Raw genomic sequence first — 72,089 nt, forward strand, 5'->3', positions numbered from 1 at the left:
TGATGGGAATAAGGGTAGAAGTTATAGCAAGCCTAGTCGTCTCTTGCAACTACAAGATAAGTTTATGACCCTACTCATTACCTGCCTATGTCATGCTTACTGTCCCATAAAAAAATCTATACAAGTTAGGAATTCCCATTATCTATGTGATTCTCTGAAGGTATTCTCCTTTTTCTCCATCACAATCCCATCATGCTGCACATGGTTTCTGTTTTTCCTTCTCTCCCACTTTCCACCATCTTTTCTAATAAAATGCCTTTCCATATTTTGAAGGAAAGACTTTCTCTCTCTTTCTCTCTCTCTCCTTCCTCCTTCCTCCTTCCTTTCTTTCCTTCCTCTGTGATGACACCCAATCTCTTCTAATTGCTCTCCTACTTCAAAGTCTGACCATACCCTACTCCTACCCTGATGAATCCAAGGCTTCCTCTTCTAATGAAGCTCATTCTGAAGAGTAATTTGCTTCAGCTTCTTTGTCTAATAAGGAACTTGCAAGGTTTTGTTTGTTTGTTTATTTGTTTTTGTGATAACACCGCATTTGCTCTTGTTTCTTAGTTCTTCTAGGAGATGAAATCCCTGGAAGTTCTTATGTGGCTGTATAAAATCTCCCCACTTTTCCTCTGGGATAGAGAGATAGCTGTATATTACATTCTCTCTTCTCACTGAGCAGGTGAATTTGGACTTCAAACTGGAGATTTTGAGCTGGGCAACTATAGGTAGAGGACAGGCCTGTGGATTCCTTTCAAGACTATATGGTAAAGTGATTGAGACAAGCCCTAGGCCTGGTGTGCTTCCACTTCCACTCATGATATAGATGTTTTCTCAGTTATTCAGTGGGCCAGAGTCTTACCAGTTGACTAACATTCTCTCATAGAGACTTGATCTATAAACAGATATTCATTTGTTATACCTATTTATGTAAGCCATCAAAAGCCTCTTTGCAGCAGATAATAGACTTAAATGACAAAACTAAGCAATTTTGTTTTGGGGATATAGTCTATTTCAGATATATTTTATCTTTGAAGTTTAATTTACTTTTGGAATGTATAATAGGAGGTTTATTTTTTAACTTTTCTTCGTATCCATAATGCTTTTTGTTACGCTATTGATATCTTTATAAAATTATCTATATAACATTACACTACATCTATTCTCATTATATTCACGTTAATGAATTTATTGACAAACATTGCTTGAAACAACTTGATATTTGATGGGTTCTCTGCGGGTGTCATACAAGGTATCCAACTGCAAGAAGAGATAAGAATGAAAACTTGGTACAGATTGACTTCATCAACCTGGATCAGATTTTGAGGAGTCTAATATCAGGTGGCTCATTGTCAGCATATTTAAAACATAGTACAATTTGTGTAAATGTTTCCAGGAAACAATCAGCCCAATCAGTCCAATTCTAGGTGCACAATAAAGCTTATGGTGTGACTACATAGAGACTCTTTACAAAGTACATGTGACTATGAGGGTGGGTTCTATAGCTAAAAGGCCTAGAATCTAATGTGGTCTCTGACTTATATCATAAAGGTCAGTAGGCCACAAAATACATGTGACATCTCTCCTAAAGATGAGTAATGGTCTAAGGAGGTCTGGAATAATCATTCTGGGAAATTTGGGTGAGGTCTGCCTCTATAGCAAATGGTGGGTGAGGTCTCCCTCCACAGATAACAAAAAGGTCACCAGGTTGTTAATAAAATTCACTGTCAGCTTTCTGGGTGCAGCTATTTGATTTGCATTTCCTCCATTGAGAAGACAATCCTGAGTCATTTACATTCCTGTTTCTCTTAGTGCTTTTCTGTGAGTAGGACCTCTGTGCCCACAACAGATATTGAACATGGAGTCAAAAGTTACTTAGCTAGCATTGAAGTAAAGCACATTTAACTTATTTTGGTATTACAGTGGCAGAATCTAAATTACTGTCTATTGATTCTGGAATGCAAGGATTGATATTCAGGATGAGACCCATAAAAGTATAATGAAATGTTTTCTATGTTAGTAGTAGCAATTTCTAAAAATGGATAAATAGATATCAGATTGACTGTTAAAATAATGACTAACTGCTGTGGGATGTTCTGTATGTCCTGTGGGAGCCCATTCTCGGGTTCCTTGTGGCTTTACCCAGCAGGTCCACATAGAGGATGATTAGGACCAAGGGCCTGAGTGCAGGTGTCTGAGATGGTCTGCACTTGGCTGTGCTGTGGGATGGTCTGTATGTCAAGTTGCTCTGATTGGTCAATAAATAAAACACTGATTGGCCCGTGGCTAGGCAGGAAGTATAGGCGGGACTAACAGAGAGGAGAAATAGAACAGGAAGGCAGAAGGAGTCACTGCAGCTGCTGTCAGGACAAGCAGAATGTAAAGATGCTGGTAAACCACGAGCCATATGGCAAGGTATAGATTTATGGAAATGGATTAATTTAAGCTATAAGAAGCTTAAGCAAGAAGCCTGCCATGGCCATACAGTTTGTAAGCAATATAATTCTATGTGTTTACTTGGTTGGGTCTGAGCGGCTGTGGGACCGGCAGGGGACAAAGATTTATCCTGACTGTGGGCAAGGCAGGAAAACTCTAGCTACAACTAACTTCCCTAGAATATATGCAAATGCCAAAGTATGTGTCTATAATCATTAAAAGTCTATAATCATTAACGCCAGTAGTATCATTCAGTGCTGCTATAAAATACTATGTGTTGGACCAAACTAATAGCAATAGTTATGAATGAAGATTTGAATTTTCAGGAATTCTTATATTCTTTGTGAATGCAAAGAAAATGTGTCAGTACTTATCTCAATTGAAAATGCACGTTATCATAACCTAAACATTATTCCTTCCCAAATTGCTACCCATACCTTTTTTTATAATGATAACCTGATTTGATGAGGTAAGAGAGGATGTCAGAATTTTAACATTAAAAGGAAAACCCTCTAATTTGAATTGTTAGAAGAAAGCAAAAAGGAAAAAAAAAAAACCAGAAAACACACAGTAGTTCATATAGTTTTGGAAAGGCAATATACAATTATATGGAAGATTAGTAACTTAGAAAAAATAATTTATTCTTTGTGATCTAGTCATAATCCTTGATAGAAAAGATCTCCTTTTACTTTATCTCCATTAACAAATTCCCAAATACTTTAAAGAGCTTCATACAATTCTCATAGTAACCACAGTTCCATCATACTGGGAAACAGAGGATTTGAATTCAGGAAATTTACTAGAAATGACCCTGAGATAAACTGTGTGAGAACAAAGCTCCATGATACATATGCAGTTTAGCTTTGATGGAGTCATGGCAATCATAGTTGAGCTTAGGATGAGCTCTAGCTTTGGGGTGATGTTGTTCTGGGATCTGGCATTTATGCATCACATTGACCAGTCAATGAGTTGAAGACATTCCTGGGAAAGCTATCTTGGCTTCTAGCTAAATTCAAATAAGGAAAACACTGGGAATGGGAGAATTCAAATAAAAGACAAAAGTTCTCGAAAAACCAAAAAAAAAAAAAAAAAAAAAAAAAAAAAAAAAAAAAAGACAAAAGTTATTTTATGGAAGTAAGAGGTTAGTGATTGTCACTGAAATTCAGCACTAAAACAGCACATGGCACCATTACTTTAAAATTCACCAGACCTAGGAGAACCACTGGAAGGAAGATGAAAACAGTCTTTTCTTAGGTTTGACATTTTTCTCCAAGGAAGATTTCTGAAGGGTCTGTCTGGAGAATAAAAATCCTATAGAAGTCTGAAGCCCTCAATTGGTAGGAGAAAACAAAATTATACATGATAAGTCAATATGTTTTAGCATTCATCATATTGGAGAATCTCACCATTAAGATATTTTTCATGTGGGGGTACTATAACATCACACTAAATATGAACATCACACTAAATATGTATGCACACTGACCACAGTTCTCCTTTCTGTTCTTTGAACAACAAGAAACTCACAAAACAAAACAACAAAATCATTTGCCCTCTATCCAAAGAATTATAAGCAATGTGTATAACACATGAAGTAAGAAGTGAAAAGAGCTCAATCAGTGTATTTATGAAGCAAAGGGATTATGACTTGTGTTAATGAAACAATATAGGTTCCTTGCTATACTTGATGAGTTCTCTTAATGAAAGTTAAATGGATAGTGATGTCCTGAATAGACCCTGAAATTTAATGGGCATGTGGTATATCTCTAACAATTTAATTGAAAATATTTAAAAACTTGAAGGTATGACTAATGTAAAATGTAAGGAACATGTTTTTAAAGATCTAAGCATTCACTCATGGATAGCAAATGTGTGAGAATTATGTCTATGTCTAGAAGCTACATTAATTTAGGGATATATTTTTAAGCAATACTTAAGTGGGCTTGATAGTGTGTGTGTATGTGTGTGTGTGTGTGTGTGTGTGTGTGTGTAACAGTAATAATTAAAGAAAAGATCATGAGTTTGAGAGACATTAAGGAAGCATGGGTAGAGTAGGAGGGAGCAAAGTGGATAGACAAGTGATATATTTACAGTATTCACACATGGGATTTTCAAGAAAAAAATCAAATCAAAAAATTTGACAGCATTTTCAGGTAAGCAGATTGGAACACTTTATTGTTTTGATCGTCATTGTTACAGTTTTGAAGGGTGAGTCTTAGAAGACATTCGTTGTTTTAATCTTGGAAAGTGTTCACAATTATCCACATCTGGGAGCTTTGTTGTAGTTTTAGCATAACAGGGAACATATTTTCTTACACAACTCTTGGATGGCGTCATGGCTATATTGCAAAGGGAGACACTCTTATTATGCTCCTGCTGAGATCCATGGCTTATGTCAGCTGACAGATAGTACTTTTCAAGATTGAGGATATGTTCAATCGCTTTCTGTACATTATCAGGGAGCCCAGTCAAGGTGATATTAGGGTTATAGGACCCTTTTGGAGGTAAACGTATATCTACTTGGTATTGATCCATGATTTTATGGATGGTTTTTCCACGGAATCCAATAATATTGCCACGAACCTGGTAGTTTAGTGGGATTTCTTTAGAAACTGTTTTTTCAATCTTATGCAACACTCTCATTATTGCATCTCGAGCAGCTAGAGTGTTCTCTTTATATCCCGTAATAGTGACTTGGTCTTGCATCTCATGGCTTCCTTTCTTTGGAAAACGAACAGTAACATCATGTTCTGTGCAAATCTGAGCAATTAGTAAGCCCTTATGACCAGTGATCTTGGCACGACATTTGGGATCTAGATTGAGTATTAGCTTAAAATTTCTTAGTGTCCGATCTTCTATTTCCATTTGTAAAGCCTTGACTCGCTTTTGTAATTTCGTCTTGGCTTGTTCTACATTTGCTGCAAGACCCATAATAGATATGATATCAGAATTTCTTCCAGGTTGTAATATCTGGATATGAACTTCAAATTCCTTTACTAGCTTACGTAAGCCACTTCCTTTGTGCCCAATGATATAAGGATGTAGATTAAAGGGCACATGGACTTCAGCAGTGACAGGAATTAAAGATGCAAGAGCTTCAGTAGCTGCCTTGCAATTTTCTACTTGGCCTGAAATAAATATGGTGTCACTTTTCCTTAAGGAATTAGAAGCAAGATCTTTAGGGGTCTTTCTCCACTTTTCTTTTCCCTTTTCCTGCACACCTAGATCCATACTTATGCCTGGCTTTTCTATGTCTGGGAATTTGATTTGAACTTTATAATCCCTAGCAATTTGTTGAATTCGTGAACATATTGGTCCCATGAGAAAAGGTTGGAACTTCTGGGGAATAACATACCGTGTTGTAACATGGGAGCCCAAGGGCTCAAAAATATCCTGAATGTGTTTCTTTGCTGCCTCAACACAAGCTTTTGCCCCTCTCATTGTGACTTTTGTACTCTGTTTCCCTGCATAAGAGAATGTAATAACCACACCACCATACTCCTCTGCCATTTCTCTTAAAAGCTGGCCCCTCCGCATGACAAAATAATGGTGAAATTTCCTGTTTATTATTAGGTAATCCTCCACCTCATTCTCTAAGTCTTTAACTAAAACCTCTAGTCGTTTTTGCACTTCTTTAACAGCCTCTTCAGTCCCTGTAATAGTTATGGATTCTTGATCCTTGTTCTTAAGGTTAGGTAAAATGACACATGTTCCAGTCTCCTCACAGATTTTGGAAATATTGCCCCCATTTTTATTCACAAGGAATTGATGATATTGTGATTTTACATGGACAGTCCCAGAGTAACTCTTGGCTTGCTCGTCTTCTGCAAGTTTCAGAAGCTTTGTTTTGGTCTTTTCAACACTTTCGACAGAGCCCATGATAATGACTTTATGCAGGCCTGACTTGTTTTTTGGGAAATACAGATAAACCTTCCCACATTCCTCTATGATTGAATTTATCAAACATTCTTTGGGATGAGTCAGATATTTGTATAGATTAGGAGGAATGGAAATCTCCTCCTCTGCAGTATCAACTATCTCTTGCTGAATTGAAAGAATCCAGTTACGTGCAATTTCACAATTTTCTGGATATCCAGTAATGATAAACTCTTCTGAGTCGCAGTTTTCTGGTGGAAAACTAATCTCAGTGTTGGTTGCTTCAGAGATTTTTTTTATGTTTGAACCTCCTTTTCCAACTATCCTTTTGTGAAGCCTTTTTATGACTGGAATACTTACAGAAAAATTATTTTCTTTAATATCTGTCAACATATTCTCCAAATACTGTGCACATTTTTCTGACTCATGTTTTGGCCCTATCAGTTGGACGACATCACTTTTCTCTGCAGGGTGTGGAAAATTGAGGATAACATCAGGAAATTTCTTACAGATTTCACGGACCCTTTCACCTTTTTGCCCAATAAGAATGTGGTGAAATTGGTGTTTGATGATTATGTCTTGACTGTGCTCTTCTTGCAAATTATTAGCCAGCTCAAGGAGTTCTCTTTTGGCCTGGTGGACACCCAGAGATTCTCCCTCAATTCGGATTGAGTGATTTGTTTCATTTTCAGGAAACACTGAGATAGAGACTTGGTTCTTCTCTGTAATTCTATTTAGGACTTCCCCATTATTCCCCATCAGGTACTTGTAAAACTTACTGTCACTGTTGATCTCAGTACATTCCATTCTATTAAGTAGGTCGTTGACAATGATGTCAAATTTTTCTTGAGCGTAATTTACATCATCTATTGGTCCTTTTAGCATAATTTTGCCTTCAGCTGTAAAGTGTATATGAACCTTTGGCACACTATTTGTTATCTCAGCTATATTCTCACCTTTCTTACCAATAATAAACCTGTGTAGCCAAGAAGGGGCAGAGATGGAAGAAACAACATTATCATTATCATTGCAATCGATTTCATTACCTACCTCCCCTGAACTGTCAGGCTCACTATAGTGTGTCATAGAATCGAACATGCTTTCTGAGGGTGAGTGTTCTGTTGAATCTCCAGCTGTTTCTAGGATCTCTTCCAGAAAACTTCTTTTGAGACCTATGGTACAACTGCCGTGAAAGTTCATAATCACATCTGCAGTTACAGGGATTGTCTTCTCAGTCATCTCATTTTTATAACAATTGTTCTGATCCACATGTAGTTGTCTTTTATTAATATCTGTATTTGTCCTTTTGGCACTAGACAGTGGAAAGGGGACATGTCCCTTTGTTTCTTTGAAAATGTCACTTGCTTCAGGGTTTGGCTCAGCAGTCAGGGAATTAAATGTTTTCTCCATTTCTAGTGTCTGGATATCATCCTTGCTACTTTTGGCAGATGTAGGTTGGCTTCCATCTGAAGATTTCAACTCTGCCTGATTTAAATCAACACGATTCACACATTTCCTCTGCTTATGCGGACTTATGATATGAGTATTTATTTCAGCTTCTTGTTCCAAGTTTAGTGTATTTTTTCCAGTCTGGTCTATTACAAAGCAATGCTCTTGTTTGGAAATAAGACTTAAATCTTGTTCTTGACACCATTTAAAAATTTCATTCTCAGCTTTTATGACAGATTCTGGGTTGCCAAATACTGTTATATAGAGACCTTGTTCTTTGACAAAAGATGATTCTAAGTTGACACCAGTGTTTTCTGTGATATGTGCATAGAATTTTGCTAATGTACCTTCACCAAATTGAATCAAATAATTTTCTTCCTCTAGCAGTACATGGAAAGCTTGAGTGAGGGTTGCAACTTCCTCAGCCAGAGAAATATTGGTGCTTGATGATTTTGAAGTTTCTTCAGGATTATTTGTTTTCTCCAGGTGTTCAGTGACTTTGTGTTCATGTGTGGACATATCAACCACATCATCTAAACTTCTATCATGATTTTCTTCTTGAACACAACTATTTTGGTGTGGACTAGAATTTGATTTGGAATTCATTATTGACTTTTGAGTAGATTCAATCCAAATATATTGCAGATAAAATGTCAACAGCAAAAACACAAATACTTCCTGTAGCTGCCTTCTTGCATATTACTGTATGAGGAGAATGGACACTTTAAGGATATCATTCCTTTCTAAATTAGTTTATAGACTCAAGATGATAAAAATTAAATTCTTATGGATATACAATATTATTTGATAAGATGTTAAAGGTTCATCTATTAATCTATTCTATTATTTTATTAGCACAATAAAGGTTTATATTATAAGGATTATGAGGAAACAGCCACCATTGTTTTGCAAAGGAAAGCCTTCTTTATTTTTATTGGCCATAAATAACTTATTTTTCCAACTCAGTGTCATTACTTTTACCATTACCCGAAACAACACTATTGAGTACCTATAATTCTTTGGGAAAAACAAATCACTAGTGTTTTTAAGAAGATGCTGCATTTTCTAGAATTCTTATTTTTCTTTAAAATTTTTATTGAGCAATAGCTTAAAATGCACAAATTTCATGTGCACAATTAAATGTTTTTTTGTTGGTTTTCAGTAAACTTAGAGCTTAGCATTCAGAACAACTCAGTTTTACCAGATTTCTAAAACCACACATAAAATCCTGAAGTTCACTTGAAGACAACTCCCATTTCTACCATCACACTCAGGCAAAGCAAATCACATTTTTTAATCTGTAGACTTTACTGATATGAAAATGTCATAAAAAAAGTATAACCTGTAGGTCCAACTGAACCACAATTCCTTGTTGAATTTCATCCATTTTAAGGCATAACACAATACATCCCTTCTGATTACTGAACTGGTCTACTTCTATTTAAAGTGATTATAAAGACTGTTCTGAGTTGATTCCTTTTCTAGGACAATTTCTTCTACTAGAATTTTACATAAAACAAGGTATAATTTAATTTAGATTCATAAATTTGAATATTATTAACACTGATGTTTTCTCAAATGAACAATCATATCCCTGAGCATGTTTATGCACAGAAGCTACTCAATAGCAACCTAGTCTTTTGAAAATTCATCCAATAGATTTGTAATTTTATCCACAGGTTTTCTGATCTTGTACTATTATTCTGTTTATATGATTTTATTTGTTAAGAATTTTCAGGAGGCTAGAGAGATTTCTCAGTGGTTAAGAATATGTACTACTCTGGCAGAGAACCTAAGTTTTATTCCTAGCACTAATTTTAGCATCTCACAACTATCTGTAACTCCAGCTCCAGGAGATCTGAGACCCTGGGGCATGTGCACTCCCATGTGTATATACCCCCACACAGATATACACATATATACATAATTAAAATGAAATTAATCTTTTTTTAAAAAGAAAAAAATGAATCAAATTTTAAGTCACAAATTTTTCTTAATATAGGATATTGAAGACATCCTGAAGTGAATATCAAGGGAATTAGACAGAACACCAAAGCTATTCTTACAAATGTGAATTCTCAGTAAGGAACATTTATAATACTAAATATTTGGTTTTGTGTTTTAGTTCAATTTCCTACTCTCTAGATTGTGGTTCCCACATAAGAGATCATAAGCATCCTCTCCATTTCCCTGAAATAAAATTAAAAGGCCATTGCATCTGCCATGTTTTTATGGGGAAGGGGATTTTACATGCTAAGTGACACTGGGGAAACTATCTCTTCTATTATGTAGATTTATCATTTATTAAAGTTCTGTGGACAATGATGGCTAAATGCTTCGTTTTGTTCTAGAATATTATAGATATTTGTAAACAGTTTTAAATAGTTTCTTACATATTACCCTCAGCAATTACTTGCAAATATCTGTACCTGTTTTTACCAAAAATTATTTTAAGTAATGAATGTATGCTAACATTCCTGTTTTAATTCCATAAAAATACCCCATTGTAAAGAACTTGCAAATAAAGATGTCACACAGCTAGGTTAATGTAGCCATTCAATTAATCTCCTGCCAAGATCTAAAGTCTATATATTTCAGTTCACTTCTATACAGTTAGAAGAGCCATTTTGAAATCATAGAGCTTTGCTTTACATTTTACACTTTCACTGTCAATTACAATTTTATGTTTTAATCCACCCCCAGAAGATCTCCTAAAAAACTATGACAAAGTTAAAAGTAAAAACAATTAGCTTTACTAGCATTTCATTCTTCTTTATCACCTAATATTATCCTTTTTGTCCTTTCTACATGTTATACTATATCCACACATATTTGTTCACCTATATGTATGTATACATTATAATCTAAGTTCCTCATATGAGGGAGAACATGCATTTATGGACTTTGAGATTAGGTGAGCTTGTTTAATATTATAGGTTCTAAGTCCATACATTTTCCTTCAAATTTTGTGAAAATTGCTTTATTTCCTTATCAGAGATTATGTCTCCAGATGGTTATCATTTCTATGTTTTTAAAGGAGTAATTGTACTTGCATTTTGGATATCTGAAAGACTGCCCAGTGTACACAGATACTCATATTCAAAATAATATGTCTGAGATTGTCTATGGGCAGTCATCAAATCTTTTCTAACATTCTTCATTGCTGAAAGGGACTTTAAAAACCTGATAAACTGATACATTTCTTCAATGCTTGACATGTTCTAGCCTACCTTTTCTTCTAGTCCAGTTCAGAGGCGTCTGCTTGATGGTAAATCTCTGAGAGCACAAACTTAGCTCACAGGGCTCCAAAATAGTGAGAGATGAAAACTTCATGGAACTGGTGACGGCCCCCAGTGTGAATGGCAAAGCTGACAAGAAAAACATGGATCTTCCAATTAGTTGAAATGTACAATGACACTGTTTAAAATGCATCGTTGTCATCAAACCTATGTCACAAATGGAAATGAATACTTTAGGCAGGTCTAACAGTCAGTCAGCCTGAGACTCCACCTTCTATAATTCTGGTAAGACACCATTTTAGGGAGAAAAGTATCAAAATTACTTCATCATAGAATTTTAACTGTGATGTAAAAAGAAGGAGGATTCAGGACAATTGCCAGTCTTTAAACATTAAAATATCAGGTAAAACAGGTAGTAGGACTTTGTTGAGGGCTATTAAAGAAAAAGCATTTGTTCCTGGTGAAGCATAGCTATTTTATATTTTTTCAAATATTCTTCAAATATTTTTATTTGTTATTGTTTGAAAGACAAAGTTACATTTTAAGTTTTAATTACTATGCCTAAGAGATCCATGAAACAAAAATGCCTCTGATCTGCAAGATCTTGCCCAAGGACCTATAGTTTCTGAAATGCTGGAGGTTGTTGTTTATGGGAGATAACAAGCCACATGTTTTCACTCCCCTGAACAAGTTTGTTTGATCCATTTGCACTACATATGCTTGATCACATGTGGGTGGGAGGTTCACAGGCAGGAAATATATCAGTATGTACACTTGCCCTGATTGGATACAGGCTGGAGGTATGTCAGGATATATGATTGCTTCTGATTGGACCTGATAGGAAATATCTAAGGCACTATAAACCCTGATTTTGGACCATTTTATGGAAATGTAGAGATGGACCTGGCCAGAGACCATGTACCTGGCCAGTATTTCATTAAAGTTTGTGTTGTGGGAATTCATTCCGTTCAACCAATGACCTTTAGGCTATCTGTCACAATGGGTAAGCCCTTTCTGGGTACCTGACCAGTTAAAACTGAGGAGAGGGTGTGTTCCCTCTCTCTTGGATGGTCAGAGACCTGATGTTTGGTTCCCTTCACCCCAGGCAGAATTGAGGGCACTGATGACTGTTTACTTGGTTCTGTATCCGTGAGTGTATTATCCTCATTTTATATCTTAATAAATTTTTGATATCCTTTAACAGACTCTCGTGGGTGCACATTACAAGTTTGATTCATTTTTTTTTTTAAATTGTGGTACTGTTCTTATTCTCAACCAGTGGGATTAACAATTTTACACAATTTTCGTCAAAAAAAAAATGTGAATTGACATTTCAAACTGGCCAAAAGAACATAAAATTATTTAGCAGAGCCTTTCTGTAAAGAACAGAAACACACTCTTTTCCCCTCAAAAGTTAATCTTAATAAGCCTGTTAATCATCTGGATAAAAAAAAAAAAAAAAACAATCCTCCAGAAAGTTGTCTGTTTCAGAGTTAAGAAGTATTGATTCTACCTCAGCATGTAGGTTGGCACAATGACCACACTACCCACTTTCCCCTGTTTGTTTAGTGAAAGAATTTCTTTCACAATAGTTCATTTGGTCATTAATCAGTCAATCTCCTTAAGGGTCCTAGAGTTTACTCTGAAATAAGGTGTGGAGGGTATGGAAGGAATAGGAAAAGAAAGAACTGTGGTGAGAGTATATTGTATGAAAAATATTTTTCTCTTTTTTATTATTAAGTAATTTTCTATTCACTTTTTATACCATCCACAAATCCCCACTCTTTCTGCCCCCCATCCTTCTTCACAACCCACCCCCATTCCCACTTCCCCCAAGTTAAGGTCTCCCATGGGGAGTCAGCAGAGCCTGGCACCCTTAGCTGAGGCAGGTTCAAGCCCCTCCCTCCTGTACCAAGGCTATGCAAGGTGTCACACTCTAGGCATTGGGCTCCAAAAAGCTCACCTATGAACCAGGGACAGATCTCAGTCCCCCTGCCTGGGGGTCTCCCAAACAGTTTCATGTATCCAGAGGGCCTAGTCCAGTCCTATGGGGCCTCCACAGCTATTGGTCTATAGTTCATGGATTTCCACTAGTGTGGCTGGTTGTCTCTGCATATTTTCCCATCATGATCTCAACATCCCCTGCCCACAGAATCCCTCCTCTCTCTCATGATTGGATGCCCAGAGCTCATCCTGGTCCCCAGCCATGGATCTCTGCATCTGCTTCCATCAGTAACTGGATGAAGGCTCTATCAGTATGGTGGTTTCTCAGAAAATTGGGAATCAATCTACCTCAGGACCTACCTATTCCACTCTTGGGCATATACCTAAGGAATGCTCAATCTTACCACAAGGACATATGTTCAGCTATGTTCATAGCAGCATTGTTTGTAATAGCCAGAATCTGGAAACAACCTAGATGACCCTCAACCAAAGAATGGATAAAGAAAATATGGCACATATACACAATGGAGTATTACTCAGCAGTAAAAAAAACAATGATATCCTGAAATTTTCAGGCAAATGGATGGAACTAGAAAATATCCTGAGTGAGGTAACCCAGACTCAGATATACACACATGGTATGTACTCACTCATAAGTGGACAGTAGATGTAAGGCAAATGATAACCTGACTACAACCTACAGCTCAGAGAAGCTAGCTAACAAGGAGGACCCTAAGCGAGACATATAGATAGCCCAGCAAAGGAGAAATAAATGAGATCCACCTGAGCAAACTGGGAGTGAGTGGGGGGTGGTAATGGAGGGCAAAGAATGGTGGATGAGAACATAAGGAAATGGGAGGGTCGAGCTGGAACAGGGACAGTGTGGGAAAGCAAGGGAAGAGATACCATGATAAATGAAGACATCATAGGAATAGGAAGAAGCAGGGTGCTGGAGAATCTCAGGAATCTGCAAGGATGACCTCACCTTGGAATAAGGGCAAAGGTCGAGAAGGTGCTTGGACTGGTCTACTTTGGTGACTGGAGCAGTGATTTATTTGTTTTTAAATTCATGGCATATTAAAACTGACTTAGAATTGTCTACTATATCTGAAGAGACAGAAGGTAATTTTTAAGAACTTTATGTATATGCATGTATATGTGTGCATGATATATGTGTTGATGCCTGTAGGATCCAGAAGAGGGCTGCCCAATCCTCTGGAACTGCAGTTACAGGTGGCTGTAAGCCATCTGACACAGATGCTGGGAACTGAACTCTGATTCTCTAGAATAGCAGCAAGTGCCTTTAACTGCTGAACCATCTCTCAGTTCTTATTTTATTTTATTTTTTTTTTTTTTTTTTTTTTTTGGTTTTTCGAGACAGGGTTTCTCTGCGTAGCTTTGCGCCTTTCCTGGAGCTCACTTGGTAGCCCAGGCTGGCCTCGAACTCACAGAGATCCACCTGCCTCTGCCTCCCGAGTGCTGGGATTAAAGGCGTGCGCCACCACCGCCCGGCTCTTATTTTATTTTTTAATGTTATGGCTTGATAATTAGAATAAAGATTATGTATATATAGTTTTGGTCAGAAATACTTTAAAACTTTGTAATCTGATAATAAAAAATGACTTGATTATGTGAAACCTCAAAAATATTATTTTAAAATTGATTTAATATGAATACTACTTATATCTAAGTAACTATGAACTATATTTTAAATTTTATAACTAGTAACTTTTTGATGAGATATAAAATTACCATCTTGTATGTATGTATGTATGTATGTATGTATGTATGTATGTATGTGTTAGTCTGTTTTGTGCATGTTTTGTAGTAAATGATGAACTGAATTATGAGACAGAGTCAAGATAGCACTTCTCTATATTGTGATTTAAAGACAATTTAGATTAATATTGTAATCTTTGATTTTTGTAGTGAAATAAAGAATAGGAAATAGGGAAAAGAACACATTACAGAGAATAACATATGAAAGAATGTTATGTTAGCAGAAAATTGAAATCCTTGTTGTATGCTTGTGGTGGTATTGTGTTCCCTGAAATATTGTGCACCCTAATAAATTTATCTGGGGTCAGAGAACAGACAGCCACTAGATACAAAGGCTAGAAAATGGTGGCACTCATACCTTTAATCTTAGCATTCCAGAGGCAGAAATCCATGTGTTCAAGGATGCAGCCAGGCATGGTGACACACGCCTTTAATCCCAGGGAGTGGGTCTTTAATCCCAGAGAGTGGTGGTAGAAAGCAGAAAGATAAATATGGCGTGAGGACCAGAAACTAGAAGCATTTGGCATGGTTAAGCATTTGGCTGGTTAAGCTTTCAGGCTTCTAGCAGCACAGTTCAGCTGAGACCCATTCTGGATGAGGACTCAGATGCCTCCAGTCTGAGGAAACAAGATCAGCTGAGGATCTGGCAAGGTGAGCTAGCTGTGGCTTGTTCTGGATCTCTGATCTTCCATAATTCACCCGAATACCTGGTCTGGGTTTGATCTTATTAATAAGAACTTTTTAAGATTCATGCTACTTCTGGCACCCAACGTTTGTGGTATGAATTCATGAAAAAGCTATTTGTCTGTGGCCTTGTAGGTCCCTACTCAGACCCAAGCTACCCTCAGCCAGTTGTGGTGAAGCACACTGGTTGGATTTGCTGAAAGAGACAGAGGCAGGAGGATCCCAAATTTGAGGCCATCCTAGGAGGCTTGCTAAGGAGAAGCTTCAGCCAGGGCCCAGGCACAAACGGCAGTGGGACCATGGAGGCAGTGGCTGCTTCTCCGAGTTGCTGGCTACTTCTTATCCTGTTGGTGACTGCAATGATTTTGCTACCTGGGATAAAGGGTTTACTACTGCTTGTTCAGAGAAGAATTGCCAGGACCATCGTGTTACAAGAAAGCATCGACAAAGGTCAGTTTGGAAAAGTTTGGCAAGACAAATGGTGGGGAGAAAATGAGGTGAAGATTTTCTGTTCTAGGGAAGTATGTTCATGGTTCCAAGAGACAGACATTTATCAGACTGTGATTGCTCCAAATCACAGAGGACACACACACACACACACACACACACACACACACACACACAAGTCTGCAAAGAACCATGACCAGGCCTGATAGCAACTTTGAAATCTTCAAAAGGATGACAGGACCCCACAAAGATGATTCTACATGGCCTATGATAAAGCCATAAAGCCAATTAACACCACCAAAAAATCGACTTTGGACTACAAACTGGTCAGGACAATTTCGAGATGACTCAGCCTGACAGACTACTCAAGCAAGGACTTGTGACAAGCCCTGAACTTTCCTTTTATGCAGAGACTGGACAAATGATACAGAACTTGACAAATAACCCCCAAATTTTCTTTTCAAGATTCCCTAAAGATATCTTCACCACTAGAAAGAAAAAAGAAAAAGAGAATAAGATATGAGATAGATCAATGAATCTACTCTGAGAAAAAAGATAAAGAAATAATAGGATAAATAGGTAGATCATTGAATCTACACTGAAGAAAAAGGGGCAGATACAAAAATGACAAAAGGTAGACTACTGAATGTATTATGAAAAGAAAAAAGAGAATATGGATATGATAAGATAAAAAGGGAGATTATGGAATCTACTTTTAAAAAGGAACTACTTGTTTTAAATAAGATAAGTAATGAAATTTTTTTGTCTGAATTTGTCAAATGTTACTGGACTGGACATTGTTCATATATATAATGGAGTTTTTATCTGAATCTGTCAAATGTTAATGGACTAGACATCGTTAATGTATCTTGACTGTGTATATTGTATATACTTACTGGATATAATTTTTCTTGTATTAGTTATAAGTTTTTTTAAATTTTAGACAAAAAGAGGGGAAATGTGGTGGTATTGTGTTCCCCAAAATATTGTGCACCCTAATAAATTTATCTGGGTTCAGAGAACAGACAGCCACTAGATATAGAGGCTAGAAAATGGTGGCACTCACACTTTTAATCCTAGCATTCCAGAGGCAGAAATCCATGTGTTCAAGGATGCAGCCAGGCATGGTGACACACACCTTTAATTCCAGGGTGTGAGTCTTTAATCCCAGGGAGTGATGGTAGAAAGCAGAAAGATAAATATGGCGTGAGGACCAGAAACTAGAAGCATTTGGCATGGTTAAGCATTTGGCTGGTTAAGCTTTCAGGCTTCTAGCAGCACAGTTCAGCTGAGACCCATTCTGGATGAGGACTCAGATGCCTCCAGTCTGAGGAAACAAGATCAGCTGAGGATCTGGCAAGGTGAGCTAGCTGTGGCTTGTTCTGGATCTCTGATCTTCCATAATTCACCCGAATACCTGGTCTGGGTTTGATCTTATTAATAAGAACTTTTTAAGATGCGTGCTACTTATGCTGGCTACCTGTAAGAAAACATCTTAAGGTATATAGTACTGAAATAACCCAGAAAAAGTCTTGGGGTGCCTCTCTCTCCCTTCAGTTTTGTCCAGCTCTAGAACAATCACTTGCATTTCTGTTTCTCTTTTTTAATAACCTATCTCATTTCCTGTAACCATTCACTTGTCTATACATAATTAATTCTTAAGAAATATGAGGCATGAAAACTTCAGCTGTTACCCTCTGAGACTCTAATCTGTGCCTATGAAATTTGGCAGAGCCAGCCAGGAGAAAAGCATGAAATGCTTCTGTAGTCTTCTTTTGTCCTTAAGAAAATGATCCAATGCACTACAATTCCTTCCTTTTGCTCTTAGAAACCACAGACAGATTTGTTCACAGCATAGGAGAACCAAGTTCAAACTTTAACTTTTCTCTTTCCTTTCTACAGCTGTGTTACCCTCCTTTAGAGGGCTAAGAACATGCCTTTATACTCCCTCAATCCCACCATTCTTCAGTAGCTGGATTTATGTCGAGACAAGGAAGTGTATATTTCTTTGCAGAGGCTGCTAAGCCAAGACTTAAAGTGGGAAACCAGCTGCTGGTAATGGGTGACATTTAAGCTAGTGAGATATACACTACAAATGAGGATTTATGTCCTGAGGGTGAGTTGGTCTAAATTATCATGGGACTGCTTCCAACACACATATCCACAAGATTAGCCAAGATATCAACAGTTCAGTGACTAGTCAAGACAGAAATAGTCACCAGATTAACCAATATGGTGATTCTTGTATGACTGCATAAGTTTCCCAATGCCACTGAGCCCTCTGAAAATCACTTCATATCTAGACTTTTCCTGCGTCAACTGCATTCATGAGTACACCACAAAATTTCACTTCTCTGTTTCTTTGCTTTTTCCTTTCATCTTCCCAGACACATGCCTAGATGACAAAAATGGCTGATTCAAGTGCAGCTGAAAAAAGAAAAAGCAAGAAAAAACACAAACAATAAAAATGCAAAACCATGCGATATGTGTGTGTGTGTGTGTGTGTGTGTGTGTGTGTGTGTGTGTATTCGAGACAGGGTTTCTCTGTGTAGCTTTGGAGCTTGTCCTGGAACTCACTCCATAGACCAGGCTGGCCTCAAACTCACAGAGATCCACCTGCCCCTGCCTCCCAAGTGTTGGGACTAAAGGCATGCACCACCACCACCTGGCAACATGCAATATCTTAAATGATATCTGTATCTGTGCCAACACCCCTTTTCAAACAAGAAATAATAGACAACAAAACTCCTGTGAACTATCTCTCCTAACTCTACAGAGCTATACTACCTCAGTATTATCCCATTTGCCAAAAGTTACCCAGTATTACAAGTCATACTAAGCGTGTAGACTCTTATAAATGCAGTACTTTCCTATCTTTACACCATTCTACTTAGGGGAAGTACTAGGAACTGTGGAACAAACAAAGCCCATGTGTATTTTTCAAAGACCTCAAATAGTACAAGGAGATGTGTAGCTGAAGTTTTCTCCAGTCCTGTCCAGCCCCATGGACCCTGCAACTGCTTATAAAATAATCACTCAGTATTAATTAAAACTGCTTGGCCATTAGCTCAGGCCTACCACTGACTAGCTCTTACACTTAAACTCAGGCCACTTCTGTTAATCTATATGTCACCACGTGTTCTGTAGCTTTACCTGTTGCCTTTACATGCTGCTTCCTGGACGGCAGGCTGGCATCTCCTCCTCAGCCTTCCTATTCCCACCATTCTCTTCTCTGCTTGTCCCACCTATACTCCCTGCCTGGCTACTGGCCAATCAGCATTTTATTTATACAGAGCGATATCCACAGCAGAGATGCACTGATACATCTCTGATGACTCATCTTGATTTATCAGCATTTTAAAGACATTATTTTTAGCTTATAAGTTTACACAAAACCATTTTTAGGTTATACTACTTGATTGTATCCCTGACTGGGATGGGGCAATAGAAAATTTTGAAAGAAATGAAAAGCATGTAGATGAACGATTTAGTCAAAATCCTTATGCTCATCTTCACAGTGAACAGAATCTGTAAGATCACAAACTCACTAACTATAATTGTGATAACCCAGCATGAAGCCATAATCATAGATTGATGACAGAAAGCCTTATTACAGAAATGCAAAGATGTATTAAAAACTTGTTATCTTTGAAAAGACCAGAGAGGGCATTCAAAAAATTTGCCTTATATCTCAATATGTTAGCTGAGACTTTCAGGAAATTCATCAACTTGATTCCTTTATCCCCAGAAGGAGAAAGTCTTTTAGATTAACATTTTAATAACCAGTCAGTCTTGGATATACATAGATGGCTTCAGAAACTACAGATTAGTCATTAGATTCCTCAGATTTAGCTATTGCACACCAAATGATGACCATCTGGAATGAAAGAAAGGAAATAAGGAGACTTCATTTGATTATGTTCACTCATGAGTGAGTTATTAGCCAGGCCTATCCAGCAAATGCTCAGACATCAAAACGAAAGGTCCAGGCACACTTCATGTACAATGGCCTAGGTTGGTGGTAAAACACCACACACCCTCATCTTCTGGGCCATGTTCTCTGAGGCATGACACTGGAATATAGATTGTTCCTGTTCTCAGAATAGAGGGGTCAGTCCCAATATTATAGAGACCTTATAGGCCTAATAATGCCCAGGGAGGAAGCTGATTTCATACCTTGACTTCCTCATACTTACCAAAGAACTTTGGGTTACCTTAGATGTACTACGTAAGAAAAAACAAGCTACTTATTAGCTCTTTCCCTGGAAATGTATTCTTCTTGTCAACAGATAAATTTGGGGTAGTAGAAATGCCCCAAAGACAATATTTTATTTCATAGGTAATGTGTCATTCAGAACACCAGGTTTTTATTCATCCAACCCTGATTGTCTCTCAATGTCCCTTTCCCCAGTTGAGAGATTTGTTGAGTTACCTTGTAGAATTCCTGCAATTCTGTAATATATCTAAAGTGATGATAGCCCTAGCTTCTGAAGTGTTCAAAGACATCCTAAAAAATAGAATTGACTGGACCTTTGATGGAAGTAATTTTTCCAGGTGGTCCTGAGCATTTTTGTAATTGTCAGACCACAAGAAGAGGACAGCTTGGTTCATATATTCAGTCTAAAATCAGAAACCTCAAACCTACTGATTCTACCTGAAGACCCAGAAGAAAACACCTATGCCTGTGAATTGGTAAGAAGTCCTCAAAATTTCTCTTCAACAAACAAAGAGAAGTGACAGCTTGATAATTGGTGCCTTAAATGGTTTGAACAGTTCCTGATCCCATTTTTCTCTTATAATCCTAAACCAATACAGAGCAGTTTGTGTGCTCTAGGTGAAATAAAATACTTTATTCTGCTTTTATTCATTTTTCCTATTCCTAGAGGAAGAAGTAATCTGTTTGTGCCTATTTTAAAGGAAGTAGCAGATATCATTAACTCCTTCCATTGATGGCTTTGTCCTAAAATGTAATAAATGCACCACAAGCAATTCTTTTTAGGCTTCTCAATTAGTATAAAAGAAATGACTCACACTAATACCACATATACATGTTTGAAGTATACCCCATGTAGTGAAACCATGAATGGGGGATGGGGCGGAGAGACTGAAAACTAAATACCAAAACTGAAAGACTTCCTTCAGGACTTCAAGCCAAAGAGCCATATAAATTTCCTTTAAAAAATCAGTTTCTGATTTTTCTCATTCTGTTGGAACTGAACCATTCATAAGTATTCTAAATGTCTTCTCTATAAATCCAATGGGTAGTTTGTTTGAGAAGGATAAAAACTGCCCTGGGAACTAGAGAAAGATGATGATTCAGACTATAAGTCTTATGGATTCCAATTTTCCTGTGTCCTTGCAAAGCAGGAAATTTAACTATTTTCTCAGTAACCATTCTGAATCTGCTAAACTAATCTTACTGTTTGTACAACCCTGTCAAAATAACAGCATTTTATCACTACATAATGATACAAAGGCTATACAAACAGTTGTCCATAATTCAACCTTTTTATGCCTGTAATCCAGAATGTGACCTGCCAAGCATCTCATACAATACCCACTCTCCTTCAATATGCAAAGAAGATACTTGGAAACTGACCCTTTTCACTTAGGGATTCAGAGGTATGAGATCACTGTACAACACAAAAACTTTCCCATATCTTTTTCTCATAAATATATTTGGTCCCAGGGACCCTCTACTGCTATAAAATTACTGGCCATCAGATTTTTTGTGTGTGTATAAGAAGGATACTTTCTGTTCTAATTCAGAGATGGCAAGGTCCATATACTGCAGCATCTACCTTCAGAAACTAAAGTGTACTAGAGAGATTTTTCTAAACTTTCCCAACCAACTTGGGATCCTTTGTTAAGACCTTCATATATATATATATATATATATATATATATATATATATATATATATATATATATATTACAATTGTATGTATGTGTATATATATATATATATAAAATTAAGGATTGAGATAGGCTAAAACTGGAAAATTAAACATGTATGCAATTATTAGATACAAATTCAATGATGAACACAAACTCAAAGTACAGTAGGCACAAAGATATAAGATAGAATATATACAGAATAAAAATAAATGTATTAATCATTTTATGAAGAGACAATAGAGTCCCCAGCATCTGGTCAGCAAATGAGAGACCTATAGGCAGGATGCACTACCACCCTTTCCATCCACTGGAGAGTTTCCTCATGACCCACACTGCCACCCAAACCTACCTAACCCAGCACCCTCACAGTGGACAGCCCTTCCCCACAATACCAGCAAACCCTATAGACATAAGCACCACCCACACAAATTGGAAGAACAGCAGCCCCTGTATATGAAGCACCACCTACATGAGTTTTAAGAACAGGTGAGTGAGTGGTCTCCCAGCTAAACTGCCCCAATCTCTAGGCCCTAAGAACCAGGTTATATCCTGTGTCCCTCCCCTTCCCATCTCAGTTCCAGAAAGCCAGCAGGGCCCTGCCCCCAAATCTGGTGGAACTTCACTGTGCTTGTGCAGTCTCTAGCAGCCTATCAGTAGGTAAAAGACCTGCAGACAGGCTGCAACACTACAATTGTCATCCACTGGACTCTGTTCCCCCAAGACCCAATCCACCGCCCAACTCAGCTACCCCAACATCCTCCCCATGTACTGGGCTCCCATGAAATATTAGCAGACCATATAGGCACAAGTGCCACCCCTACCAGTTGGAAGAACACCAGACCCTATAGGCACCTACACCAGGTGGAAGAACAGGCACAGGTACTACCCAGACCAGTTGGAAGAACAGAATCCATAGGCATAAGTAAAGCCCGCACCAGCCAGATGAATTACAGGATATGCTGGATTTAGGCACCCAAACCTCCACAATTCCTAGCTGATACAATCCTACTGAACCTGATCATGGGCCAATCACCAGAACCATTAGCCATTCAGGCCAAAAGACAACAAATGAAACAGATAATAAAGGAACAAAAGACTCATTCAACAAAGATATCACAAAAGACCACATGTACCTATATTTATTCCAAACTGTGTGAATGCCAGTATGAGAATATATTGACAACATAAAGGGCAATATGGCACCACCAGAAGCCAGTGGTGCTACAAAAGCAAGACCTGAGCATCCCAATGATTCAGAAGAAAACAACTCTAAAAATAACTTTATTAAGATGATAGAGGCCCTTAAAGAGGAAATAAAAAATTTCCTTAAAGAAATTGTGGAAAATACAATCAAAAATTGGGGAAAAAAATCAATAATTTCCTCAAAGAAACCCAAAAGAAAAACCAAATAGGTGAAGGGAACAGTGCACAACTTGAAAATTGAAATAGAGGTCTTAAAGAAAACACAAACCAAGGGAATTCTGGAAATGGAAAATCTGGCTAAGTGAACAGGAAATACTGATGCAAGCATCAACAACAGAATACAAGAGATGGAAGAGGTATTGAAGATAGGATAGAGGAAATAGTTTCATTAGTTAAAGAAAAGGTTATATCCAAAATATTCTTAACACAAAACATCCAGAAGATCTAGGACACCAAGAAAAGACAAAAAACTAAGAATAATAAAGATAGAAAAGGGAGAAGAATTCCAACTCAAAGACAAAGAAATTATATTCAATAAAAACATAGAAGAAAACATTCCAAACCTAAAGAAGGATATGCTTATGAAGATACAAGAAGCTTAGAGAACACCAAATAGACTTGGCCAAAAAAAGTCCCCTTGCCATATAATAATCAAAACACTAAATATATGGAATAAAGAAAGAATATTAAGAGCTGAAAATGAAAAAAAGCCAAATAACATATAAAGGCAGACCTATCAGAATTGCAACCAAATTCTCAGTAGAGACTTTAAAATCGAGTGGGTCCTGGACAGATGTTTTTCAGACACTAAGAGACCACAGATGCCAGCATCTACAGACTACTATACCCAGCAAAATTTTCAGTCACCACAGACAGAGAAAACAAGATATTCCATGATGAAACCAGATTTAAACAATACCTACCCACAAATCCAGCTTTACAGAAAGTACTAGAAGGAAAAATCCAACCCAAGAAAGTTACTACACCCATGAAAACAGAGGAAATACATAAATATATAATCTTACACCACCAAATCCAAAGAAGAGAAACACACACACACACACACACACACACACACACACACACACACACACACTACCATTATTAGCAACAAACTCCCCAAAATAACATGAATTAACAATTACTGTGTATTAACATCTCTTAATACCAATGGACTCAAATTGCCTATAAAAAGACATAGGCTAACAGAATAGATATGAAAACAGGATCTATTCTGCTACATACAAGAAACACACCTCAACTTTAAAGAAAGACATACATCAGAGTAACGGGTTGGGAAAAAATTTCCAATCCAATGGACATAAGAAGTAAGCTGGAGTAGCTATCCTAATATCTAACAAAATAGACTTTAAACTAAAATTAATCAAAAGAGATGGAGAAGCACGTTTCATATTCATCATCGGAAATATCCACCAAGATGAAGTCTCAATTCCAAACATTTATGCCCCCAATACAAAGGGCATCCACATTTGTAAAAGAAACATTACTAAAGCTTAAATCATTCATCAAACATCACACTTAAATAGTGGGAGACTTCAACACCCTGCTCTTACCAATGGACATTCCTGCCAGACAGAGACTTAACAGACAAATAAGGGAACTAACAGATGATATGACTCAAATAGAATTTAACAGATAAAGACAGAAGATTTCACCCAAACACAAAAGAATATACCTTCTTCTCAGCATGTCATGGAACCTTCTCTAAAACTGACCACATTTGGTTACAAAGCAAATCTCAATAGATTAAAAAAAATGGAATAACTCTTTGTATCTTATATGATCACCATGGGTTAAAGCTAGAATTCAACAAAAACAACACAAGCTACAGAAAGCCTACAAACCCATAGAAACTGAGCAACATTCAACTGAATTACCTTTGGGTCAAGGAAGAAATAAGAAATTAAAGACTTCCTAGAATTCAATGAAAATGAATGCAAACATACCTAAACTTATGGGACACTATGAAAGCAGTGCTAAGAGGAAAATTCATAGCACTAAATGCCTACATAAAGAAGTTGGAGAAATCTCACACTAGTGACTTATCACACCTGAAAGCTCTAGAACAAAAAGAAACAAACTCACACAGGAGGAGTAGATGGCAGAAATAATCAAACTCAGGGCTGAAATCAATAAAATAGAAACAAAGAGAACAACATAAAGATTCAATGAAATAAAGAGTTGGTTCTTTGAGAAAATCAACAAGATATACAAACCCTATCCAAGCTAACCAAACGTCAGAGAGAAAACATCCAAATTAACAAAATCAGAAATGAAAAGTGGGACATAACAACAGACATTGAGGAAATTCAGAGACTCATCAGGTTATGCTTCAAATATCTGTACTTCACAACGCTGGAAAATGTAAAAGAAATGGACAATTTTCTAGATAGGTACCACATACTAAAATTAAACCACGACTAGATAAACAATTTAAATGGACTTATAACCCCTGAGGAAATAGAATCAGTCATTAAAATCCACCCAACCAAAAAACGCCCAGGACCATATGGTTTCAGTGCTGAATTCCACCAGAATTTCAAAGAGCTCATACCAATACTCCTCAAATTGTTCACACAATAGAAACAGAAGGAGTATTACCAAACTCCTTTTACATGGCTAGAGCTACACTGTTACCCAAACCACACAAATCCCCAACTAGAAAAGAGAATTACAGACCAATCTCCCTCATGAATATTGATGCAAAAATACTCAATAAAATACTAGCAAACCAAATCCAAAAACACATCAAAATATCATCCACCATGATCAAGTCAGTTTTATTCTAGAGATGCAGGAATGGTTCAACATATGAAAATCTGTCAATGTAATCTACCATATAAACAAACTGAAATAAAAAACACATGATCATCTCATTAGATGCTGAAAAAGCCTTTGACAAAATCCAACACCCCTTCATGATAAAGCTCTTGGAGAGATCAAGAATACAAGGAACATACCTAAACATAGTAAGGCAATATACAGCAAGCCAGCAACAATATTGGAAAATCTAAAGAAAATGGACACTTTTCTTGATAGATACCACATACCAAAATTAAATCAAGACCAGATAAACAATTTAAATGGACCTATAACCCCTAAGAATATAGAAGTAGTCATTAAAAGTCTCCCAACCAAAAAAAGCCCAGGGCCAGATGGTTTCAGCACAGAATTCGACCAGAATTTAAAAGAAGAGGGCTCAATTGTTTGAGCATCAATAGGGCTCAAATTGTTCCAGTCAATAGAAACAGAAGGAACATTGCCAAATTCTTTGCATGAGGCTATAGTTATCCTGATACCAAAACCACACAAAGATGCAACAAAGAAAGAGAATTACAGGCCAATATCCCTCATAAACATTGGTGCAAAAATACTCAATAAAATACTGGCAAACCAAATCCAAAAACACATAAAAAATATCCACCATGATCAAGTAGGTTTCATTCCACAGATGCAGGGAAAGTTCAACATATGAAAAATCTGTCAATGTAATCTACCATATAAACAAACTGAAAGAAAAAAATGATCATCTTGTTAGGTGGTGAAGAAATGTGTGACAAAATCCAACATCTCTTCATGATAAAGCACTTGGAGAGATCAGGGATACAAGGAATATATTAAACATAATAAAAGCAATATACAGCAAGCCAACAGCCAATATCAAATTAGCGATTCCACTAAAATCAGGTACAAGACAAGGCTGTCCACTCTCTCCACATATATTCAATATAGTACTTGAAGTTCTAGCTAGAGCAATATGACAATAAAAGGAGATCAAGGGGATACTAATTGGAAAGGAAGAAGTCAAATTTTTATTTGCAGATGATATGATAGTATACATAAGTGACCACAAAAATTCTACCGGGGAACTCCTAAAGCTAATGAACACCTTTAGTAAGGTGGAAGGATAAAAAATTAACTCAAAAGAGTCAGTTGTCCTCCTAGGTACAAATGATAAATGGGCTGAGAAAGAAATTAGTGGTAAAACACCCTTTACAATCCCCACAAATAATATAAAATATCTTGGGGTAACTCTACCCAAACAAGTAAAAGACCTGTATGATAATTTCTTTGAAGAAAGAAATTGAAAAAGATATCAGAAGATGAAAAGATCTCCCATGCTCGTGGATAGGTATGATTAACACAATAAAAATGGCAAACTTATCAAAATCAGTCTACAGATTCAATGCAATCCCCATCAAAATTTCAACATAATTCTTCACAGACCACAATAGAGCAATACTAAGTTTCATATCAAAAAGCAAACAAACCCAGGATAACTAAAACAATACTGTACAATAAAGGGATTTCTGTAGGTAACATCATCCCTGATTTCAAGCTCTTCTATAGAGCTATAGTAATAAAAACAGGTTGATATTGGCATAAACATAGACACGTGGATCAATGGAATCAAATCAAAGACCCTGAACTAAATCCACACACCTATGAATACCTGATTTGTGACAAAGAAGCCAAAATTATATAGTGGAAAAATGAACGCATCTTCAACAAATGGTGCTGGCATTACTGAATGTCAGCATGTAGAAGAATGCAAATAGATCAGTATCTATTACCCTGCAAAAAACTGAAGTCCAAGTGGATCAAAAAAGTCAACATAAATCCAGTAACACTTAACTTGATAGAAGATAAAGAAGAAAATAACCTTGGATGCATTGACACAGGGGATTAGTTCCTGAATATAACACCAGTAACACAGACACTGAGATCAACAATTAATAAATGGGACCCTTTGAAACTGGAAATCTTCTGTAAGGCAAAGGACATTTTCAATAAGACAAATGGCAGCCTACAGAATGGGAAAAGTTCTTCACCAACTCCACATCTGACAGAGGGCTGATCTCTAAAATATATAAAGAACTCAAGGAACTAAATATCAAAATATCAAATAATCCAATTTAAAAAATGGGGTACAGATCTAAACAAAGAAGTCTCAACAGAAGAATTCAAATGGACAAAATACTTAAAAAATTGTTCAATGCCCATTAGTTATCAGGGAAATGCAAATCAAAATGACTCTGAGATACCAACTTACACCTATTAGAATGGTTAAAATCAAAAACTGATGACAGCTTTTGTTGGAAAGGATGTGGAGTAAGGGGAACACTCCTTCACTGCTGTTAGGAGTAAAACTTGTACAGCCACTTTGGAAATCAATTTGGTGGTTTCTCAGCAACGTGGTAATCAATTCAACTAAAAGACCCAGTTATATCACTTGGGCATATACCTAAATGATGCTCATTCATACCACAAGGACACTTGCTCAACTATGTTTATAGCAGCATTGTCCATAATATACAGAATCTGGAAACAAACTAGATAGCCCTCAACTGAAGAATGGATAAGGAAAATGTGGTACATTTACACAGTGGAATATTATTCAGCTGTAAAAAACAATAACCTCATGAAATTTGCAGACAAAAAGATGGAACTAGAAAAAAAAATCATTCTGAGTAAGGTAACTCAGATCCAGAAAGACAAACATGGTAGGTACTTAACTCATAAGTGGATATTAGCAGTAAAGTATAGGATAACCAACCTACAATCCACAGTTTCCAGAGAGGCTAGATAACAAGGAGGGCCCAGATAGGGATGCATAGATTTCCCTCAGAAGGGGACATAGAAGAAATCTCTTGGGTAAACTGGGGGCAGGGTTGGGGGGATGGGAATTTGAGGGAGCGGTTTGGGGGACCTGGGTATGGGAAGCAGGTTGGTGGTGGGAAGGAAGTACAGACTAACAAAAGAGACACTTATCTAGGGGGCTTGAACTGTTTAGGAAGCACCCAGGCAGTGGACCGGGACCTGTCCTTAGTGCATAAGCTGGCTGTTTGGAACCTGGGGCTTATGCAGGGACACTTGGCTCAGCCTGGGAGGAGGGGACTGGACCTGCCTGAACTGAATCTACCAGGTTGAACTGAATCCCCAGGGGAGTCTTTGCCCTGGAGGAGATGGGAATGGGGGGTGGGCTGGGGGGAAGGCAGAGGTGGGTGGCAGGAAAGGGGAGAAAAGGGGAATCCGTGGCTGATATGTAAAATTAAATTAAATTATAAAATAATAATAATAATAATAAAAAGAGACACTTGATAAGGGGAACCATTTTTTGGTTAGTGAGAAAACTGGTACCAAGGAAACCCCCAGGAATCCACAAGGATGACCCCAGCTAAGACTCCTAGCAATAGTGGAGAGGGTGCCTGAACTGGCCTTCTCCTGTAATCAGATTGGTGACTACCCTAATTGTGATCAGAGAGCCTTTATGCAGTAACTGATGGAAGCAGATGCAGAGATCTACAGGTAAGCACTGAGCCAAGCTCTGAGAGTCCTTCTGAAGAAATGGAGGAGGGATTGTATGAGCCGGGGTGGGGGTGGGGGTCAAGGTCATGACAGGGAATCAACAATGAGGGAGCCTGCATGAGACTGACCTAGGCCCTCTGCATATGTGTGACAGTTATGTAGCTTGGTCTGTTTGTAAGGCTTCTAGCATTGAGATCAGGACCTACCCCTGGCACTTAGCTGTCTTTTGTGAACCGCTTCCCCAGCATGGTTATCTTGCACAGCCTTATTTAGAGGAAGGAGCTTGCTCCTACCTCAATTTGATGTGCCATACTTTGTTGAAGCCCATGGGAGGCCTGCCCCTTTCTGAATGGAGACAGAGGAGGAGTGGATTAGGAGGGAAGAGAAACTGTGGTTTGTATGCAAAATAAATGAAAAAAGTTAATAAAATAAATAAAAAAGAAGAAATAATTATATGACAGTATTAAATATGTGGGATTGATTTAAAGTAAGCAATAATACTGAGAATTTTCTACAATAAAAAAATAGAACTGAAGATTTAAATAAACTGGTCTGTTGGTACATGAATTTAGTCACACCACTGTAGATAAGGAGGAAGGAGGATTAGGAATTCAAATTCACCCACATTTTTGTAACAAGTTCACAGTTAGCCTGCATTAGGCAAGAGTGTTTTAAAAAAATGAAACACAACCAAAGGATGTAAATGGAGTACTACTGTACAACATTCTGAGATAAGTAAAAGTTGAGATACCAGTATCTTGCAAAATACTCTGCTGCAATAGTCAAAGGTCAAAGATAATTTCAAAATCCACTAGTTTACAAAAATTCCACACTATTACCTGTAAAGTGTAATATTCATACTGCTCTAATATGGTTTTAAAATACTAAGTATATGGAGGTTGAAAGGACAACTCATATATAACAGTGAGTTCTCTTGACTTCTCAATGTAAACAATCAGCCAAGTAGTCACAGGGCTAGGCAGGCCTAGACTAAGACAGGGAACAAATAATAAATTAATGAATATAAAGTTTTGATAATTAAGAACAAGAAAGTCAAATAAATAATATGGTATAAAATATTTGTTAATTTAAAAATTTACTTTTAAAGTAATGGTATCAAAACCAGAGTTCATGAAGTAATATATTGAAAAACAGTCCATTGTACCAAAACTGAAGTTATAATATGCTTTTAATAAGTAAAGATTGTTCAACACTTATGATTTTTAAGTAGAACATTAGTAGAAACACATATCCTTAGAATAATTTGTTGGATAGTTTCAATAGCCAAAGTAAAGCTAATCCTTTAAAAGTCCTGAAATTAAAAAAAAAGAAAAGATGGAATGTCAGATTCCAATAAAAGTTGGCAATGAAACACTTTTTATAAGAGATCAAGATTCTGACTCCACAAATTTATAGAAAAACAAGATAGTTACGTTTCATTGAGTGTACACTAAGATATTAAACTAAAACACATAGTACATTGTCATATATGAGCATAAATTTTACTATTACAATTAGATAAGAATAATTCAGAAAGAAAAAAATAATAAAGGAGTAGACATGAGAGAGTGTTGAAAATTAGACCATTGAAATTCACATAAAATATAAGATATTTAGGAGGCAATACTTAAACAATGGCTGACCACATAATTAAGTAATTGTATAGGATAGCTGCCCAACTCAAATGTAATCTAATGAAACAGCCAAAAGACAATGAAAAGTCACATAACAATCCAGAGGAGTTAAAAAGAAATTTGATACCTGGAAAGGGTGAACTGCCAGACTGGACAAAGCTGGAGCTTTCTGAATCTACATGAAGGTTCCCATGACAACTGAATTGTGAGGGACATTCTTACCTCACAGTAAAATAGCCAACAAAGATGGCCACTTTTCTCAAGTGTCAATGTGACTCTAGTAAACAATATCAGCATTTTATACAAGAGAATGATATAAATTGAGGGTTAAAAGCAAACAATTTTTAAAAAATTATATTCATATATTAGCAAGCAAATATGATACTTTAAAATCACTTTCGAATATTTAGAAGAGCAAAGCAAATAAACACGTAAAAGTCTACTAAAAATTACAGCAATACAAGTAATATGAATACAGAAATGTAGAAATTCTAAGTGCCATAATAATTTCCACACACATAATGAATAATAATAAAATAAACCAAGAAGATGGTTAATTTCCATGGTTCACAAACATGATTAGATTTGAAATCACCTTGGAGACACACCTCTGGGCATATGTTTGATGGAATTTCCATAGAGGTTTAAAGCCCTACCTTGAATGTTAACAACAGCATCCTATGGGCTGGAATTGCAGTCTGGATTGCCACAGTCCAGCTGTGGATGAGGGCAGGTTCTGAAGATGAGTGGATGCAAGAGCAGTGATGGGAGCAATCAGACATGGGACACTTCTTAGTTTTGTTTTAGGAGAAATGGACAGAGAAGATGCACATCTTTGGGTGGCTTGTCCTACTCTGACAAACTCTTGTCTCTCACAGGCTTTATTTATATAGAATTTAGTAAACAGGGATACATTCATGATGTTCCAAAACATAGATCTTATCATTTATGTTTTTGGACATGTGTTTTACTTCCTTTTGCTCATCTTTTAGTCATCATTAATAAATTGTGATAGAACTTACTTATCATTTTCAATCATTTTTACCTCAAATTTTAACATCATTAATAAACAGAGTTATCATTCTTACTCATTAACCCCATAACCCAATTTTAAGAATCTAGAAGCATATGACAGCCTGTTCTCAGGCTGGTAGCTTTGGTTGCTTCAATGACACTAGACCAAAACAAAATATTTAAGCTACCCTGGACATTTTGGCATGTCCCAAGCAGTATATTATTAACTCTTTGAGGTCAGAGTGCCCAAGAAAAATCCTCAGGCAAAAGCTGCTGCAGTTATTATTCAATTCTGGCATAATATAATATTCACATTTATATCTTTATAGAATTTGTATGTCTAATCTTGGCATTTTGTTGTTCCTTGGTCATATGACACCACAGTGGCTCTCTGTGTGCTAACTTTTCAAAGTAAGGGAAGTCTTGACTTCTCATTCTTTTTATTATCTTTCCACTCCATACTTTGCTCATCAATATGTTTCTGTGTAGGGCAGAGGTATATGGCATGTAATTGTCTGAGTGTACAGTGGGAAGAAGCTTGTAATCTGAATTGTGTCCAATTCCTTTAGCCCACCAAATCTTGTTGACCTTTTTAAGTTTACTTTGTTTTGAATATCTTGTTCCTGTGTAGTACAGGGACAGATGTTTGAGGAATGTCTCATAGCCTCATGAAGAGACCTCTGGCTTCTTTATGTGTCACAACCTCCAAGGCATAAGGAAGACCTTCAAGTAGATAAGGATATCTCCCTAAAAGCAGGGGGAATAGTATGTTCAGGACCATCCTGGGGAAGCTTAGAATCAACATTACTGGGAGAAGGCATAAATGATTGATAAGGAATTTTCCATCAATCCAATATCCCCAAATAGTACAAATATTAAAAGGCCTTCAAGTATGCAACAGGTGGAGATAAAAACCAAAGTTGGCATGTCACCCACCATGCAACTCAGCTTTGCTGGATGTTTGTCAAGCAGCTGTGCTGGCATTATGATTTCTGCCATTGCATTCAGACATGGCTGTGCCACTGAATAAAAAGGGAAAAGGATGAAAGCAAGATGAGAAATGGCTTTTCTCTTTCTCCATTTTCTTATTCAGTGCGAGAAACTAAGCCACTCCCACTACCATGCCTTCTCCACTGTGATGGACTCTACCTTCAAACTATGAACCAAAATAAACCCATTCCATCTTAGGTTGCTTTTTGTTATGATATTAGATACAACAAGAGAAAAAAAAAACTAACAGGTGAAATGAGGACTGAGAAGTAGGGTTGTTGCTGAAGAAAACTTACTCATATGGTCCTAGGGGTTGGGAGGTGGTTTATGGGAACAATAAATAGGGCTTTAGAATTGTGTTTTAGAGAAGGCATAATAAGCCTTGCTAGTGAGAGTAAGAAGACAAGAATGCTAATAGAACTGTGAACATGGAATTCTCAGCTCACAAAATTGAAACTCCGTCAGTAATTGGGCTAGAGACCATTTACATCACAATTTGGCAAAGAACCTGACTTCATTTTATTTTTGTATTGAAAGCTTAAATTAAGCTTAATTAAAAAGAATTGGAAAATTTGTTTGTTGGAAAAAAATTAAAGGTGATGTCAGTGATATTTTATTTGTGTACCCAATAAAGTTTATCTGGAGATCAGAGGAAAAAGCTAGCCCCTATACTAAACATAGAAGTCAGGTAATGGTAGCACATGCCTTTAATCCGAGGCAGAGATTCATCCAGATCTTGTGAGTTCAAGGACACACTGGGAACAGAACCAGTCATGGTGGCACATGCCTTTAATTCCCAACATTAGTGAACCATAAAGAATCTGGAGGTCTGCACAAACAGACAGGAAGTGATAGAGCTGGGCAGAAAGAGGAAGATATGTACCTGGGTGGTGAGAGGAAGTGAGATGGAGGGCACAGAAAGGATACAGTAAGTAGATCTCTCTTTGGCTGAGGATGTCAGAGTTGTTAAGAATACGGCTGGCTTCTTTCTGCTTCCCTGATCTCTCAGTTTTCACCCCAATATCTGGCTTTTTATTATTATTATTATTAATAAGACCTTTTAAGATTCATCTTACAGGCAACAAATCAAATCCTTGTTGTGAAAGCTTTGTCAAGTGTGCAATTTGGTGAAGAAAGGAATATTGACAAGTTTAAAGTTGTGAACAAGGAAAGTGTAATGAAAACAAATATCCTTAAAGAGATTAGCACAATCAAGAGAAAGATTAAAAGGTCCACTAAGACAGCAGAAAAGATGTCTTGATTGTGAAATTTAATCCACTGAAGGCTCCAGTTTATAAAAATGCAAATTCAATTGAAAAGGAGGAAAGCAAACTGATAATATTACTGAAGTGGTCCACTGCTCAAAATCAATTGCATAAGCAGGAATTTGTGTGGATTCAACCTCCAAGAACATACAGAAGCCACTGTAGGAAAAAGGAATCGAATTCACTGTCAAGTCTACAGGAGAACTTGACAGCATTGTCCATGTGATGCTGCTGATTTTGTAGGCATGCAAAATACAAGTGTTACAAAGCTGTGGATGCTTTCAATAAGGTTTGCCAAAGTTGATAAGTTCAGTCATAATCTAATTACCTGCAGGGAGATTATATGAAATTATGAAGATGAAGCCTTGAATGAGATAGTTTGGATCATTGAAGCCTAAATGGGATGCCTTTATCAAACCCTTCCCCTCAAGGTTCAGCAATCTATGTAGAAGATATGGCAGAAATATTGTAAGAGATAGAAGTGGTGGGTGACTCCAAGTAAACTACATCTTTTACATACAACAGGAATGATGTACATAATGAATTAATAGACCCTGTGATACCATGCACAAGACTCACATAGGTACAAAGCAGACAAAATCCCAGCACTGAGAAGAAGTATACTTTATGACCCCCTAAGAAACTATTTGCAGTTGTTTCATGTTGGGAAAGGTAAAATCAGTTTTCTCCAATGGACTGCAACTGAATATAGCAACTACCCTGCACAGCAGACCCTATGACCATGTTGTATGAAAAAAAATTAATAAATATTTTAAGATAATGTTTTATAAAAATAAAAGTGTCAAATAAACAAACACAGTAATTGATAGCAGGTAATTTTCTTTTGATTTTTTTTATTTTATTTTACAATACTATTCAGTTCTACATAATAGCCACAGATTCCCTAGTTCTCTCCCTTCCTGCCCCCCCCAGCCCACCCCCAATTCCCACCTCCTCCAGATCATGGTCTCCCCTGAGGACTGGGATTGACCTGATAGACTCAGTCCAGGCAGGTCCAGTCCCCTCCTCCCAGATTGAGCCAAGTGTCCCTGCATAAGTCCCAGGTTTCAAACAGCTAACTCATGCAATGAGCCCAGGACCTGGTACCACTGCCTAGATGCCTCCCAAACAGATCAAGCCAATCAATTGTCTCACCTATTCAGGGGGCCTGATCCAGTTGGGGGCCCCTCAGCCTTTGGCTCATAGTTCATGTATTTCCATTCGTTTGGTTATTTGTCCCTGTGCTTTATCCAACCTTGGTTGCAACAATTCTTGCTCATATAAACCCTCCTCTTTCTTACTAATTAGACTTCCAGCGCTCCACCCGGAGCCTAGCTGTGGATGTCTGCATCTAGATTCCTCAGTCCTTGGATGGGGGTTCTGGCCCAACTATTAGGGTGTTTGGCCATCCCATCACCAGAGTAGGTCAGTCCCGGTTGTCTCTCGACCATGATAGCAGGTAATTTTTAAAGAGAAAATATAGTCACTTCTTAAAATTCTCTAGTACTCAGCTCTTAACATGTTAACAATAATGAAATTATTCAAAATCAAAATAATGTGCTAGAAAGATGATTTAACAGTTAAGAACACTAGCTGTCTTTACAGAGGATTTCAGTTCAATTTCTAGCACCTGCTTGATGTATTTCTACAGTTTGTAACTTCATTTCAAAGTATTCTGATGATTTCCACTAGTCTCTGTAGGCACTAGTCATGTTTGTGGTACCCAGACACACATGCAGGCAAACATCCATACACATAAAATAAAATACATTAAAATTCTTGTACAAATAACATCAAGGCTGCTTTAGCCAAATGTGGTTGCTCATAACCATACACAAGCACTCAGCAAGCAGAGGAAGGTAGATTACACATTCAAGAAAATTCTTCAATTCATAGAAAGTTATTTTTTGATTCTAGAATTTTTTAAATTTTATTTATTTTATTTTACAATACCATTCAGTTCTACATATCAGCCACGGGTTCCCCTATTCTCTCCCCTCCCACCCCCTCCCCTTACCCCCAGCCTACCCCCCATTCCCACCTCCTCCAGGGCAAAGCCTTCCCCGAGGACTGCGATCAACCTGGTAGACTCAGTCCAGGCAGGTCCAGTCCCTTCCTCCCAGACTGAGCCAAGTGTCCCTGCATAAATCCCAGGTTTCAAACAGCTAACTCATGCAACGAGCCCAGGACTTGGTCTCACTGCCTAGTTGACTCCCAAACTGATCAAGCCAATCAACTGTCACACTTATTCAGAGGGCCTGATCCAGCTGGGGGCCCCTCAGCCTTTGGTTCATAGTTCATGTGTTTCCATTCATTTGGCTAATTTTTTTTCAATAATTGAGTAAAACCGAAATTTATTATAAGCCACAGTCATCCTAGGGACCTCCATGCTATATATATAGCCTCCATGGTTCTATGGGTTGTGGTCTGATTGTTCTTTATTTTATATCTAGAATCCACTTATGAGTGAGTACATACCATGACTGTCTTTCTGGGTTTGGGTTACCTCACTCAGGATGATTTTTTTCTAGTTCCATCCATTTGCCTGCAAATTTCATGCTTTCATTGTTTTTCTCTGCTGAGTAGTACTCCATTGTGTATATGTACCACATTTTTTTCATCCATTCTTCCATTGATGGGCATCTAGGTATCTGAGATACCACCTTACACCTGTCAGAATGGCTACGATCAAAAACACCAATGACAGTCAATGTTGGAGAGGATGTGGAGCAAAGGGAACACTCCTCCACTGTTGGTGGGAATGTAAACTTGTACAGCCACTGTGGAAATCAGTATGGTGGTTTCTCAGAAAATTAGGAATTGAACTACCTCAAGACCCAGCCATCCCACTCTTGGGCATATACCCAAGGAATGCTGATTCATACCATAAAGATACATGCTCAGCTATGTTCATAGCAGCACTATTTGTAATAGCCAGAACCTGGATTCTAGATGTTTTTAATAAAAAACCTGGTACCAGATATTGGAGTAAAAGCTGAAGGATCAGAGAAGCAGAGCAAGCCACTGCCACCACCTATTATCTCACCAACTCCATGAATCCTCTGACTGAAATCCTCTGAGTTTTCACCTGAAAGTGTCTCAGATAAACTACCTTAGTTCCTGTTTTCTCATGCCTTACATACCTTTCTCTACCCTGCCATCACTTCCTGGGATTAAAGCTGTGTGTGCTTCCCAGTACTGGGATTAAAGTGTGTACCACCTGACTGGATCTGTTTCCAGTGTGGCCTTGAACTCACAGAGATTCAGACAGATTTCTGCCTCCTGAGTGATAGGATTAAGGGTGTGTGCCACCACTGCCTGACCTCTATATCCAATCTAATGGCTCTGTTCTCTGATCCTTAGGCAAGTTAATTAGGATACACAATATATCACCACAGAAAGTTGTACAATAGCCTGGGTATATGACACCCTGTCTTCAAGCAAATAAACACACAATTTAAAAATAAGTGTAATCCTTTTTTATTTAAAAAGTCTTTAAAAATTTCAAGATTGTCATATGATTAACTTTCAAGAAACTATGTGCCCTTCTTACGGTTTTCTTTCTTAATTGTTAAATATTTTAGAAAATTTATATTTTATTATAATATTAATGCTGGTTTTCAACTTAAAATGTACTTAGGTATGAAATATAAAGTGCTCAGAAGTGATTTACAAGGTATGTCATGAAAAGGATTAGTTTAATAAGTTTTAAATTTTCTTATAGTACCTTTATAAATTTTCTTCTTCATAAAAAATTTGAAACATGCCATAGACTCTCCAAGAAGTATATTTATCCAATACTATTGGTATACTAGACTGCTTTGGTTAAAATTGAAGTATAGAAATTAAATATAAAATTAAATATAAAAACTTTATTCTGTTTAGCAAATTCAAAACTGACTAAAAAGAGTAATGAGACAATAACTCTGATATTGTACATAGCTCTAGTCTCCTTGAAGTAAGCAGAACTGATTTTTGGCACTTTTCTAAACAAAGTACGTTTGTTGAAGCCAGGCAAATCTTAAGCAAGTATGTTCTTTCAGGAACTCAAGAATGTATATTGCACCACTCAATAAGGGGAAAACGAAAGCTTCAAGTTAGAGTATCATGCTGGCTGGACATTTACTTTTTGCTGTGGAGAAAAAAATGTTTGTGAAGAAAAGAGTTGACAATTTAATGGTAGCTACTTTCCCCCAGTGTCCCTTGTATATGACGAGGCTTCCTTATTAAAGGCATCTGCTATTTTTGCTGACTCCTTCAAACAGCCCTTAAATGTGTTTGGCCCTTTCAGATACATCTGAAAAAAGGATGACCTGTTGACAGCAATTACTAGAGAGAGGTTTTCCAAATAAAATTGCACGCTGTGTCCTAACTTTTACCTAAGAAATTCTGAATTCATTGTTCCAGAGAAATGTACCAGGGCCCCATAAAGATCTTAGAAATACTAACAATGCCTCTACTTCATTTCTTGCTGATTTCATGGTAAACGCTTGTAGCTGAAAGTTTTCCTGTGTCCCGCCTGGTCCAAAGATGCTCAGACCTAAGTAAACATACAAAGGATTAAATTAATTAAAACTGCTTGGCCATTAGCTCAGTCTAACTACTGACTAGCTCTTACACTTAAACTCAGCCCATTTCTGTTAATCTATATGTCACCACGTGTTCTGTGGCTTTACCTGTGTGCCATTACATGTTGCTCCCTGAACGGTGGGCTGGCATCTCCTGATTCAGCCTTCATCTTCCCAGAATTCTCTTTGTCTGTTTATTATGCCTATACTTCCTGACTGGCTACTGGCCAATCAGCGTTTTATTAAACCAGTGTACAAAATCATTATCCCACAGCAAATGCTTACCATAGATTCTGTCTCATAGCTCATTGCAGTGGAACCTTAGCAATAATGAAATAACTTTTAAGTAGTTAGGCTTTCTATCCACTAGACATCAGTGTATTAAATGCATAGGGCAGTTAGCAGACATAGGATTTGCTACAAGCATCTATGTCACTGGAGGAGCTGCAACATTTTCTTGTCTCCAATCACCAATATGTCCTTTCTGAAAACACATAGTAAGCATCTCTCTTCAAACCCCTCATGTTAAACAGAAATAGACTTTCAAAAGGAAGTCTGCTTGACTCCAAAATCATCAGTGGGTCAAAGATCCTCAGCTGTATTAAATAGTGTCAGGGATACACTAATAGCCACCTTTTGTGAGAAACAAAGTTTCAGTCAATAACTAACAGGATTTCATTCTCTTTGCTTTGTCCTTAGAAGCTAAATAATTCAATTCTTCCACACCAATGACCTTCACTTAATTGGAAATCATGATGACACTAGTATAGCCTGTGAATTAAATAAGAGAGTTATCATTTCTAAGATCATTATAATGGTCTGATGCCAAATAATTTGTGTTACCTATTTTGTAAATACAGTAAATACATACAATCTTTTTGAAAAGGACTATTATATAGAAAAATTTAATTTTTAAATGAGCAGTATAATTAAGTTAAAAATCTATACAATGCACATTTAAATTTTCTCTGGAAGATAAACAAGTGTCATTATCACTGTCAAAATGAACATCCATACACATTTAAAAATGAATTCTATTCACAAGGATATACAGTTTAAATATGTATTTGTGATTTTCATTGATTTTCCTAACAATTCACATTTTGAATACTTTTTCATTTCTCTTACTCACCTTTGATAATTTTTAGATATGTTACCCCACAACTGGTGCTAAATAAGGTCTAATAATCTAAGTATAAAATAATTTACAAAACGAAGATACTACTAAAAATATTCTAGTGGAATCAACATAAGGCATGAATGACAACATGATTTACAAATAGTCCCAAATGGTAGCATAGGCAATATTTACAGTATTCATAAAATATTCTCAAAAATAGCAGTCTAAATTTTCATGAAAAAACACTTGGGAAATTACTATACTACAAATCAAAACTTAATCATGTGACTACATGGTTAAATTAATCATTAGAAGTATCATTTAGGTCTCAATAAATTATTAAATTAAAAATTCTAATGTTATTTTATAGTATTTGGATTTTCTTTCTTAAAGAGTAACTAAACTAACTTTCAGTGGACTCCAGCAAGGTTTCAGTTTGGGAATCTTCATTGCCAAGTGGAAATTTCTGGGCTGCCTGCTTTTCCAAGAAGATTGATCATTTTTTCTCAGGTCCGTAATGAGTTTTCATGAGCCATAGAGGCCCAAAAGTGTGTCCCTGAGGGAAATGTTGTTGTATATATTCATTATGCACATCAATGGTTGTTTGAATTATTTAACAATATTTGGAGCCTATAAGCACGAAATGCGTTTTAAGCACAATTCACATTTTGGCCTAGGCTGGCCTGGAGCTCACTGTGTAGCTGAGGATTGCCTCAAACTATTATATGAATAATAGGTTTTAATTTGAAAGTTAAAAGAATATGTTACAAATTCCATTTTATCCACTGTGTGGGATCCACCATCACTTTTTCCCCAGGGTACTCTTGAACATGGAGAAGTGAGAAATATTTAGATGGAAGTATAGAGGGAGAGAGACAGAAACACAGGATAGCTTTGGGAGGACCTGGATCAAAACCCGATGGCCGCTTCTATCTCTGCTAAAGGGCATTTCAAGGAATGCCAAAGGGTAGAGCAAAAGACCTCCCCCTTGCTAGTTCAAAGCATACAGCACTACACAGCCAAGTGAAAACCATTCCAAACATCTGGTAAATATGCACATGGTCAATCCATCCCCTTATGGAGCCGTATTGTATAAAACAAGCTCAGATCCTGCTAGGAAATCTCTGTGGACCCCAACAACATACCACTTGAAATTTTAGTCTGTTAAACCAGTTCAAAGGTTTAATAGTTGTAAGTTTGTAGAAAAGATTCAGCAAATTATATTTTAAACAATTTGGCTTTTAAAATATCAATATTTATTAAAATTTAGCATCATAATATCAACATTCAGAGTCCTTACTGTTTTTTCTCAAGTAATATTTTCTATTTTTCATAAACAATTTCTTATATTTAGACAATGTATTTTGATTTTATATATCCCTCCCTATTCCTCTCCAACTCCCTTTAGTGATCCCCAACTATTGTCTCAAGATTCATGTCTTCTTAATATTTTTTGTTATCAATCTTCCCTAGTCAAATTAGGCCTCCATGTGCATAAGTGTGTGTCTATCCACTAAAGCATGGGCAATCTAACAGCAAACACATCTCCAAAGGAGAGTGATTTCCCCCCCTAAGCTACCATCAATTTTCAATAACTCCTTTGCCATAGATTGGGCCTCTGAGATATTACCTGGCTTAATCATGTGCAGTAAACCACATCTGCTTTGAGTTAATGTGTCAAGTCCAGAGGATGGAATTTCACAGCCCTCCTCCCAATATACTGGCTCTTGCATTCTTTTTGCCTCCTCTTCTACAATATTTACCCAGTCTTTCATGGGAGGAGACTTATGTAACTCATCTATATCTCAGCACTCACAGATACTTATCCTCAGCATATTGAAATGTTATGCATTTTACATATTATAGAAAGAAACTTCTCTTACCAAAACTGAGAGCAGAACAAATATATGGGTATAAATATAAATATGTAGAAGGCAGTTTGACAGAATGAGTATTTAGCAAAACAACAGCAGCAGATCTGTGCTAAGGCTTATGATCTCTCTAGCCACAGGCTTTTCAGCAGGATTACCATACCATGCATGAAATGTCTTGTTTTGAGTGGGCCTCAGATACAATCTAAAAGTAATACTACTTGGTAAAACAGGAAGTACAAACAAGTGACTTCCAAAAAAATTGAGAAGTGACAGAATCAGCTGGCTGCCTGGACAGTCACCTGAGGTTTCTCTGCAACATTAGGGTATCCGTGTTTGGCCTACAGACCTAGCATATCTGACAGACTCATCTGTTAAGCAGGATTTTCTAAAGAGCTTTCCTACCTTGTCTTGACAAGGATCGCCAATTCTTGTGTCCTGCTTGTTCATACTGTCAGCAGTCAAAGTGAGAGCACATTTTTTTGCCCAGTGGCTAACATTTTCCACAATGAAAGTAAACTACTTATGGAGTTTCTTCAAAGCCTATCATCTTCTCTGAAGTAGATTGGTGCTGCCAGGTGTAGACATGTCTCACAACCATAAAAAAAAGAAAAAAAATCTGTTGTTAAAGCATATTAAATGACATATTCTGCAGATCTCTGAAGTGTTTGAAGATGACCTGTATATCTAAACTATATCTCTGCTTGATCTTGAAAACACATCTAATATCACTACAAGTCCAATTGTAATGACTAACTACTAACCTGCATCTCTTTACTATCCTAAATAGTTGGTAATAATAACTTTTCAATGACTAGCAAATTGCACTACATTGTTAAATGAACTGTATAGGTACAATACCTTGAACAAGATTAGAAATATATATATATATATGTATATATATATATCATTTTCTAACAAAATCAATCTCAAATTTGTATCAATATACATAATTTGTATACAATATACAAAAATCCAATCTAATGTAAAATATTTAAAACTAGTAGTTGTCTTCTAAAAGTAGATTCAATAATCTACCTTTTTATCTTACCATATCTATATAAATCAATCTAAAACTTGTAGAAATATACATAATTTATATACAATATACAAAAATTCATTCCACTGTAAAATATGTGAAACTAGTAGCTGCCTTCTAAAAGTAGATTCAATAATCTTTTTATCTTATCATATGCATATAAATCAATCTCAAATTTGTATCAATATACGTAATTTGTATATAATATACAAAACTCCAATCCAATGTAAAATATTTAAAATTAGTAGTTGCCTTTTAAAAGTAGATTCAATAATCTACCTTTTAATTTTATCATATCCATATTCTCTCTTTTTATCTTTTCAGAGTACATTTAATAATCTTCCCATTATTCTATCATTTCTACATCTTCTGTTTGCAGAGTATATTCAGTAATCTAATTTTTATCTAAATCTTCTTTTTTTCAAACAAGAACCTTAAATTTATTCTTTGTTTAGCCTTTTTCCTGACCATTAACAATAACAACTTGTAACCAATCATCCTAAGCAATGACAATTATCCAAAACCCATTGAAAGACAAAAAAACCACCAGCCCCTTCTATTGGGAATGTAGGGGTTGTGTTCTTAAAATTACTTCCTGCTGTCTGGGGGGGGGTAACAGCATCTTTAGGGGATCCTGATAAGAAAAATTTTGGGGTTAATTGTCAAGTTCCGGGAGAGGTAGCTGTATCATTTGATGCCCAGTCTCTGCATAATGTAAAAATTCAGGGCTTGTCTCAAGTCCTTGCTTGAGTAGTGTGAAAGGCTGGATCATCTCATCAGGTTATCTCGAATTGTCCTGAGCAGTTTGTTGTCCAAAGACGATCTTTGGGTGATATTTGTTAGCTTAGTGGTATTATCATTGTCCTGATGAATTTTCAAGTTGAGGCCACATCATCTTTTGGAGACTTCAAATTTTCTGTTTGGCGTCATCATGATTTCCTGTAGAAAAGTGATAGAGACTCAAAAACAAAAACATGTACAGGCATCTAGATGAAGCCTTTATTCTAGAATTAGTACTCTATATGACCATTAATATAATTATAATAGTTTAATATATATTAATCTTATATATTTTGATATAAAATTCATATCTTAAGAAAACTTTTAAAGAATCAAAATAGAACCAAAGAATTATGAGATTAGTGGCAATGGAATATTCCCTTAATTTTGGTTATTTTCTGTCTGTCCCATATCAGATGGCTCTTCTTACATAATACAGAGAATTTACATTTTCCTTTTAACAAACATGTTTAGGTTTAGAGGAGAGAGCCATGCTCCAACTCCAAAGCCAGTTTGAATTTTTAATTGAACTTGGATTACCTAAAGACCATTTGTGTTAAGCATCTGTAGAGAACAGCAGAAACAAACATTTAGGAAGACTTATGAAATTTTATATGTGATATGGCAACAGTCCAATTTACTCATTTTCTTGGAAATTTTTGTTCTGGATGTTTTGTCCTTTTTCTTCAGATGTCTCATTTGTCCAGTGTTCTTCAGATTTCTTAGCCTTCATTCTCCTAAAAGACAAAAACAAAAACCTTTCCCCAACACTAACTTTGGGGAGGTTCCCTTTTGGCAAGTTATATCTGATTCAGTGAAAAGCATTGGTTAGTTTAATAAGTTAATTTAAATTGAATGGCCATGCTGGTTGATGAACTATCACCTCTTCCAATTAAGAGGTCTCTCTTGTTCAAATCAAACCTTTATCAATTGTGATGGTATCCACAGCTTACCTTCTCCTGTAGAAACAATAGCAAAACCTTGTCCCCAATGTAATACATATCCTGGTTTCCATTCTGAGGCCATCACATCTTTAAAGTATATAGGCTGATTTAATTCTGTAGTGTTTTCTATTATCCAGTGTCTATCCACTATTCTCATTAGCATTGAGAAAATTAAAAGTTGATAGAGGATTATGTAATCTATTTCTGGGGGGTTTTGTTATCCCTTTCTGTTTATTTATCATAAACTTTACAGTTTGATTTGATCTTTCTGTAACTGCTTGGCCTGTGGGATTGTGTGGTATACGTGTAATAGGCTTTATATTTTTTTTTTGGTTTTTTATTATTATTATTATTATTATTATTATTTTATAACACCATTCAGTTCAACATAATAGCCACAGAATCCCCTGTTCTCCCCCTCTCGCCCACCCCTCCCCCCAGCCCACCCCCCATTCCCACCTCCTCCAGATCAAGGTCTCCCCCGAGGACCGGGGTTGACCTGGTAGACTCAGTCCAGGCAGGTCCATTCCCCCCTCCCAGACCGAGCCAAGTGTCCCTGCATAAGTCCCAGGATTCAAACAGCCAACTCATGCAACGAGCCCAGGACCTGGCACCAATGCACAGCTGCCTCCCAAACAGATCAAGCCAAATGACTGTCTCACCCGTTCAGGTGGCCTGATCCAGTTGGGGGCCCCTCAGCCTTTGGTTCATAGATCCTGTGCTTCCATTCATTTGGTTATTTGTCCCGGTGCTTTATCCAACCTTGGCTTCAACAATTCTCGCTCATATAAATCCTCTTCTTACTCACTAATTAGACTCCCAGTGCTCCACCAGGGGCCCAGCCGTGGATGTCTGCCTTCAGATTCCTCAGTCCTTGGATGGGGTTTATGGCACCACTATTTGGGTGTCTGGCCATCCCATCACCAGAGTAGGTCAGTTCCTGCCGTCTCGCGACCATTGCCAGCAGTCTTTTGAGGGGGTATCTTTGTGAATCTCCGTGGGCCTCCCTAGCTCTCTGCTTCCTCCCCTTCTCACCTTCTCATGTGGTCTTCATTTACCATGGTCTCCTATTCCTTGTTCTCCCTCTCTTTTCTTGATCCAGCTAGGATCTCCCACTCTTTCCCTCGACTGTCGCCCTTCATTGTTCCCACTGAGACAAACAATCAATCAATGGGACCTCTTGAAACTGAGAAGCTTTTGTAGAGCAAAGGATATGGTCAACAAGGCAAAGCGACAGCTTACAGAATGGGAAAAGATCTTCACCAACCCCACATCTGACAGAGGACTGATATCCAGAATATATAAGGAATTCAAGAAATTAGACATCAAAAGGACCAACAGTCCAATTGAGAAGTGGGCTTTAGAACTAAACAGAGAATTCTCAACAGAGGAATCCCAAATGGCTGAAAGACATTTAAGGAATTGCTCAACTTCCCTAATCATCAGGGAAATGCAAATCAAGACAACTCTGAGATACCACCTTACGCCTGTCAGAGTGGCTAAGATCAAAAACACTGAAGACACTTTATGCTGGAGAGGATGTGGAACTAGGGGAACTCTCCTCCACTGCTGGTGGGAATGCAAGCTTGTACAACCACTTTGGAAATCAATATGGCGCTTTCTTAGAAAATTGGGAATCAATCTCCCCCAAGATCCAGCTATACCACTCCTGGGCATATACCCAAGAAATGCTCAATCATACCACAAGAGCACTTGCTCAGCTATGTTCATATCAGCATTGTTTGTAATAGCCAAAACCTGGAAACAACCTAAATGCCCTTCAACTGAAGAATGGATAAATAAATTGTGGCACATATACACAATGGAATACTACTCAGCAGAGAAAAACAACGACATCACAAGGTTTGCAGGCAAATGGATGGATCTAGAAAAAATCATCCTGAGTGAGGTAACCCAGACTCAGAAAGACAAATATGGTATGTACTCACTCATAGGAAGATGCTAGATGTGGAACAAGGATGACTAGACTGCTACTCACATCACCAGTGAGGCTACCTGGAAAACGGGACCCCAAAAAAAGACACGGAGAAATGGACAAGATCTACATGAATAGCCTGGCTTTATATTTTAATAAGCAAAAAACTGTTTCATTTTACCAGAGACATATGCTGGAGCATTGTCTGTTTTAATTTGTACAGGTATACCCATGAAGGCTATAACTTCTAGCAAATGTGTGATTACAGAGTCAGTCGTTTTGGAACTCAGAGCAGTTGCCAATTGAAATCCTGAATAGGTATCAATGTTATGGTGTATATATTTCAATTTTCCAAATTCTACAAAAGGAAACACATGCATCTGCCAGATTTCATTCCTCTGAGTACCCTTTGGGTTACATCCTGCTAGTAGTGGAGTCTGATTGTAAAAAGAACAAGTAGGACATTTCCTTATAATTTCTTTGGCTTGTTGCCAGGTTATGGAAAAATCCTTTTTAAACCTTTACTATTGACATGAAGTTTGTTATGAAATTCTGAGGCCTCCAGCACATTTCTTATCAATAGTTAATCAATTTCTTCATCACTTTGTGGCAGACCCGTATGGGATTAGATGATAGTTGAATATAAGGGATGATTATTATTCCTGATTATAACTTGTAACTGAATAAATAACAAAGTTAATTCTGATTCATCAGGGATAAATTCTGCTATTTCAATATGTAAAACCACTCTTTCAGCATACTGAGGGTCAGTAATTATGTGGAAATTTTCTGAAAAATCTATTAATATCATCAGAATAGCATATAATTCTGATTTTTGAAATAGATTATAAGGACTTTGAACCAATTTACTTAAATTTTCTGATTTGTAACCTGCCTTTCCTTGTTTGTTTGCATCTGCATAAAATATAGGGGCTCCAGATATCGATGTTTTCCATACAATGAGAGGCAGGATCTAATTATCTCTCTGGATAAGTTTAATTCTATCACTTTTGGGATATTTGTTGAATGATTGTAGGTCACAAAACAAATAGTGGACCATAAAAGGGGGAAAAACAAGATCTTGGCAAGAAAGGGTTAAAAAAAAGAATAATAGAATACATGTGACATGAGAGCAGAATATTAGATACTGGGGCTAGAATGAGGAAAGAGACCAGTGGGAGTAGGGCAGGTGGACAGAGGATCATAATAGAAGGATCAACAGAAACAAAGTATGTATGAAAATACCTTACTGAAATCCAGTAGTTCATATAATAATTAAAAACAAAACTAATAATGAACAGTAATATTTAAAACTAAAACTGAAAGATATAAGTACCCAAGAGCATCCTAAAACACAACAAAATGCTATTTGGGAATCTCAAAAAATGTATTTAAGGGGAAATATTGTTATGATTCTCAGGTATGACCCAACTTCACTCATGAACTGAAGAGATCTTCTTATTTTAATTCTAAGTAACTGAGAATGCAAATATATACAACAGCCCAGACCCAAACAAAACTTATTATTTTGTTTTTTGTAGTATTGCCAAAGTAATTGCTACTTGGTAGAGACCTATCGTTACATACATAATTTTAAAGACTTGAATAATTTTTCTCATGTTTTATAGGGCAGATATCATGGTTAGTTTTGTTTTCAACTGGAAACACCTCTGAAGAGAGAATTTCAATTGAGCAATTACCTCTACTAGATTTTCCTGTGGGTATTACTCTGTGGGGCATTTAAAAAATTAATTTATGTGGGAGGGCCTAGACTACTGTAGCAATATCAATGCTGGGCAATTAGTCCTAGGCTATATAAGAAAGCTAGTTGAATAAGCCAGAGTTGGCAAGCCAGAATGCATGCTTTTTGTTTCAGTTTCTGTCTTCATGTTTCTGTCTTAAGTGCCTCCCCTGACTTTCCCCAGTGATGGATTTTTACCTGGAAGCATAGAATGAAATAAACTTTTTCCCATCCAAGTTACTTTTGGTCATGGTATTTATCACAGTAAAAGAAAAGCAAATTAGAGAATAATTATAGAGAGAGGTTTTTAAATCTTTTGTAGTAATATTTAGCACTTAATGGCTAGTAGCAAATGAAGATATTTAGCTTCATTGACAAACAATTGAATAGAACCATAAAAAACATATTTCAATGAAGCCCATGCTGCAAACATAGAAACACATATATTTATAAATGAGTATATTTTTGTACAGATGAAAAAAAACAATGTTTTATCCATTGACACACTAAATGAGGAATGTTGCCAATGACACTACTGGATGCTAACTGCTGTTGTGGGGCTCTTGACTGTTCACCAAGAGAAAGCTTTGCCTGAGTTTTATTTTTTTATATTCTGCTCCCATTTGTAGTCATGTTTAATAAAATATTCTATGTCTATTTCAAATGCTTGTAGATTTCCCCTAAAGTAATATTTTAGTAATATGTCTTCTAAAAGAGCCTGAAATATTTTGGTTTGGTTCCAGTATTCCAGTTTAGACTCACTATCACTAGAACAGGATATATGTAGACATGCCACGGTGCTTCAATATCCATACAATTGACCTTTGTTAAAATCAGAAGCTCCTGAAAGAATGTGTTCTTGATTTTTCTCATAATATATAACTTTGAATTATTTTTCTTTAATTATTTCTTCTAGAGTTGTTTGACGTAGTCCTTCATAAAATCTTTTTGTCTTTATCACGCAAGTATTTTCACAATCTGTTGAGTTATTTTCTGAAGATCAGTTCTCAGAACTGTAATGATTAATATTGGTTGTTAATTTTACCAGACTCAGAATCAAAGTTGAAACAGTCCTCTGGATATGTCTATGAGGGTGTATGTAAAGATTTAACTGAAGAAGAAAGACAACCCCGAATATGACAGGTACCTTTCATTTCTCTCTGCTTCCTGACTCCCAAGCCATATGACTAGCTGCCTCAATTTGGGACACAGTTCTTTCTCTGCCATGTATACTCTCAAGTGGTGAAACAAAGTAAACCTTTCCTTCCTTAAGTTGCTAGACATTTTGTAAATGCAACAAAAAAAGTAACTGATACAAGTACTAATTTAATTATTAGGTGATAATCCTGAGCTACGACTCCCCAGGCTGTTAAATTTTTATATCAAAGATTCCATTCTCAAACAGCTTATTTTCTTTGTTTACAAAACTACTTCAGAAAGTTCCTTACTATTAGAGACATTTATGTTTTGAAGTTTCTAATTAATGTTTCAGTTCTACTACCTGTTTCTTCAATGCTTTATTGTCTGTCAGCCTATATGTAAGTTCAGTATGGAGAATCTGAACCTCTTTGCACATACACCCAGAGGATTCTGTGTTCTCCTATAGAGATACTTGCTCATCTGTGTTAATTACTGCTTTACTCACAAGAGCCAGGAAACAGAAACAGCTTAAATGTCCACCAATTGAAGAATGAAGTTTATCTTCTTCTTGGCAAAAATAGCCATTTGGGCAAGAAACTGTTCTTGCCCAGACGGCTTGATCAACTGGACATGAAGGACCCATAGGAAGGTGACCACTGAACTTTGCTTGGCAAAATGGTCCTTCAGGTTCCTGCTTTGCAGAGGAAACTGCCATACATTCTACAGGACAATAGATTCACAATAAGAGATACAGATGGGATAAACCTCTAAACAGTTTACAATGTGTGAAAAATATACATAGGCTTGAAAGAGAGAAAAAAGTAACATATGCAGTTATATAAAGAAATAGTTTTAAAAAATAAAGTCTTTAAAGAGACAGTAAAGGTAATATAAAAAATAAGCCATGTAAAGATGGATATTACACAAAGAATCTGAATTGTGTTGTTTTGGGGATTTTTTTTAACTACAGAAAGACATTTGATTGTAAAAGCTGTGGAGTTAAATCTATCTATCTATCTGTCTATCTATCTATCTATCTATCTATCTATCTATCTATCTATCTATCTATCTATTTTAAAGATATCTTGATTTCAAAATCTATATCTAAGGATACATTGCTTTGGAAAAGAGGTTCTGCTGTTGTTTCCACATAAGATGAGAACTTGTGGATTGCTTCCAGGCTAATATGGTTTGACCAGCCAAGACTCCCTGAAAGGTCTCCAATGACACCATAGCCCAGATGATCCAGCATCTAAACAGCTTCAAGGCAACTGGCTCAAAAAATATAATATCACAGAATATTCAGGTAAGGACTTGACCATTTTCTTGAATTTTCTCAGGATCCCCATAAGAATACAATGCCCTTTATCAACAGAAAGTAGCCTAGGAAACTATGTCCACATTCTCAAAAAATGGATTATGGTTGTTTGTCTTTGTTAGGTTGTTGGTTACAAATTGTTATTAATCATAGTCAATATCTTTCTAAAAGAAAAAAGGAGAATATGATATGGAAATATAGGATATAAATATGATAGGATAAAAGGGAGGATTATTGAACGTACTTTAAAAGAGCAACTTGTTTAAAATGTTTTACATTGCTATGGATTTTAGTTTATTGATACAAATTTAAACTTAATTTTGTTATACTGTATAATATATTTCCACTCTCTTTGGAGGTATTATGTTTATGTAAATCAATTAAATTGTAATGGATAATTAAGAAATACAGATTAATAATTATTCATCCATGATAATCAAACTTGTAGTCATATTAAGTTTTCTAGGTATACATAGATATAATTCAATTAGGTAGGTAATCTTCAAACACTTCAAAGAGCTACAGAATATGGCATTTAAATGTTTTAAAAACAGACTTTCTGGACAATGAGATATATCTACTCCTGGAAGCATCAAAATGTCAAGGAAGATGATGGGCATCGAAGACACTCTATATAAAATTTATCTGTCTAGGTTTTGTTTTGTGTTCAAATTGGATATCAGATTTTGTGATACTTCAGTTTACCTATGGATTCTCACAAACCAAACTGGATCCTGGATCCTGATTCACTTATTCCCAAACAGAGGTGTAGCTCCTAACAACAAGTTTTCTTGTCTTCTTAACTGGCCACACATGCAGAAAAAAATTCTCATTCTCCATCTTCTGGCCCTAGAAACAACAGTAAGCACCATAATAAGATTAAGTAAGTTTAACCACATCAGAAAATTACTATCATTATTTATCCCAGGACATACAAGATAGCCTTGATGAAATTTCACAAATCCTAATATAAATTCAAGATCAGGTAGACTTTATCAGAAATCACTCTCCAAAACAAAAGGGCCTAGATCTCCAGGAAACAGAAATGGGGGGGGGGCGCTTTGCCTCTTTTTTGAAGAGAAATGTTGCTTCTTTGTGAAGTATGGACAGAGATGTAGTAAGAAAGTAGCTGTTTATACCTAAACAATCAGACAATAGGAAAACAAGTCACAGGAAAGATTTAAAACTCATTATAGATCTCCTGGATCATATCTGTTATCAAGAGTTAATAGTTATTTTGATTTTTAAGCCCATTAGCCCCTCTCTAGTTTGTTAGCTGGAATCATCCAGATCAACATCCAGTACACCACACAAATTACATGAATAGTGCACTTTTAATGCACAAATAGAGATACCAATCTCTTGCCTACTGGCATATATGAAGAACGGTGGCTTGACCATATATGAAGAATGGTGACCTTACAATACACTAATTAATCCTTAACTGAAGTCAATACTCATAACTTCCTTGGGCCCAGCCTCCCTATAATCCAGTAACTCTCAGCCTGAGGGGTGCGATCCTTCTGGCAAAACTCTATCTCCAAAAATATTTATATTATTATTTATAATGGTAGCAAAATTACAGTTATGAAGTAGCAACAAAAATAATTTTCTGGTTGGGAGTCACCACAACATGAGGAAATGTATTAAGGGGTCATACTAGGAATGTTGCAAACCACTGCTATAACTCTTGTTGCCTAATGTTTCTTTTTCACATGTGAAAAAACCCTAAAATATCTGATGTGCCACTGTAGGTAAAATTAGGTCTATGCCTCTGCAGCTTCTTTCCCATCTCTGATGTGGCAGATGGGCTACAGACACATAAATCAGATTTCCTTAGACCCAAACGGAAGAAAGCTGATCTTGTTGCTCTACTCTATGGGGTGGAGATATCTGTGTTCTAACTTTGACTTTTGAAATTTTGTAGAAAAGTGACCAAATATTGATGCTTTGATCATCTTCTTTCATGTATGGCATATTTCTTTAACTTGCATCCTCAGTTCCAAAAAAATTTTTTTTTCCTGTGTATTTAAGTGAGTGCAGGCACACCTATGTCACAAAACACAGGTGAATGGTAGAGAATAACTCCTATAGGTTTTGTTCTGTCACCTTTAGGGACCTGAGTATGAACTCAAGCAAATGCTCATACTTGTTGAGCCATCTTGGCAATGCTTACAAATTATTTTGTAACTTCTACTTGATTATCATGGAACATTTTAAAATATATTCCTTTATAAAATATGTGTTTTTATAAATCCCTTGAATATATTAATTTGTTTCAATAAGTAGCCTATAATTTATGCTCTATGCTTGTACTATTCTCCTGTTATTCTCACAAACATTGATAGTGGGGGACTTCAATATGCTACTCTCAACAACAGACAGATCATCCAGCCACAAACTAAGCAGAGAAATACAGGAGCTAACAGACATTATTAACCAAATGGACCTAGCAGATATCTACAGAACATTTTACCCAGACTCAAAAGAATATGGCATCTTCTCAGTAGCTCACAGAACTTCTTTCAAAACTGACCACATACTGGGTCTCAAAGCAAGCCTCAACAGATATAAGAAATTTGAAATAACTCTCTGCATCCTATCAGGCCACCATGAATTAAATAAAGCTGGATTTCAAAAACAGAAACCCTACAAACTCATGGAAACCAAACAGCCTTTTACTGAATGAAAACTGGACCGAGACACAAATAAAGAAATTAATGACTTTCCAGAATTCAATGATAATGAATGCACAAACTACCCAAACTTATGAGACAGAATGAAAGCAGTGCCAAGAGGAAAGTTCATGGCAATAAGTGCGTACTTTAAAAAAATGGAGAGTTCTCATACAAGCAACTAAACACCACACCTGAAAGCTTTAGAACCAAAAGAAGTAAGCACACCCAAGAATAGAAAACAGGAAATAATCAAACTGAGGGCCAAAACTAATAAAATAGAAACAAAGAGGATGATACAAAGAATCAATGAAACAAAGAAGTGGTTCTTTTAGAAAATCAACAACATAGACAAACCCTATGGACACCAATTAACAGGCTGAGAGAATATCCAAATTAACAAAATCAGAAACAAAAAGAGGAACATAACAGACACCAAGGAAATCCAAAGAATCATGAAGAGACAATTTAAAAATCTGTTCCCCATAAAATTGGAAAAATCTAAAATAAATTGATAATTTTCTCAATAGTTATCATTAACCAAAGTTAAATCAAGATCAGATAAACAATTTAAATAGGTGTATTCATAATTGGAAATATTAATAAGAAATAGCAGTCATTAAAACTTTCTCAACCCAAAAAATGTCCAGGGATAGACAGTTTTAGCCCAGATTTCTGCCAGATTTTCAAAGAAGAGCTAACACCAATACTCCTTGAATTATTCCACAAAATAGAAACAGAAGGAACATTGCTCAATTCATTTTATGAAGTTACAGTCACCCTGATATTCACAGCACACAAAGATTTAACAATGAAAGAGAATTATACATCAGTTTCCCTTATGAACATAGATGCAAAAATACTCAACAAAATAATTAAAAACCAAACCCAAGATCACATCACATCAAAAAGGTCATTCACTATGACCAAGTAGATTTCATCCAAGAGATACAGGGTTAGTTCAACATATGGAAACCAATAAATGCATTCCATCATTTAAACAAACCGCAAGGGAAAAAAAACCCCACATGATCATGTCATTAGATGCAGAAAATGCCTTTGGTAAAATCAACCCTCCTTTGTGTTACGAGTCTTGGAGAGATTAGCAATACCAGGAACAGACCTAAACATTATAAAGGCAATATACAGCAAGCCAACAGCCAATATCAAATTAAATGGAGAGAAACTAAATGCAATTCCACTAAAATCAGGAACAAGAAAAGGCTGTCGCTTCTCTCAGTATCTATTCAATATAGTACTTGAAGTTCTAGCTAGAGTAATAAGACAACCGAAGGAGATCAAGGGGATACAATTTGGAAGGGAAGAAGTCCACATATCAATATTCACAGATGATATGATAGTATACATAAGCAACCAAAAAAATGTAGCAGGAAACTCCTAAAGTTGATAAATACCTTCAGTGTGAAGAGGCTAGATACAAGATTAACTAAAAAGAAAAAATCAGTAGCCCTCTGTAGACTGGTTTTCTATGTAAACTTGACACAAGCTAGAATCATCAGAGAGAAAGGAGCTTCAGTTGAGGATATGTCTCCATGAGATCCAGATGTATGGCATTTTCTTAATTAGTGATCAATAGGGGAAGTCCCATCCCACGTTGGGTGGGTTAAGGTGGTGCCATCCCTGGGCTGGTAGTCCTAGGTTGTATAAGAAAGCAGGTGGTGCAAGCCATGTGAAGTAAGCCAGTAAGCAGTACCCCTCCATGGCCTCTGCATCAGCCCCTGCCTCTAGGTTCCTGCCCTGCTTGAGTTCCTATGCTAACTTCCTTTGGTGATGAACAGCAATGTGGAAGTATAAGCAGAATAAACCTTTTCCTCCCCAACTTGCTTTTTGTTCATGTTGTTTTGTTGCAGCAATAGAAACCCTAACGAAGACAGAGCATTACTAGTAGGAATGCAAACTTATACAACTACTATGGAAATCAATATGGTGGTCCTTCAGAAAACTGGGTATCAATCAACCTCAAGACTCAGCTATACCAGTCTTGGGCATATACTGAAAGGATGAGCCATCCTATCACAAAGACCCTTGTTCGACCATGTTCAAAGCAGCTTTATTCATAATAGCTGGAAATTGGAAACAACATAGATGTCCCTCAACTAAAGAATGAATAAAGGAAATATGGTGCATTTACACAATGGGGTATTTATTAAGCAGCTGTTAAAAATGATATCATGAAATTTGCAGGCAAATGGACAGAACTACTAAAAATCATCCTGATCTTGGCAACTGGGACCTAGAAATACAAACATGATACTCATTTGTAAGTGAATATTAGCCGTTAAGTAAATGATAATCATGCTATGCTGGGGACTAGCCTCAGCAGTTTTGGGGGTCTGAAGGATGGGATACCTAGAAGGAGTAGTAATGACTCAGAGACACTGCTGTTTGAGCTGACAGGTCACTTCCGGCTTCTGCAGTTGCTAAGTAGCTTCTCTGCTACAGCTTCTTTAGCTTCCCTAGCTACTCTAGCTTCTGCTTTTGCCTTGGTAACCTCAGTCTTATTATCATAGGCAAGGGGAAACAGAAAGAAAAGGGAAAATCACCCAATACAAAATATTCTCATGATTCCAAAAGTTATTCTTAGAAAATCACCAATATATTCTTCATCATCACAGGAACTATCCCAAACTTAATATCAAAGCAAGCATAATCTATTTTTATTATTAACAATGATACAATCTTCTGAGCACTTGACCCAGAGGCTAGCAACATGCAATTTTGCAAAAAAAGGTAAAAATAAAAACAGTGGTCAATGTACCAGACAGTCATTTCCTTCTCACACAGCCTGCTCTGACCTCAAGACCCGTGGAGCCACCTTAGTTCTTCCTCAGCCCCCTACAAACTCTAAGCCCTGTAACTGGTGGGCCACAATGACCTCAGACAAGAAATCTGTCCCTGCAAGTCAGCAACTTCTGTCCTTCTTATCCCAATAATTCCAAGGAAAACCGGATACAATTTTCAGATCTTCCATGAAAGGAAGCTCATCTTTCCTGGCAGCTCTTTTCAATCTATAAACCAAATAAAGCTTGCAACTATCACTCCAACAACTGCCATATTGTCTCCACACTCCTTCAGGAGGAATAAAAATATCTGGATTAAAGTTGCCATCTCCCTTTCTTTGTGGAGGCCACTATTTTCCTCCTATTCTAGGTTCCCACAATTTTAGTTTGTTATACCATCTATAAGTTACTCCATCCACAGTCTTCAGCCAATACCCCTTAGGGTCTCAAGTTTTACACGATGCCCTTGGAATATCCTCAGAAACTGAATTATTCATCATGGCCAATTTGAATCCAGTGTGTTGATACACATCATACCAAGTGCTATAGTTGACCACACATTCGGTACAGTTTAGCCAAGCCTGAAAAGCTTCCCCAGGCTGTAGGTTCTTTCCCATGACCTGCATAACTGCCTTAACCCCAGCCTGGGTGATCATCTGTGTATAATTTCCTGTGAAATTTACTTCACTCCTTTCCTACATCACAGAAATCACCATTGATCTAGGAACATGAAGATCAGATAGAAGAAAAAGACTAGCGTTACAAGAAATAATTATATGGAGGAGAAGATGACATGTGCATGCCATAAAGCTTGACCTCAGGACACATAGGCATTTCTGCCTTGGCCCTCTATAGGCATGCTAAGCAGAAGATCCAGAGGGGAATGCACAGAGGGTTGATGATCCACACTCTCAGATCCCCTTTTCTCCACTCTCTGCTGGCAGCACCTCAGCCATCTTATATGCTGTCTCTGGCCAGGCTACAATCCACAGACCCATAAAGGGTTCTCAGGGGGATACATGTATGCCCTTGGGAAGGGGAAATAGATTTAGCAGGTGAACTAGGGGCAGGTGGGAATGGAAACAGGAGAGTTCAGATGGGGTGGGGAGTAATGGAGGGAAAGAGTATGCAGAGAGCCTACTGGAATTGGAGGGCATTTATGGGGGTGAAGTGGAAACCTAGTGCAGTAGAAACCCCTAGGATTCTATGAGCCTGACCTATTGGGGACTCCTGGTAATGGAGTATTCAGACCTTGAACCCACCATTTTCTGTAATAAAGCAAGGCTTCTAGTGGTGGGACTGGGATACCAACCCAGCCACAAAGCCTTTGACCTACAATCTATCCTACCTGCAAGATGTTCTGGGAGAATGGAGGCTTGGAACTCCTGCCAACCAATGACTGGTGTAATTTGAGGCCTATGCCACAAGAGGGAGACCATGCCTTACATTGCCTGGATGACCAGGCCATGTAGGCTGGATAGCCCAGAGACCTAGGATAGAAAACAAAATTATCAACTACATGATTCCTAATGATATTCTTATATATTCATAGATCGATGCCTAATCCAAGTGTTATCAGAGAGATTTCCTCTGGAAGTGGATGGGAACAGACACAGAGACACACAGCAAAATGTTAGGTAGAAAGAGAGCCCAAATTGGAGCTCTCTAATGAGTTCTGCCCCTTGGAGCTCAGGAAATCCCAAGTAAGTGGGAGAGAAAGAACTGTAGGAGACAGAGGGGTCAAGGACACCAGGAGAACAGGGCCCACAGACATCAGACTAAATGGGGTGCATAAGACTGCAGCAGAAATCATGGTGCCTGTATGGGTCTATGCTAGGTTCTCTGCATATATGTTATGGTTGTTAGCTTTGTGTTTTTGGAGTACTCCTAACAGAGCAAGTTGTGTCTCTGACTCTTTCACTAGCTTGTGGGACCATTTTCCTCCTATTGGATTGCCTTGCCTAGCCTCGTTATGATGGTTTGTCCCTAGTCTTATTGTATCTTGTTATGCTGTATTCAGTTGACATCTCTGGGAGGCCAGCTCTTTTCTGAAGGGAAACAAAGGAAGAGTGGATCTGGGGGAGAGGGGAGGTTGGTGGAGCAAGTACTGGGGGGAGTGGAGGGAAGGGAACTAGAGTCAGCATGTATTGAAAACAAAATTTAAATGTAAAAAGCCATATTTAGTAAAACACAAAATGCTACTGAGAACACAACACCAAAAGATAGCAAGATAATGACCACAATTAACAAACACATTTCGATAATAACTTTAAATATTAATGTCCTTAATGTTCCAGTAAAAAGACATAGATTGAGTGAATTCATAAGGAAACAATGTTCATCTCTTTTCTATAAGAAATACATCTTTACTTTAAAGATAGGCACTACTTTAGAGTAAAATAATAGGCAAAAATACTCCAATCGGCCGGGTGGTGTTGGCACATGCCTTTAATGCCAGCACTTGGGAGGCAGAGGAAGGCGGATCTCTGTGAGTTCGAGGCCAGCCTGGGCTACCAAGTGAGTTCCAGGAAAGGTGCAAAGCTACATAGAGAAACCCTGTCTCGAAAAACCAAAAAAAAAAAAAATACTCCAATCATAGGACCATGAAATAAGCAGGTATCACTATCTTAATCATAAAAGAAATAATTTCTAAAAAGAAAATCACAAGATAAAGGTAGAAAATAAAAATGTCTCTTAAAATTAAAAAAGAAAATGTTATCACAAAACTTATTAAACCCTTAGTAACATTTCTCCTACTGTGTTGTAACTCTTTCCCAGCAATGTATTTGGAAAAGTCTTGATTTATGACTTTCTTTGTTTTGTAGTGAATAAAATACCATGTAGCTACTTCAACAGTGAAATGTGTTTTCCAGGGAATCCTTATTCCATGTTTCCAGGTCATGACCAATTATTTGTGTCAAAAGAATTTCTTATTTACTTTGAAGTGAGAGTATATTTTATTAGATAATAGTTGGACATCTCCCTCTCTTTCTAGAGCAGTTCTACTAGAACTTGGTTCACATGCACTTGCATAGTAAAGTCACTCTTCCTCAAAACTCAGAAATATCCTCTTAACTTTTATATATTCTGGTGGAAAATTAAGAGGTGAATTTCACAAAATGTGAAATTATATCTACATTATATCTACAAAAATGATCAAACTGACTTAAGCTCGTTCTAAAAAATAATATATGAATGTTGACAGAATAACTCGCAAAGAATTTTAAGTACACTGGCTTTAGAATAGCAATGCTACATACTTACTCAACCAAGGTTGATATAAGCTCTAGAAAACAAACTTAACTCAGGGATATAAACTTTTCATAATCAGGAGCTGGAGAGATGGTTCAGTGGTTAAGAGAACTTGTTTTTCTTATAGACAACCTGGGTTCATTTCCTAAATGGTGATTCACAATCATCTGTAACTCCAGTTCCAAGTAATCTGGTACCTTCTTATGAAGTCAAGGCTCCAAGTATGCACTTGGTGTACATACATATATGTAGAAAAGCACTCTGACAAATAAAATAAATAAATCTGAGCAAGGGGACATCAAGATGATGATGGGAAAACCCACAGAGACAGCTGGCCTGAGCTCTGCATGGGACCAGCCTAGGCCCTCTGCATGTGGGTGAGAGTTGTGTATCTTGGTCTTTTGTGGGGCCCATAGCAGTGAAACCAGGACCTATTTCTGATGCATGAGCTGACTCTTTGGTACCTATTACCTGTGGTAGGATGCCTTGTTCAGCCTTGATGGGGGGGCAATGGTCCTGCTGTAACTTGATATGCCATGCTTTGTATATTCCCAAAGTAGACCTTACCCCATCTGAATGGAGAGGGAAGAGGAATAGATGGGTGTGTAGAAGGAAGGTGGGAAGAGGGAACAGGTAGAGAGAAGAGAGGGGACTGGTATGTAAATTAAAATAAGGAAAAAATTGAAAAAATATTTTAAGAATTATAAATAGGGCAAGCATGACAATATGATTGAAGATATACTCTAATTATAGAGATATAGTTAACATGATCTACATAAAGATGGTAGTCTTACAGAACATGAAGGAATGTGATTAAAAGAAATCTGTAACTATATTAAACTTCTGTTGATGGAAAGCATAGCTCTTACCACAACAAGAATAAGATATACTTATCTTCAGTTAAATATGTGTGATCATGGCCTAGAAGCATGAATTTGGTTGTCAAAAAGAAAAAAAATAGAGACATTTTTTACATAATGACATGACCATTTGACCTACTACAATAGAATAAGGAAAAGACCAAATCTACTGGAATTTTCAAAATTTCAAAAGTCAAGGATTACTTCACACACACACACACACACACACACACATACACACACACACACACGCACATACACACACACACACACACACAGGAGAGGATATTGAGAGTTAGATCCCTCAAAAAAGAAAACTACAAGATGACGTTACACACACACACACACACACACACACACACACACACACACACACAAAGAGACAATGTTGAGAGTTAGAGGCCCCTGAAAAGAAGAAAAGAACTCCTAGGCAACATGAATAGAAGTATTATATCTTTGCATATTGGAACTTCTATAAGCATAAAATGACCACCTGGAAAGACATATTGAAAATATCATAGATGAAGCTAACATAAGTAATCAGTCAGTTTGGTAATAGTGAAAGTACAGTAAATGAATATAAATGTTTGATTTGGATATTGTTTTTCATTGTTGTTTTTTATTTGTTTGTTTGTTTGTTTTTTGAGACAGAATTTCTGTGTGTAGCCCTGACTGTCCTGGAACTCACTCAGTAGAGCAGGCTGGCCTTGAACTCACAGAGATTCACCTGTTTCTGCCTCCTAGGGATTAAAGGCATGTGCCAACACCACCTAACTTTGATTTGGTCGTTAAACTCTTTGTTTTTAAGATTTATCATAGAAAACAAGATGGTAGTGGAGGTTTTCAACTAAGAATAAAACGTATTTTATAGCTACTTCCTTCCAATTGAAACATTTGTTCCTTTAAGAAGAAAGAGACTTAGAGAACTTGGGAGATAAATTAAATTTATAAGATTTATGAAGCTCAGTAGCTCAGAAAGTTCCAAAGTTTGTATAACCAGGGAATATTCACGGGAATAGAGAATTTTCTTTGGTTGGTGTCTCTGCAGTTTTGGTGGGGATCTCTAGGAATTATAGTTTTGAGTGGTCATCCATGCCAGTATACATTTTTCTGGTGATGTTGCTGCTTATGAGTCACCCATGTTTATGTAGTAACTTCTCACATTATGCTTTTATAAGTAATCCCAGTGAAGTCATTGATTAACCAATCTAGTGTTTGTCTGTGCTGAGTTATAGTATGTTAATATCTCCCCAGGAAAAGGCACCCAAAATACACATAAACTTAGAAGGCTAGCATAAGTCTTATCTAGAACAGTAAATATTCTCACATGCAAATTTAAATGTAAAATCAACCCAAAGACATTCTGAGACCATGCTATGTAAGGAGATAGATAATATAGTTAGGGTTTCTATTGCTGTAAAAAGACACTATGACCACCAGCAACTGCTTTTGGTTTGTTTGTTTGGATTGTTTGTTTTTCCTAGACAGGCTTTCTCTGTATAACAGTCCTGGAACTTGCTTTGTAGACCAGGCTGACATTAAACTTGCAGAAATTGATCTGCCTCTATCTTCCAAGTGCTGGGATTAAAGGCATGCTCCACCACTGCCTGGATGACCATGGAAACTCTTATAAAGAAAAACACTTAATTGAGGACAGCTGGCTTTCAGTTCAGAGGTATAGTCCATTATCATCGTGGCAGGAAGTATGGTGGAGTACAGACAGACCTAGTGCTGGAAAGAGGCTAAAAGTTCTACATCTAGATCCTCAGGCAGTGGGAAGAGAGAGCCACTAGGCCTAGGTTGCACTTCTGAAATCTCAAAGACCACCTCCAGTGATATACTTTCTATAACAAGGCCATTCCCACCTCATTAAGGCCATAGCTCCTAATAGTGCCTATGAGTCTATGGGGACCATTTTCATTCAAATCACCACACTGACAAATAGATTAAATAGTTACAATGATTAAGTGATAAAATATAAGAGACTACTGAAAAATACACCTATAAATTTACAATTTTGACTTAAGAAATGGATCAGTCAATAAAGTGCTTGCCTCACAAGCAAGATGAACTATGGCAGTTTGAATGAAAATGGCCTCCATAGGCTCTTGTTTGAATACTTGGACCCTAGTTGGTGCAGTTGTTTGGGAAGAATTAGGAGGTTGTGGTCTTGTTGAAGGAGGTATAATGTTGAAGTTCAAAGTCTTATGCCACTTCCAGTTATTTAGATATTCTCATATTCCATGAGTATAGCTGGAAGATTTCCTGTGTCTCGGCTGGCCAGCCATTGAGACAAATCTCTCCTACTTATGTCCCCCAAGTAAACACACAGAAGCTTATATTAATTAAAACCGTTTGGCCATTAGTTTAGGCTCAGGATTTCCACTGACTAGCTCTTACATTTAAACTCAGCCCATTTCTGTTATTCTATATGTTTCCACGTGTTTTATGGCTTTACCTGTGTGCCATTACATGCTGCTCCCTGGATGATGGGCTGGCATCTCCTCCTGCCTTTTTCCTGTCTCTCCCTTTGAATTTCTCGCCTGCCTCTAAGCTACCTTGCCATAGGCCAGACAGCTTTATTTATCAACCAATCAGAGAAACACATATTCACAACATACAGAAAGACATTCCTCCATCACTTCCCTTTTTCTGTCCAAACAAAAGGAAGGTTTTAACTTTAACCTATTAAAAGTACATATAATAGAACAGTTATCAAGCAAGAATTACAGTTACAATATATAGTCTATTTATATTTTGTAAAATTAATTTTTTATCTATCCTAATTTGTGAGTCTAAGGTTTCATATCTAATTTATAATTTATCATAACCAATGAAAATTATGATTATAACTATCTAGTCTTCAACTACATCAAAGGCCTCAGAAGGATAAAATATTATCTAAGTAAACAGAAAGAGCATTGTAAGTAACTTCCAAAAATCTAGAATGACAGAGACAGTTGCTTGCCTGGAGAGTCATCCAAAATTTCTCTGTAATGTTGGGGCATCCATCCTCTTTCAGCCCATAGGCCTAGTCTCTCAGTCACTTTTTTCTGTGTCCTGTAGAATGTCTGCCATTATCTTCTGCAAAGCAGGAATCTGAAGGACAATCTCACCTTGCAAAGTTGTTCAGTGGTCATCTTCCTATGCATTCTGCATGTCCAGTCAATACAACATTTTGTCAAGCAGTCCAGGCAAGAACAGTTTCTTGTCCAAATGGCTATTTTTGTCAAGAAGAAGATAAACTCCATATGGAGTGTTTTTGATGCCCATCTTTCTCTTTGAAATAAATTGGTGCTGCCAGGAGCAGATGTATCTCACTGTCCAAAATGTCTAAATTTTAAAAACATTTTAAATGCCATATTCTGTAGGTCTTTGAAGTGTTTGAAAATTACATATCTATCTGAAATATATCTATGTATATGTAGAAAACTAAACTAACATGACTATAAGTTTGACTGTCATAGATGATTAGCTATTAATCTGTATTTCTTGATGATACATTACAATTTTAAATGAGTTGTATACACATAATACCTTAAACAAGAGTAGTTTATATATACAGTGTAACAAAATTAAATTTGTATCAATAAACTAAAATCTATACCAATGTAAAACATTTTAAACAAGTTGTTGCTCTTTAAAAGTAGGTTCAATAGCTGGGCGGTGGTGGTACACACCTTTAATTCCAGTACTCAGGAGGCAGAACCAAGTGAATCTCTTTGAATTTGAGGCCAGCCTGGTCTACAGAGTGAGATCTACCAAACTACACAGACAAACCCTGTTTCGAAAAAAAAAAAGAAGTGTTCTAGGCTACTTTCTGCTGATAAAGGACACTGTATTCTTATGGGGATCCTAAGAAAATTATAAATTATGGTCAAGACCTGACTAAAATAGTATGTAAGATTGCATTGTCTGAGCCAGTTGCCTTGAAGTTGATTTTGGATGTTGGATGATCTGGGCCATTGTGTCATTGGAGACCTTTCAGGGGGTCTTAGCTGGTCAAACCTGATGTATGTTAATCTAGAACAAATATATAGCCTCTTGCTTCCTGTGGAAACAAAAGCAGAGCCTCCTTTCCAAAGCAACATACCTATTCATAGATCCAAATTTTGAAGTCAAGATACCTTTAAATATATATATAGGTTTAATTTAGCAGCCTTTACAATCAAATGTCTTTCTGCAGTTAAAAATATCAAAGACAACATAATCCACATTTTCTGTGTAATATCAACCTTTATGTGGCTTATTTTTTATACTACCTTTACTGTCTCTTTAAAGACTTTATTTTTAAAAATTATTTCTTTATATAACTGTCTATATTCATTTTCTTCTCTCTTCCAAGACTATGTCCATTTTTTTATTTATTTTATTTTACAATACTATTCTGTTCTACATAACAGCCACAGATTCCCTTGTTCTCCCCCTTCCTGCCCCCCTCCCCTTCCCTTCAGCCCAACCCCCATTCCCACCACCTCCAGATCAAGGCCACCCTCGAGGACTGAGATTGACCTGATAGACTCAGTCCAGGCAGGTCCAGTCCCCTCCTCTCAGATTGAGCCAAGCGTCGCTGTACAAGTCCCGGGTTTCAAACAGCTATCTCATGCAGCGAGCCCAGGACCTGGTACTACTGCCTAGATGCCTCCCAAACAGATCAAGCCAATCAACTGTCTCACCTATTCAGAGGGCCTGATCCAGTTGGGGGCCCCTCAGCCTTTGGTTCATAGTTCATGTGTTTCCATTCTTTTGGCTATTTGTCCCTGTGCTTTATCCAACCTTGGTTTCAACAATTCTCGCTCATATAAACCCTCTTCTTTCTCACTAATTAGACTCCCAGCGCTCCACCTGGGGCCTAGTCGTGAATGTCTGCATAAGGCGATGGACTGCCTATGTCCATTTTTATACATACTGTAAACCATTTAAAATATTGTTCCATCTGAATCTGCCTTATTGTGAATCTATTGCTTTAAACTGCAGCATTACTAGGACTAAAATGGCCGCTTTGGCTGCTGGCTCCACCCACCTCAGTTTTCCAATATGGCAGTAGTATGTTTACTGCCAACTCTGGGAGCCATGTGTACCACTAACTCTTGGAAGCAGTGGGTCTATGCCTCCATTAAAGCAGAGGGTAGCTCAGAAACCTTTTATTTTTATTTTTTGTCTATACTAGGAAAGGCTTAATCCACCAAGCACCACATTGTGTGACTTAGAGATGCCTCTGGTACTGTGGTGGGAATCTGTAGCCATGGTGTGCGTCAAGCCCACACACCATGAAGCCACCATAGAGTAGCTCAAGCCTGAAGGCTATGGCTGGCCTGAGAGAGAGAGTAGGAAGTTGTTTTTAGCTCTGTTTTAAAATCTTTTTTTATACATTTCTCAGGTTTGGGATGTAAATTTTACCCTGTATCTGGGTACCATTTGTAGCTGAACTTTTCTCTGGTCTTGCCAAACCCCACAGCCCCCACAGCCACTTATAAAATAATCACTCAAAAGCTTGTATTAATTAAAACTGCTTGGCCATTAGCTCAGGCTTTCCACTGACTAGTTCTTACATTTAAACTCAGCCTATTTCTGTTAATCTATATGTTACCACATGTTCCATAGCTGTACCTGTGTGCCATTACATGCTGCTCCCAGGATGGCAGAATGGCATCACCTCAGACTCTGCCTTTCTTTTTTCTGTCTTTATCTTGGATTTCCCACCTGCCTCTAGCTGCCTTGCCATAGGCCAAACAGCTTTATTTATCAACCAATCAGAGAAATACATATTTGCAGCATACAGAAAGACATTAAGGAGGTATGTTACTGGGTATAGTGTTGAAGTTCAAAGTCTTATGCCATTTCCAGTTAGTCAGATGATCTCATATTCCATAGGCCCACTTTAGTTTCCTGAGGCACTAAAGATATACTATTGGCAGAAACATAATAATTTTCCAATATATCTTGATCTCTTTATGAGAGGGAAGGTATTTAAGCTTCCTAAGGTTGTCTGTGTTCATTTACAGACATTGAAAAATTGGTTGTGTATACAGATTCTTAACCAGTTTTTATACTGTGACTAGGCAGGGAGGATATAAGATTAGACACTGGTAAATTCACATACCTTTGTCAGTTTGATATTGATTAATCATAGGTGAAGATTGTCATGTACTTCTGGCCTTAGAAAGTTTGAAGAGATCAGAGGGTGACCAATTAAGGTTAAATTTTCTGTTTCTTTTAGCACTCTAGAAGAGAAGAAAATGTCTTCTATCTTCTGTCAATCCTCATTCCTGATGCATGATTCATCAGATAAAATCAACTGGGTGAGCTCAATGTAGGCATAAAAAGGAAGATGCTTTGGGTCCAACCAGTCATCAATGGACTCAAAAGCGAGTTCTCTGGTATAAACCACTGAGTTCAGTTTTGTAGAAAAGTAAATGTCTTTGGTATATAGATATTATTGGAGAATTGTCATGTGTGGTTTAAGCTCACTGAGAAACTGGCTCTTGGAAGGGCATTCCCTCCCACTTCAGATCCAAGAATTTCTGCCTCAAAAATTTCTTCAAAGCCTCTGTCTTAAGTAAGACTGTCCTGTGACTCTGTGACAAGGAGAAAGGAGAACAAAGCAACCTGAGAATAAATATAAGGTGCCTTTAATAGCAGCTAAAGGGTATATTATTAGCAACAGAAGCTACCATTGTTCACCTCATGACATAAGGATTTTGATATCAAAAGCAGATAATAGGATACTCCTCTTTGGAGAAGACAGAGAAGACATTCTACTTAGAATTGTCTACCAGTAATTCTAGTATAAAAACTTTAACAGGGATTTTCTTAATTGATTTCTCTTGTTTCTCTGTATTTCCTATACACATGAATTCAAAACTAAGAGGTCTGATAAGCTAGATCTATTCTCTGGACTGGACAAATAGGGAAACAAAGGGCAAAAGGTCCCTGGAGTAGCATCTAAGGAATCAAATCACAAAAAGGCTAAAAGGAAACAAGTCTAACAGACCCTCACAGCCCTTCTTCTGATCTCAGAGGTAAACAAACCATGTACAAAGTACAAACAGATAGGAAATTCTAAAAGGAGAAATAAGGTCTCTTGAGAAAATATTTTCTCATGCCAGTCTTGAGTTACATACCCGGGAGGAAAACCATAGCCTCAGTTATGAACAAATCCAGCCTCAAACCATTTTGAAATCTAGGCCTTTCCTCAGGGATATGGGCTTCTGCAGGACCTGGATTTCTGGATTCCTAGAGCTGGTCACTTCTAACAACTTCTTCTGGAGACTTAGAAATTCCTTCCAGTTCTTCTAACATGGGACCTATAAGCCTGCCATTATTTTCAGCAACTCAAAGAGGCACTCACATTGGCTGTCTCTTTTGGGCTACCTACTCTACCCCAATTTTCCCTTTATGTACCCCAAAGGAAGGGTATTACACTGGGGATTCTATTCAAAACCATCTGACTGACATACCCACTGGTGGGATACCTCAGGAAAGAAGTCTCTGGATTCAGTGGCTAGAGAATGGCTAGAATGCTTGAGAAAATTTCAGCATCAGGATTTTTCATCCAATTAGCATATTAAATTGACTTCAGGGAAGCCTCTGACTGCATATAGTCCCCGTGACATTGGAGAAATACTTGGCTACAAGTGGTACTTATGACTATCAGATAACAATGCAGTAAAATATCAGGTCCTCATAATAGAGGGTTCTGCAGTTAATGTCTGCCCCTCTGTTAGGACCACTACTTACCCAGAAAAGTCTTAAAAGCACATTTCAATAGGACTTGCTAGAAACCTATGCTGCTGAATTTGATCTTAGAGTTTAATCCTTGGGAAACCTCTAAGTGTTCACTGATGTGATTTCATTTTTACAGGATGAAACTTGGAGGGCAGTATTGCAGTAGTAACTAAATTTCAAACTCTTGCATCTAATCCCCTCTTAGTTAATACCACTGTTCAATTGGCAGACCTTATTACCATAATAAGAGAATGGACCTTTTATAATGGAAAAATAAATGGATATTTACACTAAATATACATACTTGATACTGCATATCCCTGCTGCCATTTGAGGGGAGAAGGGATTGCTAACAATCTTTGTGATAGCTTTCAGACACCCCAAGGAGGTCTAGACTTACTACTTGCTGTCCTGATTCTCCAGGATGCTGAAGAAATGTACTTCTCAGGGCACCAGAAAGGAGAAAGACCAATAGTCTAGAGTAACCATCTAGCAGATGAAGCTACCAATACTTCAGTGCACAGGATATAGAGAATTGATATAGATATGATAAGATAAAAGAATAGATTAATAAACTTGCTTTTAAAGAACAACAACTTGTTTAAAAATGTTTTACATTGCTATGGATTTTTGCTTATTGATACAAATTTAAAGTTAATTTTGTTATACTGTATGTGTATTTTTACTCTGTTATTATGTTTATACAACTCATTTAAGTTATAATAAAACAATTAGTCTTCTATGATAGTCAAACTTATTGTCATGTTAAGTTTTCTAGGTATACATAGATATATTTCAGATAGATAGGTAATCTTCAAATACTTCAAAGACCTACAAAATATGGCATTTAAAATGTTTTATAAATTTAGAATTTCTGGACAGTGAGACATGTCTGCTCCTGGCAGCAGTGATTTACTTCAGAGAGGAAGATGGGCATCAAAGACACTCTATATTGAGTTTATCTTCTTCTTGGCAAAAATAACCATTTGGGCAAGAAACTGTTCTTGCCTAGACTGCTTGATGGACTAGACATGCAGAACCCATAGAAAGGTGAACACTGAACTTTGCTTGGCTTGGCAAAATGGTCCTTCAGGTTCCTGCTTCTCAGAGAAAACTGCCAGACATTCTAAAGCACACACACACACACACACACACACACACACACACACACACACACACACGACTAAGAGACTCTAGGCCTATGGGCTGAAGACAGATGCCCCAACTTTACAAAAGAACTTTGGATGACTCTCCAGGCTGCCAGCTGTCTCTGTCTACTGTCTCAAGACTCTCGAAAGTGCTTGCATCCTTCTCCCATTTCTTAGGTAATAGTATATCCTTCCGAGGTCTTTGATGTAGTTAAAGCTAGATAGTTACAATTTTTCTTAGTTATGATAAAAGATAAGTTAGATATGAAACCTTAGACTCACAAATATAAGATAGATATCTTCTTTAATTTTGCCAAATAAACTAGTTATTATAAATAGACAAGATATTATAACTGTAATTCTTGTTTGATAATTGTTTTGTTATCTGTAATTTTACTATGTAAAAGTTAAAACCTTTCGTTAAAAAAAAAGTACTGTGGGATATTCTGTATGTCAAATATATTGCTCTAATTGGTTAATAAATAAAACATTGATTGGCCAGTAGCCAGACAGGAAGTATAGACAGGATAAGGAGAAAAAAATTCTGGTAAATGAAAGGCTGAGACAGAGAGACACTGCCAGCTCCCACCATGACAAACAACATGTAAAGATACCGGTAAGCCACAAGCCATATGGCTACTTATAGATTAATAAAAATGGGTTAATTTAAGATATAAAAATAGTTACCAAGAAGCCTGAGCCATCAGGTCAAATAGTTTAAATAATATAAGTGTCTGTATGTTTATTTTATAAGTGGGCTGTCAGACTGCTGGGGCTAGGCGGGACCAAGAGAAAACTCTAGCTACAGAGAATTTTTTCCCTTTTATGGGAATAATGTTTCTTAAACACCAAGAGGCCCTATTAAACAACCTATGAGGTTGAGGATACACAAGCAGAGGGGACCAACCTGGATCATTGTGGATGATGAGTAAACATTGATGGTCAAAAATGGCTGCCTCTGTCTTTATATTGGAAACATCAAAGCTCCTCCCCCAAATATACAAACCCGGAAGTGGAAAGTCTATTGAAGTAGGTAAAAGAACGTTTATAGGGAAAGAATTATCAGAAGTTATAACCCAGATGGTTCAGTCTGTCAGAAGACTAATCCCCAGACATACAGAGAGAAAAAGAAACCACCTAAAGGGAATGGGGAGGGATTTTGGAATCTATAAAATATCTGAACCAGAATTCTCTAGGAGACTCCCACTTCTAGGGCCTCTCCCATAATCCAAATGAGAACTATTTATTTGTTTAAACTGTTAATCATCTCTGTACCTATGTTTCTATGGCTGTTTCCTCTTAGGTCTTGGCTCACTCAGCCTGCTTTCTTATAGTACCAAGGACCACCATCCCAGAGAGAGCACTACATCCAGTGACTTGGGACCTCCAGATCAATCATCAATCAAGAAAAATACATCACAGGTTTTCCCACAGGGCAATCTGGTGGTGACATTATCTCAACTGATGTTCCCTCTTCCCAAATGATTCTAGTTTATTTCAAGTTGACATAAACTATCTGGCAGCAGACACAACATGATGGCTTATGCAATTTAGGCTTGATCCTGTCAGAGACGAAGAGATACCATTGGTGAAGGTGCAGCACCAGTTCAATACAGGGCTCTAGATTGAAGGGGTCATAGAAAGACATTGTCTAAAGACCAGTGTGTTAAAGAGCTATTCCTTAACTGTATGCTGCAGAAGGATATTAAAAACTAAGTAGTGGGACTCTGTAGAAAATCTTAGGTCATTAGTAGTCATGTTATAGAATGGAGTAATGGGAAACCAGTATGTTCTCTTCTCTCTTTTGTTTCTGAGTTACTTTCTAAAAAGTATGTTTTCTTCTCCCTGTGATGCCAAAATGGTATACTGTCTTGCCACAGGCCCAAAAGCAATCATCTCAACAAATTACAAGCTAATAGCTCCAAAATTGTGAGCTCTAATAAACTTTATATCTATGTAAATGTATTAACATATTACAGAAACAGAAAACTGGCTTCCACAATATATAATCTAAGACTGAATCCTGACTTTTAAGTCATTAATATTGCATTACACTTTGTTAATGATTATATAAGGTATACAATGATTTGCTGTAGTATTTGCTACACTAAGACTATTTGAATCTCAAGATATTTATGAACATTGTAGAAGCAAAATGATCACTTTAACTTTCTTCTTCCCTTCTTTCCAAAATTACATAATAAAATATCTATATAAGATATATCCCAGAAATTCCTGGAGGAAAGAACATCTTCATCATTGAAGACAAATGTTTGCAGAGAAAAATCTGAAGATGTAGGTTTTACTGTTCTTTGTCTAGTGTATTTTTATTCCATGATATTTATCTTGATATTATCATATTTTTCACAACTATTCATTTTACTACACCCAGCATAAAAAGTTAGTCTCACACATTCCTTGGCTCCACATTTCCTGAGAAAGGCTCCTATGTCACCAAAATTTTTCATAAGTAAATATGTAATAAATAAGTGAATAAAATTAGACAAGACTTCAAGGAAAATTTTATACATAAATTGATATTTATATGAGACTTAAGAAATGAAAGTATAATTCTTGAAGAAAAAGGGAGAAATGATAAAATTTCTTTGTCTTCCCTGATAAAAAGACAATAATGTTAGAAAACTTACACAAGGATAAAAATGGATGTTTATGAAGAACAATTCTTTCACTGCTGTAGCCAAATATAGCTATATATATCTACAGACAATTCTTGAAGTACTTTTTAGGTGAAGATCATGAATTACAAGTGATAACAGCCTAAGGAAATTAAACATTATTGTAAGAGTGATCAGAAATTATTGATATTTTGAAACAACAGAATGAAACCTGTCTGCTTCATTAAATAGTTGATGAAATATGAAAATCCAAGGAGGTTATATTTCAAAATTTTATACATTTTTCAAGAATTATATGAATATCTATTTAAAAACTGCCTATTCACATCTTAAAAATAAAACAAAACAAAACTCTGATG

At 36.9% G+C, this 72,089-nt stretch overlaps 1 pseudogene across 1 annotated transcript; it reads right to left on the reverse strand.

The window, feature by feature from the left end:
* Positions 1–4,567: 4,567 nt before the first annotated feature.
* Positions 4,568–31,100, reverse strand: LOC102903940 (vigilin pseudogene; annotated as a pseudogene). Its single transcript, XR_013047945.1, has 3 exons — positions 31,032–31,100; positions 10,977–11,114; positions 4,568–8,448 (listed from the first exon to the last, which is right to left on the reverse strand). The product of XR_013047945.1 is annotated as a vigilin pseudogene (transcript).
* Between the last annotated feature and the right edge of the window lie 40,989 nt (positions 31,101–72,089).

The sequence above is a fragment of the Peromyscus maniculatus genome, chromosome X (genome assembly GCF_049852395.1).
Source record: "Peromyscus maniculatus bairdii isolate BWxNUB_F1_BW_parent chromosome X, HU_Pman_BW_mat_3.1, whole genome shotgun sequence".
Lineage (NCBI taxonomy): Eukaryota > Metazoa > Chordata > Mammalia > Rodentia > Cricetidae > Peromyscus > Peromyscus maniculatus.